Source organism: Thunnus maccoyii, chromosome 3 (assembly GCF_910596095.1).
Source record: "Thunnus maccoyii chromosome 3, fThuMac1.1, whole genome shotgun sequence".
Lineage (NCBI taxonomy): Eukaryota > Metazoa > Chordata > Actinopteri > Scombriformes > Scombridae > Thunnus > Thunnus maccoyii.
This window is the reverse complement of record NC_056535.1, coordinates 34,520,823-34,592,911: the sequence shown is the minus strand read 5'-3', so window position 1 is coordinate 34,592,911 and position 72,089 is coordinate 34,520,823. Positions and strand designations below refer to the sequence as shown.

The following is a 72,089-nucleotide window of genomic DNA, read 5'->3' as shown; positions in this document are numbered from 1 at the left end:
TAATATTTTGGGGGAGTTTGACACACACTGCCAGGAAACACTTAAGTGAAACTTAGCTTTCTCACTCCTCTAGGTCATTCATTCACCTCAACTGTCTGTCTGTCTGTTTCTGTCTGTCTGTCTGCTTGTCTGTCTCTCTGTTTCTGTCTCTCATTAAACAGATGGAAGTGTTTCCAAACCGCACTGTCGGCACATTACCGTCTCTACCTGTCTGCTGCTCTGAACCTTCTAGTGTTTCCTCAGGTCGATGTTTTCCTAAGTAAGTGCTCACAAAGGATAAAATATCGGAGCAGCTGCAGCCGGGGTTGTGAGTGTGGGTGTGTGGAAAGGTTATGAAATACATGATATAAAGAGCTGATTATAACCCCGATTTGACCATGAAAACAATCATCACAATTATATCTAACAGGTTTGACTTTTATGACGAAAGCTTTTCCTACTAGGGGTCTGGAGGGTCGAACATGAAGAGGCTATTGTTGGTTGCATTGTGGGAAATGTAGGATTTAGTGTTTTTAGAGCCTGACCCAAACTAGGCACTAAAAGTCATCATATCTCAGCTTCTACTGCTTCACTTTTGATTATTATTCTTAAAATCAGTTTCTTGTGAGTCCCACAACTTTATGGAAATGTGGTACTAGATCACCAGAGTGCTTCTAGATAGATCAGTAACAAGCGTGAGGTACTGCTTGCTGATAAGGCAAGTAATTTTGGAAAGTATAATATGGAAAGTATAATTTAATGAGCTAAAAAGACAAAGCAAGTGTGATGCTGGAGGAGGGTTTTACCCAACCTGGCAACCCAAAACGTGTTCTTATTAATGTCTTATTAGTTCATTTGTTTATGTATAAATTATTAGTAAAGCCATTAATTACAGCTTATAAACCCTTATAAACTTGTCAGGAAGTGTTGTACCAGTGTTGGTTGGTCCACCACTTTGATCCAGACTGAAATGTGTTATCATCCTTTGTCAACTGATTTCTAACAGATCTCTCTCTCCTCCTCTTCCTCGGTGTGTGTGTGTTTAGAGAAGTTTAGCGTTTGGACTAAGTGAACTTGTGTTTGTGGTTTTAGGTATTGTTCATATCTGAAGCTTTGTTAAAAAAAAAAAAAAACTGCTACTTTTTGAACTCCGACTGATGTACTGGGAAGAGTGGGGACTCTTAATATGTTATGACAAGGTTTCCCGTAGACCAAGAAAATAACAAATGTCTCAGTAACTATTGGATAGATTGCCATGAAATTTGGTTCACACATTCATGCCCCTCTCAGGATGAATTGTAGTAACTTTGGTGATCCTGACTTTTCATTGAGTGTTTTGCCAATACTTTGGTTTATGATTCCTGCAAAACAAATGACACTCCAACAGCCTCAACTGTACTTCCTGCTTAGTGCTAATTATCAAATGTTAGCATGCTCACAAGCTAAACTAAGATGGTGAACATGGTAAACATTACACCTTCTTAACATCAGCTTGTTGGCATGTAGCTCAAAGTGCTGTTATGCCAAAGCAGAGCCTCACAGAGCAGCAGACATGGCTGTGGTAGAGGTGTGAATTACAAATCATTTTAGTGATTGTTTTGTACAGTTCAGTTTATAAGATTCATTGTCACTTTTTTTCTAAACTAAGATATCTCATCTCTGTTTAAATGTACCTCAGTGTGTACAACAGTAAGTGAACGCATCACCGTTCATACAGATCCTGACTTACTCAGTCTGTTGCTGGTTCAAGCTGTTATGATCAGTTCAGTACAAAACCAGAACTATACAGCTCTGTTTTTAAGATTTACAGCTCAGCAACCACTCATTGCAACCAGTAATCACATTATGACTCTTTCTGTGGTTTTCGCTGTCTTTTAATAAGCTTTTAATGAGGACATAACGTACTGTGAATCATAGCTGAGATGACCACAGCACGCTCAGTCACCAGTGAGGAGCTCCACTGCTAAACTTTACTGATTCAGTCTCTGACAACGACTCAGCAGTGGACTTTAAAGATTCATTCGTACATATACTGAACTCTTGTCATGTTTTAACCATTGAAAATTGAAAATTAAGAAGAAAAGCTTCATAAAAAAAATCCTTACAAAGTGTCACCAGAAACTCACACTTCAGAAAAAGACATTAAAGTATCATTCACACTGTTTAATTGATCAGAGGGTATATTATGTTTCATGAATAAACACACGCTCACATACAACATGCGTGTATGCGGACACACACATACAGGACATGGACACACTCCCTCTTTCTCACACTCACTCACACGTTTGGACCAAAACACTCACGGAGCAGCTGTGTGGGTTAGATCATCAGTTTGTACAGCAGGCTGGTACCCAGGCCTGCGTCAGTAGGTGTTAGTGGTAACATTAGCCAGGGGAGCGAAGGAAGGAAGAGCCAGGAGAACGGAGAGAGTAAAAGAGAAACAGAAAGAAGGAGTGAGGTGGAGTGTTAGCATAACCCGAACCTCAGACGTGTCATTTCATGCTGTTGTTTTAGCCCCACCATTTAAACACTCAGGAAATCAGGCTGTCTTAGCAGGAGAGCCCGATCTGTCATCGCACCCTTTTCCTCAAATCTTCTTATATTTCCACAAATTATCTTAGCATCATCTTTCTTATCCACTCGTCGCCTCTGTGTGTTTTCTCATTTCTTCTTCTTATCACTCCTGTTTTTTCCTTTCCCTTCTCTCCTCCTCTCAAACAGAACAAAAACCGAAGCAGTAATGACAACAGTTGATGACAGGTTAGTGGTTTTATTGGGTATCCGTCTTTACTTGGTTTGAAGGTGAGTCATGCAAGTTTCTGGAAAGTGCTTCATCGTGGTATTTTTTATTCTGACATGCTGCATTTTAATCCTGTTACACCGGGTTTGGCATCCATGATCACCACGGGGAATTTCCTTTGGTCCATGTTATTACTCACGGCTCACATATGCAGATGTAGTTGTGGGCGACAGATCTGATGGTGCCTGGATAGAGTTCTGTGTGAATGTGTCAGTAAACGTTCTGCACAGGCTGCAGAAGTTAACATTGCAGTCACCTTGTTAATTAAGTTGCATCCATTATTCTTCCAATGATGTTGTATGTCTGCTGCTTTATTTTCCATCTTCTCCTGCACTCATTCCTCCCTCTCATTCACCTACAATCTCTCTCCGCCACCGCTTCCTGTTTACTCCTCTCTGTTGTACGCCTCCTGCCGGCTGAATTAAGTTTTTTTATCAACGTAAAGAGATGTTTTTAATTAACGTACCCGTACTCGTGAGATAATTTCATCTCACATTAATTTTGATACGTTTAACTAATCAAAAGAAACACCATTCTTATGACCCCTCACAAGTTTGATAAACATTAGTGAAATGGGTATTGCACTATTTGTGATCTGTGTGTAGGCAGAGCTCGCAAATCACAATTGTTGTGATCATTAAAAGGTTCACTTATTTTTTATTACATTTTTAAACAAAGGAAATATACAATTACAAATACAGTTAGTCATTATATCCATATTACTGATGATTATTTATCATAAAATCTCATTGTGTAAATATTTTGTGAAAGCACCAATAGTCATCCCTATAATACAATATTGATTTTGAGGTATTTGGTCAGAAATATCATGATATTTGATTTTTCCCACATCACCCAGCCCTACCCCTCACCCAGAGAAAAAACTCTGTTTGAGCAGTTAGACAAATCTAATAATAATTTAAAGAAACAAACAAAAGAAAATGTGCATCATATATATATAAAACTATATAAAAGGGATTTCAGTCACACTATACGTCATTCACCATACATCATACAAATAAAGTGAGGTATAATCATATAAGTTTACACTCTATATCACAGTTCCAAGTGCAAAAATAAATACAGAAAATGGGAGGGAGCCCTTATGTGATTCACTCAGGAGCAGCTGGGAAACTGAACCCCTCAAACAAGAACAGGCCCCACATTTTATTGAATTGAGTGATAATAGCGGTGGGGCAATCAGCTTCCCAACTGTTCCCGACAATGTCTCAAAACGCTCAGACCGGAAGGTTTGTAAAGATGGTCAGGACCAGTCCGTCTTCTCACTCACAAAGCTCTCCATAACCAGCCCCCCTCCTACCTCACTGACCTGCTCCACCACCACAGCCTCTGCTCCTCTGATGCCAACGTCCTGTCTCCACCACTCAGAACCAAGCATCAGACCTGGGGTGACAGAGCTCTGTCCATGTTCAGATCACTACTCAAAACTCACCTTTTCAGAACTGCTTTGAATGTGTGATTAATGTTGTGTGTTAATAATTTTTTTTGTGTTGTTTTCTATAATCATTTAACTTATGTAAAGTGTCTTTGAGTACCCTGAAAAGCCCTCTATAAATAACATGTATTATTATTATTATTATTATTATTATTATTATTATTATTGTTATTATTATTAAAACATGTATATGTAGCTGGAGCTAGATTAGGTCTATATCTACACAAGTCAGACCTTAGTATAAGTATATTGAGGGCAGTGAATATTTTTGCATTGTATGAGCCCATGTTTGGCACAGATAGACTATGTGTACACTCTGTTAAGAGCTTTTTTCCAGAGCTCTTCCTCCCAAAGATCACTCTCCCATAGGGTTCCTACAGAGTCTAGAGGAGCCAGACGATGCGAGTGTTTCTCACCATAAAGATAAGACAACATGCCTTTCAACTTCGTGATAGGTGTGAGAAAGTTATCCAAAGGCATAGTCTCAGGCTGGTAAGGGAACTAAGGGGATTTATTGATGATAAAACTGCAAATTTGTAGATATCTAAAGAGGTGATGTTTAGGGAGACTATACTTCACTTATAACTGCTGCAAGGATGCTAAAGTGTTATCAAGGCAGGGGTCCTGGAATGTTTGGATACCAAGATTGAACCATATTTTAAATGCACCGTCAGTCAAGGACGGAGGAAAGGCATGGTTTGCTGTTAATGGAGCAGAGGATGAAAATGTTTGAAAGCCAAAACGGCATCTGAATTGGTTCCAGATTTTCAAAGAGGTTTTAACTATTATATTCTTTGTATATGGAGAAGAAGGGTGTGAAATATGGGAGTGGACCAGAGCTGCAAGTGACACTGGCTTGGAAGACATTGATTCTATTACAAGCCAGGAAGAGAGGAAGCTCAGTGTATCTTGTTGTAACTAATATTGTATGGTTGTAAGATTGGCAGACCAATAATAGTACCTGAAATTGGGGAGGGTCTAAACGGACAGTCCACCTAGTGGTTTAGGCCTTTGTAAGATTTTTCTGCGCAGTCTTGGAGTTTTTTTTTAAAATCCCAGATGAATTCATAAAATAAAGTGTCTAATTTTGAGGGAGGCATTGAAACAAGCACAGGAATTTCAGAAGAGAAGTCACTTCACTGAATTAAGTCTTGCAGCCAAAGTTAGATTTATCCCTAGATAAATTACCAAGAAGTGGGGAAAATTAGCGTTATACAAATCTATCTGTGACATTAACCCCAAAATGAATGAAACTACGTTCAGAGATCTTAAATGGTGAATTGCATTTTGCATAGGTGCATGTTGCCTTATTTAAGGGGAATAGTTCACTCTTAACAAAGTTTAGCTTATAGCCAGACATGAGAGCAAAACACTCCAGGGTTGTAGGGATAAGAGAAGTGGATGCCAGAAGATTGGAGCCACACAGCAGAAGGTTGTCTGCATACAAGGACACCCTCTGCTCTACATCATTCCTCCTAATACCAGAGACGCCTGCATGGAAGCGAGGTGTAATGGGGAGAGGCTTAATGGCAAGTTGGTTCCGAAAAATTGTGTGAGATCCTGTTTGGCAGGGTGATCCTCAGTGTTGCCAGGTAGAGACGTCCCCATTTGAGTTTAGAAAAGGAACGTTGCTGGCATTTGACTTGCCTGAATGCCACCCGCTTCGTGGAAACAGACATCGTATAATCAAGGAAAACAGGGATCCTCTTAACGTTGTGTGTGAGAGGACCAGCCTCTCTGGCTAGTTGCAGAATCTGGTTTCGGACCTAAAAGTAGTGAACTCTGACTATAAATGAACAAAGTGGTTTGCCATCTTTGGGCTTTATGCGTAGGGAGCAATGGACATTATCGAGTATGGGCTTGTCCTGCAGACTGAGTAGTTTTTGCAAAAATTGGGCCATAAAGTCAACCATACGAGGGCCCTCTGAGATGCCTGTCACACGGATGTTGTTCTTCCTAGATCTGGCTACCAGGTCCTCGCACTTGTTGTCCGGTCGCATTAGTTGGGTAATCAGCATAGCCACTGCAGATTCCAGCTCAGTAACAGACGCTGTGGTCAGTGGATGCCTGTTCTAGCTTTTGTATAGTTTCTCCCTGGGAGTCAATCTTCCGTTGTGTTGAGTCAATTGAACTCTCCAGCTCCTCTTTAATGAAAGACATCTCTGCATGGAATGTGGAGGATGATGAGTTGATTTTCCCAAAAATGTCAAGTTAAAGCGACTCCATCTCCATCATGGAAGAGAGTCTGTTTTGCACGTCGATTGCCTTTTATCGGTAAAGCCAACCAAAGTATTAATGCACCTCAGTCTAAAAATTGTCCAACGAATGCTAAACAGTAAAAATAGGTAAATTTAAGTCAAGTCTTCTTGGAGCATGGGGAGACATGTCCTACCTCCTCTCCTCGACAAACCGGAAGTCCCCCCGCTAAATGTTCACTAACAGTGTTTAATTCATTTTCCTACAATATTTGATCTTGCAATACAATGTCCACTGGTAGCAACTGCGGCATTATTGATCTTTTTTATGGTTATGTTTAGACTCTGGCAGCACTTGGTTACGGTTAGAGAAAGATCATGGTCTTGGTGTGATACAGAGCAAGTCTGCAGTGACTTGAAGCATGAAACACGTGTTTATTAACACTTAGTGAAACCACCATCTTTCATTAACTAAAGTGCTTTTGTTGCCTAAACCTGAACACACACAGGACTCAGGATGTGAAGCTTAGTCTCTGGTGTCAACCATCCACCCCGACCTCTTCCCAACAAATTCAGTGCAGTACAAAAACATAGCACAGCATTACGCAACATAATATAATGTAAGAAATAGTAACTATATATATGTTGACACATACAGTATATGTATGTAAGATATAGCAATAGCATAGCTATGCTTCATATATATCATATGCATTTAAATTAATGTAGCAAATGACAAATTTCGATTAAATTGTTATGTAAACCTTTATGATAGATAGTGTTTACAAATATGACTGTAAATCAAAACATGGTAAAAGGATTTTATTACCAAAAAAACATGAAGAACAGACAAAGAAATGTCTGAAATGTCTTAATTTCAGGCTGTGCACGGCCCCAAATCAAACTGAAACCATAAGTCTGGGGGACAAAAATAAGATTTTGAAAAGTGGAAATTACACCTTTAAGACCTGTTTTGCCTCCCAAATCATAATTGGCCCAATAACTGCAATGGTCTTTAGACAACTATCAATATCAGGGAGAAAGAATAACAGAAAAAGAAAGAACAGTTTGAAGAGATGTTGTGTGCAACAGCTTCAGCACACTGACCCACCAGGACGACTCCCATCTGTCTCCATTTATGAACTTTGAATCTAATCTGAGCTCCCTTTTATTCTTTTCAAGACCCCATTACTGTACAAGCAGCATGTGGTTAATGCAGCCGTTTTCATTATGAAGTAAATCACCTCTGAATCTGATCTAAAGCTGCAATCATCTGTTACAGGTCGATTTAATAGCTCCTGTACTTTAGTGCTAATAACGTTGCTCCTTAATAGCCCCGTCCCTTCAGAAACAACTCTTTCAAACCGGGGGCCATGTGGAAACAAGAAGCTAACACACTTTGGTGAGACGTTCACTGACTTTTTGCCCTGACACACACCACATACACTTTACTATGTGTCTTTGAGGAGAGGCAGCGCCATCACTCACTTACGTGTGTGTGTGTCTGTGTGAATATGTCCGTGTGTGTGTGTGCGTGAATATAAATACATCCTTGACCTTTGTTTTCTTTGCACTTTTTCTCCAATGGGATACTGTTAAGAGTGGACTAACATACACACACATATATTCACACACACAGTGTAGTATTGCGGGCAGGATGGCGGGGTGGCAGCTGTTATTTATGTCTGCTTTCTTTAGCGAGGTTTCTCACAGGAACAGGAGCCGAGCAGGAATCCAACATTTCCTCTGAGCCCGTCATTTATCACTCTTTATTAATACAAACACACGCACACACATGCACACACAAATGCACAAATTGTAGACACAGATGCAGACCAGACAATTACACATACACAAATACGCATACATGCAAAAAATAGACACACTTATGCATGTCAGGTATGCATGGAGGATACAGACAATATCACACACACTGGCACAATAATACAAACAGAAAAAAAATTGTTTCCATTTGAATGTAGTGCAAATTTTAACCGACTTCCCTGAAAATCAGCAAAAGAAAATTCAGTTTCATGTGCATTTCCATCCACTGCTGTTAAGCGAATATCTAGTTGTTGAATTAAACAGTCAGATGTCATTAAACCATTGCAGAAGAAACACAATGAGATTCATTAAACGAACAGCAGTCAAACCGGCTCTTCCTCACTCATGCAATCAGTGCCCAACTTTAGAAAAGAAAGAAAGAAAAATGTCACAGAGTTGAGACAAACGATTCAAAAACTTTATGATTTCAGTAACGGACAGAAAAAATCTGATTACATGTCTGTTACTATGAGTTCTCAGATTTAAATGTTAAAGCCCCTGGAAAGACAAATCCATGATTGGCTATTAATAATGTAATTTTGGATCTAATGTGCATGTAGTAAACACCTAAAAAGTATGAGAACATAACCTTTGACATAACTATCTAATTCCTTAGAAAGTTTCCCTCCCTTCCCTTGTTACTGGGTTGCAGTTAGGCAGGGCTAATCAAGGTTATTAATTACACAATAAATACCTGCCCAATCATATTTAGGAGAAAGATGATTGATGTGGCTATCCAGTCAAGCTGACTTCACAACACTTCCTATCATATCCCCCATGAGAAAACAGTGCACTGCATTTTTCTTTTCTTTTAGCTAGATTGAGAATTCAAATTAGCCTGACATGGTTTGAAAGCTACTGTGTTAAGCTAACTAGCAGAAAGGGGTACACCACTCAAATCTGTATTAATCACGGAGTTGATAAGTAGTTAAAAAATGAAGCATTGCAAAGCTAATGCTAACCATATCATGTTAGTGAATGGATGCTAAAACACTTAGCTTATTAGCCTGGGAGGTATAGTTCAATAAATAAACAGATATGTGTGGCCTACCCTCGTCTGCTAGTTAGCTGATTAGTAAAGATAACTAGCAGACTACCGGCGTAGCTGATAATAAGCTCAAAATTTTTCGCAACTGTAAATATGCACTGTGTCAAATACACAAATATAAAATAGAATCAAACAATAAAAGAAACTCAATTTAAAATATTAAAAACTCAGATAAAACTTACAATGTTTAACCTGATGTCAGAATAACTATCTCATAAAAATACAATTTTTTTAACTTAATTAATGGATACTTTAAAAAAAAATTTTAAAAAATCTACTCCTGCTAAAACATTTGCTTTACTTTAAGAAATAATGTCATAATGCTGCTGTAATACAGATAATCACATTTATATTTACAACATTATATTGTTAATTTCAAGTGATATGAAGTATAATTTGAGGAGTTTTTAAGTATTTTTTACATTAATCATGCAAATTTGATGGATATGTAATATAAAACAAGGATATATCCTCCAACAACAAATTGGATTTACCTTCACAAAGCTTTAGCAAACACTTTACTAACACAGATAATTAGGTTTATATTTACAAAAATCTACAGTTAATGTAAGACCGCTATAATTGATATGATGTTATGTACATGGCCACAGTAGCTCTGTATGTCTGCAGTGAAACCAGAGAGCTCACAGAGACACTTGATCCATCTTTATAGATACAGTTATTTTAATGAGTTAACAACATATAGACAGCAGGAGATTTGTGTGATTTGAAGGCTACCTGGGGAGACAATTTACTGACAGAAACTGAGAGAAAAGAGATGAATAGTTAAAAAACGTGATGGATCCTGTAGAGTCTGTGTGTATTGTTACGTTTGATAAAATGGAGGTCAGAACTAAAACATGATGACAATAAATCTGAACACATTTCCCGCTTCACTTTTTTTTGGTTTCCACACAAAGTTTTCCAGTTGAAAAGAATCACAGCAGGTTACAGGTTACATGAACATCCAGCAAACATCAGGAATCATTTACATTTTCTACATTTAGCAGGTTTTCTTATTCAAAGAGAAACAACAGAGAAAACTTCAGCTCTTAAATAAACAACATGAACCCAAACTCACATGTCCACCTTAAATAAAACTCATCTTCTGATTAAATGACAGACTGATGAAAACTGAATAAAAACACTTTTACAGACAGAATTATTTTGACTTCATCACATCAGATGAAAAATTGTAGAAATATTTTGAATTATTTCATATACAGTTTTACATACAGTATATTTAATTAAACAATAAATTACATTTAATGTTTGTGAACTTTAAAATTTGAACTGTGATTTAAAATAAAGTTCAACATGCAGTAATTGATTCTTGGATGCTGGTCTTCATGGCTCCACACAAAGTCAACATCAGAAAACATTAACAACCATTTAAAATGACACAGTATCAATAAAAAACTAAAGGCTGAAGAGACCAAATATAAAGATCAGAAAATAAGTTGAATCATTTTATGTTTGACAAAAACAGCAACAAGTGAAACAACATGAACATATTTTGGAATAATGAGACAGCAGGAGGACAGAAGCTCCGGAGGTTAAATTCGGCGACTTTTCCCTTTAAGAATTAAATGAGAGTAATTATAAGAACCATCATCATCGTCTCTAACTGCTCTGTTCTACTGTCACAGAGACCTTCAGTGGGGAAATCTTCAGTTCATTCACAGTGTTAATGTATGGAAACAGTCTGTCGGTGAAAATGTGTGTGAAGGTGTGTATGTGTGTGTTAGTATCAGGATCAGAGAATGACAGATTTCTTCTGTTCCAGTCCAGATTTACTCTGATCCTCTGGAGCTTCTTCTTCACTGGGAGATCAGTGGATGTAGCTGGTGGTGACCATGCTGAGTATTTATCATCATGGAACCCTATTCTCCATAATCCAGACCGTATGCCTCCCTTCCTCTGGACAGACTCAGATAACACACCCAGTCTCCAGTGTTTATTGTCTCCAACCTCGACATCCCAGCTGTGAGACCCTGAATTAAAGCCCTCAGAGCCCAGAACAGAGTAGAAGTTAAACCTCTCTGGATTATCAGGAAGCTGCTGTCTCTCTCCTAGTCTCACACTGGTCAGATCTTCAGACAAGATGAGTTGTGGATAAGCAGTGTTTGGATCCAGAATGACAGGAGTGTAGGAGACCATCTCCTTCATGTTGTTCCAGATGTTGAAGGTCAGGTTGCCCAGGTGTTTGGCCTGGTCTATCAGAGCTCCTGAGAGCAGCTGTGGATCATCCAGCAGGGGGCAGCGCTGGACTCTTTCCACTGCAGCCTTGTAGTTGTGCAGGAATGAGACGTCTTCAGCTCTCAGCTCCTCCTCTGTGGCTCTGACTGTGTGTGAAAGAGCTGCTATCTCTCTGCTCAGAGCCTCCATCTTCTCGTTCATCATCTGACTCTTCTGCTCCTCTTCCTCCCTCAGAGCAGCCATCCTGGCCTCCTCTTCCTCTTCTAGAAACTGGTGAAGCTTCTTAAACTGCTCCCTAATCTGTCTCTCTGTGTGTCGAGCCTGGACCTTAATGTGTTCTGCTGTTTGATCAAACTTCACTTTAACTTGTTCACAAACCTTTAACTTCTCCTTTAAGGGCTTCAGAGTTTCTTCAAGTTCCTTCTTGTGTTGTCGTGCAGCTTCATCGACGGGTCTGAATCTGTGGTTGGTGTGTTGTTCTGAATCTCTGCAGACGACACACACTGGCTGCTGATGGTCCAGACAGAAGAGTTTGAGTTTCTCAGAGTGCAGACTGCAGAGAGCCTCTGAAGCTCTCTGATCTCTGTCCTGTAAGAAGGACTCACACAGGTTCTTTAACACCAGACTAACAGGTGGTTCTTCCCTGGAAGATCTTTTCCTACAAACTGGACACTCACGTGTTTGTTTCTCTCTCCACCAGCTCTTCAGACAGTCTTTACAGAAGCTGTGGCTACATGACAGAACAACAGGATCTCTAAAAACGTCCTGACAGACTGGACAGCGGAGATCCTCCTCTGATCTAAAAGACATTTTGTCTCCAAGTGAAGCTGAAAACACAACAGACAGAAAGTACAGTAAGTCATGGCTCCCCTCCCTCCTCTACTAACTTCACTGACATTTACTTTCACTTTGACTCCAGTTTTTAGTCAAACTCACATTCAGTATGTGGAGAGTCAGCAGGTTGAAGCAGCAGAGTTCTAGTTTTCCACTTTTCTCTCCTGTAGCTGTTCTCACTCAGAGGAAGTTGTTAGTTTGGTCTGAATCTGAATCTGATCGTCTGTTTTTCAGTCTGTGTGTCTCCTCAGAGAACAAAGAACAAACTGTTTCCTGCTTTGTCTCACGTGAGTCAGGTGAGGGGTGGAGCTTTGTCAGACCTCCTCTAATAAATGCTGCTGCTTCACATGTAACACAGTGTGTTTCATTCCGGTGTTCAAAAACACACCTGCCATCATATCTACAGGTCACAGACTAACAGATTTTATCTGATTTTATCTGTACAGTACAGAACTTCATGACCTTTATGAAGCTTAGAAAATAAACTGTCATTCAGAGGCTCCGTGGTTCTGTTGTAATGGATCTTTTATTGTGCAGGAAGTTCAGGTTCACATAGCAATAGTGTAGGCAGAAAGTATATTTTGGGTGGACTATCTTTTTCCAGGACCAACTTATGAAAAGTTAGAAGAAGAAAAAAGAACAAACAGACAAACTGAAAAATGAGCAACCAGTTTACTTTACAATGTTTAAAGAAAAACACAGCAGACAAGACATTAAAAGAGGGAGTCAGTTGTGTTTCCTGCTGTAGTAAGTGTCTCAGTTACTTTCACTTTGACTCGTGTTTTCTCAGTCAGCAGCAGGTTGAAGTTGAACTATTTCACTACTTCAGGTCTTCAGTGCTTCCTGCTGTAATTGTCCTCTCTCAGTTTAAATCACAGCTTTGTAATGAAGGTAAATCTTACCGTCTGTCTGCCTCCTTCCAGTGAAGCTGAACAGTAAGAACCTGTTTCCTGCTTTGTGTCAGATGATGCCCTGTTAGAGGTGGAGCTTATTAAAGGAACAGATGATAAATATGATGAATACGATCCATCGCACTGCTTTGAGATCACATCATAATATCAACATAACTTTCATGGGAAGAGCACAAAGAGAAGATGATGATGTGATGAAGCTCTGTCAGCTGTCTGCATCTCAAATGGAAAAACACACAAGAAACCAAACTCATCTCCACTGTTATTCTACTGGTTTTTACTTTGGTTTGTTTTTCATCAAGTTAAAGAGACATGAAAAACATGACAACACTAGTACCAACACAACTGTAGCACCACTAATAAAAACTCACAGTAAGATGACATCAGCTATATATTACCCTGCTAAATAAGAGCTGTTTTTGTAAGTTAGGATAAAACGGGAGGAGTTTGGGTGTGTTCTGGAGGATTTCGCACTGAATTATTGATGAATATTATATTCTTTTGGGGCTTTAGGTGTGGCTGGTGCTTTGCAGCCTGCGTCTGCTGAAGTCTAATTCTGAGTTTTACACACCAAAAATCACACTTCAGAGTCACCAGGGTCTAACATTTCACATTAAAGCTGTAAATACATTCTTTTCATAATTTCCAAGCATTTTATGATATTTTCTGATTGATAACAGTTAAGCAGTTTACATATGCTTCATAATAATCCAGTCCTTCTAATAACAAACATTAACCTTCATATTAACACTTCATGATGTCTAAGCATACAACCTTCATTGGTTCAACTTTCTCAAACTATTTACACATCTTAAACCATCTACTGAAATAAACTTTAATACTATAGTGAAAGGAACTAAAGTTAGGCAACACTTATGTGATTAGATTACTTTCAGAAACATATTTAAATATAAATTGAACATAACTCTTACTTCATAATAAAAAGTATTCAACGTGACTATTGTTTAACAATAAAAGACAACTTTAAACTCAAATCCTTCAAACATTATATCTTTACATTCCTAATAGTTCAGAAACTTCATTCTTTCAACACACCTGCTCGTCTAATTTAACTATTAAAATATGATTGTCTATGAGGTTAATAGATCATGAGTTAAATACTCGGATGATTTTACAATACAAATATATGGTTATCAAACATTCATTAACTCTTCACATAAGGGAATTTAACTCTTGTCAATAGAGGGCGGTATGGTTAACTGTAGTACAAAGGTTAATACAATCTAAGTACTATATCTCTTTAGTAGATAGTCATACACCCATGAAAGTTAAACCATTCTTCTTGTATTTACATGACAAATAACATGATATAAGTTGCCTAATGATTAGACATTTAATTTAGATGAATTTCAAGTTTGCCTCAGATTTGCAGGGAGACTTCACAAAGTCCTCAGGAATGTGGGTTAGTTTTATGGCTTTGGTTACTAACATCTGATACACTTGAGTACATATGTGGTTGCCTTTTCATTTTCGCAGATCCTATTGTGCTCAGTTTACGCAGTTGTCAGCTGATTAGGGTACATGGTCAAGCCATGACACTTTACTGTTCACCATTCATGCTTTCCAATCATTCATCCTAAATCTTTCAAAGAATTTCTCTGCTCTGAGATTACAGACTGGATTTGCCATGTCTGATTTTGTGCAATTTAGGTAAAAAAAAGTAATTTGGTTATTGAATTTGTTTCCTCGTATCAAAATCAGAATTGTTCATTTCAAAGAAACTACTAAAAGGTGTGCAATTTTCAATTTCTTTGTGAGTTACTGTGTCAAATATATATGATTCTATCATTTCTAAAGTCATATAAATAATATAATAATAAAAGAATTTTGTACAAGACTAGATGGTTGCATCACAAAACATAATGTACTATGTGAACAGCAATATTGATTTAGAACTAATAGGACACTTTGTTTGCACTTATAGAATTGGTAGATGAGATAACTACAGCAATAGAAAATAAATATGTAATAGGGTATTTCTGGATCTCAAAAGAAACATTTGGCATGGTGGACCATGTCTAATGATGACAAAATTACAGAGATATGGAAGTAGAGGGACAGTATTCTCCTGACTTACCCGCTACTTCAAGAAGGGATATCAGTATGTTCAGATACAATATTTTAAATCACAATTACTGAAGGTTACTTGTGCAGTTCCCAAGGCTCAGTGTTGGGACCACTGTTGTTTATTTTGTACATAAATACATACGTGAAGTGTTCTATTTACAGATGATACAAGTTTCCTCTGTTGTTGGGACAACTTGGACCAACCTTTTGAAGAGGAATTGTAAAAGCTAAAGACTGATTTTGATGCAAATAAACTATACTGAATTTAAGTAAAATGAAATTTATAATCTTTGGTAATCATTCAAAAACTCAAATAAGAAACTCATGATAAATGATGTAGAAATCGAAAGAGTGACTGAAATCAAATTTCTTGGAGTGACAATAGATAATAAATTGTGCTGGAAGCTATATAAAAATTATATTAATGTAAAATATAAAAATAAATTGCAATACTATATAAAGCCAAAGATTTTCTAAATCGAGCTTCATTATACACTTTACACTGTTCCTTTATAGTCCCATACATACTAACTCACTGTAGAAGATTGGAGAAATACATATAGACAAACACTAAACCAATCTTCATCCTTAAAAAGATAAAGCCATATGAATTGTAAACAACACTACTTATAGAGAACCAGCAAATCCATTCTTTATTAAATTAAAAGCACTAAAATTCAAAGATTTGGTCGACTTCAAAACTGCCCAAATCATGTACAGACAAAACTCAACCATTATCTAACAGTGTCCAAGGCTTGTTTCGACTCATAGGAAGTAAACATGACCTAAGAGGAACTTGTAACATTTTGTTTGTTTCCAACCTGATTGATTTGTTCTTGTTTGAATATTTTGTTTTGATGCTCTTGCCTATACGTTTGTAATTCATTGCTTCTTGCTTATAGATTTTAATTTGTTTGTTTTCTAAAATGTTCAAAAATGTTTGAATTAAAGTTTCACAAGTTTATCTTTATTCTATTCTATGAGTGTTAGGAATAGGATGAATTCTATGTAAGTAACAGTCTGGGTTACTTATTGTTTAATGGAGGTAAGTCAGTTATCAAAGGTTCTCCCACTGTGACAGTCACCAAAGAAGCCAACTCTGAAACTACAATTTCTGCCGTACAGTCCTGTGACACCCTGTTTCACAATCCACAGCTGCAGCAATGTGGATTTAGAAATACAGGCATCCAGAGGCAGTGAAACTGATGAGAGAATCAGAAAAAGCTAAAACTGGTAAACTCCACAGTGTTTTGGATAATTACTTTCAACGTTCACTTAGTGTAGTATTAGGATGTCAGAGGAAAGAGAAAGATAATCTTATTTTATTTACTTATTTATTATGATTTTTTTTTCTTGTAATCCAAGTGTGAAATTTAATCTCAAATTAATTAATTAATGGTATGAATAGTGAGAACTAATGGCAAATTTCGAATAGTATACTATAGTTTGAGTACAATAGATTTTAGTCATTAAGGTCAGCTATTTTAAGTTAGTATAATATTGATTCCACAATTGATGTGGATAGTCAGACAACAATTTCAGTACAGAAGCTAAAGTATCAAAATTCATAGCATTAACATTCAAATCATTTGTTCTGGTTCAAATTGTTAGAGTTCTCATTTGACTCACACAACAGCCTGTAAATGTTTTAAAAAGAAGTTCACATGCCAAATTCAGTTAATTAAATCCAAATAGGGTGCTGTAGCTTATTGTACTTCTGTAAATAGCAGATAAGGGTGTCCTGGAAGTTGTAAATGCGGATACTTTGGCTTCGCCCACTGATATACACTTGCTGCTAACCTAGGCAGGGGTGACTACGGAACTTCGCGGCAGTCAGGCTAGCCTTAAGGTCTTTCAATTATATGTATGCAATGAGTTCATACGTGCTGAAATCTCGCAACCACGTTCAGTAATTCGGGCACCATTAGTACTTCAATTCAACAAGTTGCACTTGTTCACAATCATTATCATCCGCTCTGGAGTCTCGCAGCAGTGGGTTCATTAATTAACGTTAATGCACACAGGGTCTTGTCTTATATCTTCACCTTAGCCTTTAACTAGCTTTTGTCTCAGTCTGCTTCGCACTTATGCACTTACACAGCTGCACTTCTTTTAATAATGTTGAATTTTACTTCATTGTATACATTCTACGCATTCTATGTTTTCACTTTATTTTATCTTATGTTTATTTACATTATCACCATGTTTTTATTTTCCTTCTGATATACATTTACATAATTTGTTAAATGTATGTCTTTTTTGATTTGCAGCACTTGGTGCATGTTATTTCTCTTGTTGCAAGCACTTTGAGCTGCATTATTATCATTATTACGATTATTATTTTTGTATGAAAGGTGCTATACAAATAGCGCTATTATTATTATTATTATAGTGTCCTTTCAACTGCGCATGGCAGCGCAGAACAATAACTGGGCGCCACTAACACCAACTTCATTCTAACAGTTTACACAGAGATCAATTGACAAGTTTAAACAAACAGATATATGTGTCACCAAGCATTACGGCAGCCAAATTATATCATGTTATCACCACAAACAGCAGCCAACACGTGAAACAACCAGTTCAGCTATTATAGCTAATAAGTTCATGCTAGCAGGCGAAAGGCTAATGCTAGCGCTAACAGCTAAAGTCTATTAAAACAAAGATTGCAAATCACAACTGGGATTATTATTTTCATCACTATCTCACAGTAAATACAAGCAAACCTTGACTGGCCTTCAAATGATTTCCTGGACTTCTAATGAGTTTCTAGCAATGTTAAGCAGCTATCATTAAAGCTAACGTTGTTTGTTTACCTTTGAGCAGCAGGGGACAGTTGGTTTGTTTGGCCTCCCACTGGGCACCATAATGTAGGAGTATTAATACTTTATCAATGAATTACCTCATTATTGGAGGCACCACCTCCGTTTTGGTTAGGATTTTTTTGTGCCAGGAGGGAGCACTAACCCTTGTTCAATTTAATCAATGAATCAGCCTCATAATCCTAAATTCTTGTCCCAAACAGGGACCTCTGTTTACTGCAGCTCAAAGACACAACCAAACAGTTTTAGGATTAAATGAAGACATTTATTAATAGCTAAATGTCTTGAGGATACATGATAAGGCATAAGATAATATACAGAAAATAATAAATAAAAAGACAGTAAAATAAATAAACAGATAAATAAGGTCATTGAATGATAATAAAATTAATAAAGAAAATTAGCAAGAGTGTCTCTAAGTGCATGACTCGAGGCTTAACGTATTGCATTGGGGAATGCTAAGGGGAAAGCTAATTCAACTTCTCTAAATAAATTCTTTTAATTTTAGCATTATTCAACATCAACCCTTGATCACAAAGCCATGTTATGCCTTACTGTTGAAGTGTGTTGTCGTGGTAGAGGCGTAATCTTGACAGGTCCAGCGTTGTTGGTGCAGCATCTCCAGAGGTGTGGCAGTGAAAGAGCCCAGATCAGCTGTGGGCTGTGGAGCATCTCCATAGATGCAGAGGCCTTGAATGCTGGTAAAGAATCAAGTCATTTCAGACTGCTCCGAAAGAGTCTTTAGGCAGGCTTCACTTCTAGTTCGCAGTATTGCTCTCAGACAGCAGGTAGAGGTTCAGTTTCAAACATTCTTCTTCTTCTTCTTCTTTTTCTTCTTTTTCTTCTTCTTCTTGAGCTTAAGTTGCGGATTCAGGCTTTAGTTGGCTTGTATTAACTTAAGATGAGTGTTGTAATGTTTAGTCTGACTACGCTCAAGTCTTCAGCGGTGTCTACTTCAAAATAATATGCTGTACGTGTTTACTTCAAAATTAAATGACTATACATGGAAATACGAGACTTAATGTTACTAATTATGTCTAAATAATGTTACAAAAACAAATTAACTTGCTGCAATACAAGATTAAATAGGATATTTAATAGAAGAACAAATAGTTGAAGAACAAATTAAAGAGGTGTCTTTAGAATTTCTTGAGTTCTTGGAGGCCAGCTCAAAGAGGAATCTCTTTGAATCGGTAGAAAACTGCTTTGTTTTTATTGATTGATCTGTTGATTTTATGTACACGGCCACAGTAGCTCTGTATGTCCGCAGTGAAACCAGAGAGCTCACAGAGAAACTTGATCTATCATTATAGATACGGTTATTTTAATAAGTTAACAACATATAGACAGCAGGAGATTTGTGTGATTTGAAGGCTTCCTGTGGAGACAATTTACTAACAGAAACTGAGAGAAAAGAGATGAATAGTTAAGAAAGATGATGGATCCTGTAGAGTCTGTGTATATTGTTACGTTTGATAAAATGGAGGTCAGAACTAAAACATGATGACAATAAATCTGAACACATTTCCCGCTTCACTTTTTATTGGTTTCCACACAAAGTTTTCCAGTTGAAAAGAATCACAGCAGGTTACAGGTTACATGAACATCCAGCAAACATCAGGAATCATTTACATTTTCTACATTTAGCAGGTTTTCTTATTCAGAGAGAAACAACAGAGAAAACATCAGCTCTTAAATCACCAACATGAACCCAAACTCACATGTCCACCTTAAATAAAAACCCTCCTCTGATTAAATGACAGAATTCAACTAATGAAAACTAAATAAAAACACATTTACAGATAGAATTATTTTGACTTCATCACATCAAATGAACAATTGTAGAAATATTTTGAATTATTTCATATAGAGTTTCACATACAGTATATTTAATTAAATTATCAAATAAATGAGAGTAATTATAAGAACCATCATCATCATCTCTAACTGCTCTGTTCCACTGTCACAGAGACCTTCAATGGGGAAATCTTCAGTTGGAGTTTATTCACAGTGTTAATGTATGGAAACAGTCTGTCAGTGAAAGTGTGTGTGAAGGTGTGTATGTGTGTGTTAGTATCAGGATCAGAGAACGACAGATTTCCTCTGTTCCAGTCCAGATTCACTCTGATCCTCTGAAACTTCTTCTTCACTGGTAGAACAGTGGAGAGAGCTGGTGGTGACCATGCTGAGTATTTATCATTATAGAACTCTATTGTCCATAATCCAGACTGTATGATTCCCTTCCTCTGGACAGACTCTGATAACACACCCAGTCTCCAGTATATATTTTCTCCAACCTCGACATCCCAGCTGTGAGTCCCTGAGTTAAAGCCCTCAGAGCCCAGGACAGAGACATAATAATCAAACCTCTCTGGATTATCAGGAAGCTGCTGCTGTTTCTCTCCATATCTCGCACTGGTCAGATCTTCAGACAGAATGAGTCTTGGATACACAGTGTTTAGATCCAGAATGACAGGAGTGTATGAGACCATCTCCTTCATGTTATTCCAGATGTTGAAGGTCAGGTTGCCCAGGTGTTTGGCCTGGTCTATCAGAGCTCCTGAGAGCAGCTGTGGATCATCCAGCAGGAGGCAGCGCTGGACTCTTTCCACTGCAGCCTTGTAGTTGTGCAGGAATGAGACGTCTTCAGCTCTCAGCTCCTCCTCTGTGGCTCTGACTGTGTGTGAAAGAGCTGCTATCTCTCTGCTCAGAGTCTCCATCTTCTCCTTCATCATCTGACTCTTCTGCTCCTCTTCCTCCCTTAGAGCAGCCATCCTGGCCTCCTCTTCCTCTTCTAGAAACTGGTGAAGCTTCTTAAACTGCTCCTTAATCCGCCTCTCTGTGTGTCCGGCCTGGACCTTAATGTGTTTTGCTGTTTGATCAAACTTCACTTTAACTTGTTCACAAACCTTTAACTTGTCTTTTAAGGGCTCCAAAGTTTCCTCAAGCATCTTCTTGTGTTGTCGTGCAGCTTCATCAATGGGTCTGAATCTGTGGTTGGTGTGTTGTTCTGAATCTCTGCAGACGACACACACTGGCTGCTGATGGTCCAGACAGAAGAGTTTGAGTTTCTCAGAGTGCAGACTGCAGAGAGCCTCTGAAGCTCTCTGATCTCTGTCCTGTAAGAAGGACTCACACAGGTTCTTTAACACCAGACTAACAGGTGGTTCTTCCCTGGAAGATATTCTCTTACAAACTGGACACTCATGTGTTAGTTTCTCTCCCCACCAGCTCTTCAGACAGTCTTTACAGAAGCTGTGGCTACATGACAGAACAACAGGATCTCTAAAGATGTCATGACAGATCGGACAGCAGAGATCCTCCTCTGATCTGAAAGACATTTTGTCTCCAAGTGAAGCTGAAAACACAGAAGACAGAAAGTACAGTCAGTCATGGCTCCCCTCCCTCCTCTACTAACTTCACTGACATTTACTTTCACTTTGACTCCAGTTTCTAGTCAAACTCACATCTGTCTGTTTTTCAGTCTGTGTGTCTCTTTAGAGAACATCCTGCTTCGTCTCAGGTGAGTCAGCTGAGGGGTGAAGCTTTGTCAGACCTCCTCTAATAAATGCTGTTGCTTCACATTTAACACAGAATGTATTTCATTGAAAAGAAAAACACAGAAGACAAGACATTAAAAGAGGAAGTCAGTTGTGTTTCCTGCTGTAGAAAGTGTCTCAGTTACTTTCACTTTGACTCGTGTTTTTTCAGTCAGCAGCAGGTTGAAGTTTAACTATTTCACTACTTCAGGTCTTCAGTGCTTTCTGCTGTAATTGTCCTCTCTCAGTTTAAATCACAGCTTTGTAATGAAGGTAAATCTTACCGTCTGTCTGCCTCCTTTCAGTGAAGCTGAACAGTAAGAACCTGTTTCCTGCTTTGTGTCAGATGATGCCCTGTTAGAGGTGGAGCTTATTTAAGGAACAGATGATAAATATGATGAATATGATCCATCGCACTGCTTTGAGATCACATCATAATGTCACCATAACTTTCATGGGAAGAGCACAAAGAGAAGATGATGATGTGATGAAGCTCTGTCAGCTGTCTGCATCTCAAATGGAAAAATACACAAGAAACCAAACTCATCTCCACTGTTATTCTACTGGTTTTTACTTTGGTTTGTTTTTCATGGAGTTAAAGAGACATGACAACACTAGTACCAACATAACTGTAGCACCACTAACAAAAACAGTGAAAGTGAAATACAAATAAACAAGAAAGCCAACATCAATAAATAAAGTCAATAAAAATCACTAATATGTTTTGGATATTTTAATTAAATTTCTCTGAAAATTATCTAATGGGTTTCAGATCATTTTAAAAAAGCAAACTGAGAAAAACTTTGCAGCTGATTTTTTCTCAAACTTTACATTCTTATAGTTGTATATTCTTATTCAGTGTATCATGTATCTATCAGATGTCTGATGATATCTGGTGATATTAATAACAACAAACTCTGGCTCATGTAAGTGTTTTATTTCTTATACAATGATTTTTAGTGCCTAAGCACGAAACTACTCCCCTGAGACTGAAAACATGATGCTGTTATTAGTCTTTGGAGCCGTTTCTAAACAAACTAACATGACCAAACGCTTCATGATGAAGGAACATGTCACCCAGTGCAGCAGTGTGACTCACTAACGTGTTTTTAATAGTTTCTGGACAACAACGGAAGAATAAGATATAGTAGGCTTTGATACACACACAATACTTGTTAGTAGATCAATTCATTGTTGGTTTGGATCCAAAAATGAGATTTGTTGACAAGAAGAAAAATATAGAAATTGCCAGAAATATCCTTTAAGTCCTGTGATACCAACAATGGTATATCTGAGGTGTCATTCACTCTGCAAAGCCATGTGACACACAGGTGCTATAGTACCTGATTCTACCACACTGTGTCATGTGATAGTTCCTGATATTTGCTAACAATCTTCTAATTTTCTATATCTTTTAATGCCATGAACAAACCAGGAGTTTGGGGTTCTCCCAGAATTTTAAGTTTGGCATGGCAGGTTAAAAAAATAAACTACACTGTAAAAAACTTACTGTAATTCATTTTACAGTAAGTTACCTGTCAATTGCTGCCAGTTAATTACTGTAAATATAAACACAGTACACTTACTGTAAAATAAATTACAGTAAGTGTACTGTGTTTTTATTTACAGTAGCAACTATAAAATGAAACAGTAATTTAATGGTACTGTATCTACTGTTACAGTAGCTGTACGTAACTGTAAAATAAAGTACAGTAATCTTATGCTACTGTGTAATGGATTACAGTGCCAGACATTTTGCAGTAAATTAGATTACAGTTATTCATATAATGCTGTAAACTTTCAAACCACATTTAAATTTCAATAAATGAGTACAGAACTAACTCTTTAAATGACAATTATTCATTGTTAACTGTTGAACAGAAACTACTACATTTTACTTATTACTTATTTTCACTGTGCACAGGGATTGTGCACCATGTTTACAGAAATCTAATGGCCTTCTTCCATATGGTGCACAGGGATTGTGCACCATGTTTACAGAAATCTAATGGCCTTCTTCCATATGGCAGAAATACCCACATAGAATAGTGAACCGCTGCAATTAAATCTGTGATGCACAATGCAAATGGTTTTCAGCAGAACAAAATAAGTTGTTTACCATTAATGACATAAAAGAGCCTGTTGCCTGCAGTTCTACGTCTACCAGCTCACTGCAGCTGATTCCTCTTTTACCAATTCTCCTTTGCAATATATAAAACTGATCTGCTGACCAAATGGCACAAACCCATTTTGCATAGACCAATGTTTACTGACCAATACTGCAGTCTGTTTTACATTTCCTGTGCATGCTTCATAATAAAAGCCACACAGTGGTTCACCAGTGAGAAGCTTTTAATATGAAGTAGCAACAGCAGGAAATATTCTGACTGCATGGGCTTATTTAACACAGCTTAATTAAACACAGTAAATGAGAATATAGTAAATAAAAATGAAGTAAATAAATGTTTTCAATGTTTGCCATAAAAGAAGCAGGGACCATATGCAACGTTCTGTCCTCTAAATATCATTCTGTAACAAAGTTTTCAAATGTGTATATTACAAACATTAGCAAATATTACAATGACAACGTTAAAAATACAATATGTAAAAAGCTTGTTTAAATCTGTAACCACAGTTAAACAAATCATCATGAAAAAAATAATACAGATGCCATTTAATAAGCCCACCACAAGTTAAAAAAAAACAAAAAACAAAATCAAATCACTGAACTTGAAATATATATATATATATATATATATATATATATATATATATATATATATATATATATATATATATATATATATATATATATATATATTTGATATAGACACTGACAATAGACACTGTTATTTCCTTGAAACAAAACACTCTCAGGTAATCTAAACATGGATATTCAACTGTGGGAGATGTCACCAGGTATTCAGGTGTCCATAGAGTCTTTAAAATTATGTTTGTGGATGCGTACTTGTCTGTAAAGAGTCCAACAGCCCACCTCAGTCCACTTTACATCACAAGTCCACTGGGCCAATAGGCTTTGGATGCAGGTCAGGAACCGCTGGGTGATTTCACTTTGATCCTCCACTGCTGCTTCGTGTTCTTCAGCAAATTGGATGTTTTACCATTACTGTCAGTGTAATAGCCAACCTATGATCAAAATACATGTTTTTAAGACTCTCAAAGTAAGCTTTTGTAGAATAGGCTACACCTAACAAGATTTTAATTACCTATTGTAACAAACATTTAAATACATCTTAACAGCAAGATTAACAATCACAGGGAAAATGCACGTAAAATGAATCTAAAAACAATAGGATGTGATGTAAAAATGTTGATGAGCAATACCTTTTGAACGGGCTCCAGCGATGTCATTGTTTCCTCCTGATATTCAACTGTGAACCTTTAGCAAGATGTGAAGATGGTAGCCAAGGTGGTGGTGAAGTCAGGTCTTCATCAGCAGCATCCATTTAGTCATACACGGGATCTCAGGTTCAGGTTCTCCTGATGAATAATAATCAAGCACTGAATTAACAACAGTTCTATTACCATAAAGTTTTTACTGTTTTTTACTGTTTTCTCTGTGAAAACTAAGAAGCTTATACAACAGAGACAATATCATTTTTGAGCTAGTACATGAGAACAGATCTAAGCAGATGACTGCTGAGATGCTTGTGGTTAAGCCAAAATAAATATAAAATATAAATATAAAATATCTAAAAACAGGCACATAGTATAACAAGCACAGCTGCCACAAGCGCTTACTAACTTGGCTTTGTCTGTGGATTTTAAATCTTACCTTGCACAGTGAGACCTGGGATGATGGAGAGACTGGTCTCTGGCATCAGCAGGAGTGGTCATCAGCTGTGAGGAGTAGAAATAAGATGAAGAAAGGCATCAGGATTAAGAGCCGTGCATCACTTTGGAAAACATTATTTTTACTGAGGGTGTTTACTTTTTAATTAATAGTCCTTTACATATATATACATATACACACACACACACAAACATACATAAATACATATACATCTTGGAACACAGTAAATTCACACACAGCAGACCATTTTGCCTTCTCTATCAGACCTAATGTTAAAATAATTAACTATTAAGTTACAGGGATGAAAAACAGAGGGTGATGTTTTCACAGTTGAACTAGTCTAACAGTGTTGAGTTAGCCAGGGAGTGACACAGGCTTAACACACATTACAGTGCTCTCACATGTGCTATGAAGGCAGAATACATAAAGCTAACATCTTTAACATTAAGGCATGATGACAAGTTATATTTGTGACATGAAGCGGCATTTATGAATGTTCCAAGTTTGTTGCGTCCTTTATTTCAGAGTACTCTGCAATTAAATGTTAGCTGGTGAAGTTAACAAGCTGTAGGAGGTCAGAAAGTCCACATTATCCATCTATGATACCGTATGACAATCTTACGCTGAACAAAAACGGACAAGAACATGAGTACTCTTAAAAAGAAAATCCTTTAAAGTAAAAAAAGATAATGTAGTAATCCAAAGAGCTGTTAAATCCCAAACCGGCTGCAGTGAAGTAAATTCCTTCAGCGCCCAGATTGACTCAGTGACACTATTCACATGATGTTTTTCTTTGGCTCAACCAATCATCTCATGACTTCACTGACAGCCTGTCATGACCTGATAAACATTGAGACAAATTTAAAAACTGAAAGTAAGAGCCTGCAGAAGCATCAACAAACAAGGTCTCATCTTGAAGTATTTCAATTCATATGAAAAGAATAATTATTTCAAACTTATGTTTAAATTATTTAATATGCACCATGAATTTGAGGATTTTATTTGAAGGTATTACAAAATAACCTTCAAATTAATGATTTTCTTTACAAAAGGGAAAGCTGCGACCTTAAATAAGTAATTATGAGTAACATAATGGTGTCTGCAGTAATATGAATATTACTGTGATTTTCCACAGTAACATAATGGTTACTGTGAATTTCTACAGCAACATAATGGTTATTGTGATTTTCTACAGTATCATAATTCTTACTGTGATTTTCTACAGTAACATGATGGTTACTGTGAATTTCTACAGCAACATAATGGTTAGTGTGATTTTCTACAATATCATAATTCTTACTGTAATTTTCTACAGTACTATGATAGTTACTGTGATTTTCTACAGTACTATGATAGTTACTGTGATTTTCTACAGTATCATAATTCTTATTGTGATTTTCTACAGTAACATGATGCTTACTGTGATTTTCTACAGTAACATAATGGTTACTGTGATTTTCTACAGTATCATAATGCTTTCTGTGATTTTCTACAGTAACATAATGGTTACTGTGATTTTTTACAGTAAGGCATGGTTACTGTGATTTTTTACTGTACTATGATAGTTACTGTGATTTTCTACAGTAACATAATGGTTACTGTGATTTTCTACTGTAGTATAATAGTAACAGTGATTTTCTACAGTATCATAATGCTTACAGTAATTTTCTACGGTATCATAATGCTTACTGTGATTTTCTACAGTATCATAATGCGTATTGTGATTTTCTACAGTAACATGATGGTTACTGTGATTTTCTACAGTGTCATAATGGTTACTGTGATTTTCTACAGTAACATGATGGTTGCTGTGATTTTCTACAGTATCATAATGCTTTCTGTGATTTTCTACAGTAACATAATGGTTACTGTGATTTTCTACAGTAGTATAATGGTGACTGTGATTTTCTACAGTAGGATAATGGTGACTGTGATTTTTTACAATAACATATGGTTACTGTGATTTTCTACAGTACTATGATAGTTACTGTGATTTTCTACAGTATCATAATGCTTACTGTGATTTTCTACAGTAACATGATGGTTACCGTGATTTTCTACAGTATCATAATGCTTTCTGTGATTTTCTACAGTAACATAATGGTTACTGTGATTTTTTACAGTAAGGCATGGTTACTGTGATTTTTTACTGTACTATGATAGTTACTGTGATTTTCTACAGTAACATAATGGTTACTGTGATTTTCTACTGTAATATAATAGAAACAGTGATTTTCTACAGTATCATAATGCTTACAGTAATTTTCTACAGTATCATAATGGTTACTGTGATTTTCTACAGTAGTATAATGGTGACTGTGATTTTCTACAGTAGGATAATGGTGACTGTGATTTTTTACAATAACATATGGTTACTGTGATTTTCTACAGTACTATAATAGTTACTGTGATTTTCTACAGTATCATAATTCTTACTGTGATTTCCTACAGTAACATGATGGTTACTGTCATTTTCTACAGTAACATGATGCTTACTGTGATTTTCTACAGTAACATAATGGTTACTGTGATTTTTTACTGTAATATAATAGTGACTGTGATTTTCTACAGTATCATAATGCTTACTGTGATTTTTTACTGTAATATAATAGTGACTGTGATTTTCTACAGTATCATAATGCTTACTGTGATTTTCTATAGTAACGTAATAGTTACTGTGTTTTTTACAGTAACATATGGTTACTGTGATTTTCTACAGTGTCATAATGGTTGCTGTGATTTTCTACAGTAACATGATATTACTGTGATTTTCTACAGTGACATAATGCTTACAGTGATTTTCTATAGTAACATAATGGTTACTGTGATTTTCTACAGTAACATAATGCTTACTGTGATTTTCTACAGTAGTATAATGCTTACAGTGATCTTCTATAGTAACATAATGGTTACTGTGATTTTCTACAGTAACATAATGCTTACTGTGATTTTCTACAGTAGTATAATGCTTACAGTGATCTTCTATAGTAACATAATGGTTACTGTGATTTTCTACAGTAACATAATGCTTACAGTGATTTTCTATAGTAACATAATGGTTACTGTGATTTTCTACAGTAACATAATGCTTACTGTGATTTTCTACAGTAGTATAATGCTTACAGTGATCTTCTATAGTAACATAATGGTTACTGTGATTTTCTACAGTAGCATAATGCTTACTGTGATTTTCTACAGTAGTATAATGCTTACAGTGATTTTCTATAGTAACATAATGGTTACTGTGATTTTCTACAGTAACATGATATTACTGTGATTTTTCAACAGTAATGTAATGGTTACTGTGATTTCCTACAGTATTGTAATAGTTTCTGTGATTTTCTACAGCGATTTTCTATAGTGTGTTCACTACTGCAATTTCTACAGTACCATTATGATTACTGTGTTTTTATAATAATGTAATATACAGTACTATACTGTAAAAATATTCACAGTAATTGACTATGTAGTAGTAATTACTATGGATTTCACAACCATTTTTACAGTGTACTGAGATTAAATCTAGTTGGCACATGTGAAGACTGAAAGAGAGGCAGACCACTGGGGCTTTAGCTTCCTGGGAGTGTTGTTCATTGCTGTATGAAGGTCATAGATGGGAAATAGTGTGTGTGTGTGTGTGTGTGTGTGTGTGTGTGTGTGTGTGTGTGTGTGTGTGTGTGTGTGTGTGTGTGTGTGTGTCTGCCTGTGAGGACAACTGCAGACACGACTCATGGCTGAAAAAAGTCCCGCGCATCTTCTGCACTTTCTAGGTGAAGAAAGTCTGACTTCTGAAACCAAACCTGTGTCCTCGGTTGGGACGCCTCCATAGCTAACCAGGCACTGAGCTAATTAATGTTAACAAATAGATTCAGACAGGAACTAAACACAAAATACTGGACAAGAATAGTTTTTTTATAGTCAACTGTATTAGGAGTTTACAGGTAGAATGATGTTTTTCTTTGGCTCAACCAATCATCTCATGACTTCACTGACAGCCTGTCATGACCTGATAAACATTGAGACAAATTTAAAAACTGAAAGTAAGAGCCTGCAGAAGCATCAACAAACAAGGTCTCATCTTGAAGTATTTCAATTCATATGAAAAGAATAATTATTTCAAACTTATGTTTAAATTATTTAATATGCACCATGAATTTGAAGATTTTATTTGAAGGTATTACAAAATAACCTTCAAATTAATGATTTTCTTTACAAAAGGGAAAGCTGCGACCTTAAATAAGTAATTATGAGTAACATAATGGTGTCTGCAGTAATATGAATATTACTGTGATTTTCCACAGTAACATAATGGTTACTGTGAATTTCTACAGCAACATAATGGTTATTGTGATTTTCTACAGTATCATAATTCTTACTGTGATTTTCTACAGTAACATGATGGTTACTGTGAATTTCTACGGCAACATAATGGTTATTGTGATTTTCTACAATATCATAATTCTTACTGTGATTTTCTACAGTAACATGATGGTTACTGTGAATTTCTACAGCAACATAATGGTTAGTGTGATTTTCTACAATATCATAATTCTTACTGTGATTTTCTACAGTACTATGATAGTTACTGTGATTTTCTACAGTATCATAATTCTTATTGTGATTTTCTACAGTAACATGATGCTTACTGTGATTTTCTACAGTAACATAATGGTTACTGTGATTTTCTACAGTATCATAATGCTTTCTGTGATTTTCTACAGTAACATAATGGTTACTGTGATTTTTTACAGTAATGCATGGTTACTGTGATTTTTTACTGTACTATGATAGTTACTGTGATTTTCTCCAGTAACATAATGGTTACTGTGATTTTCTACTGTAGTATAATAGTAACAGTGATTTTCTACAGTATCATAATGCTTACAGTAATTTTCTACGGTATCATAATGCTTACTGTGATTTTCTACAGTATCATAATGCGTATTGTGATTTTCTACAGTAACATGATGGTTACTGTGATTTTCTACAGTGTCATAATGGTTACTGTGATTTTCTACAGTAACATGATGGTTGCTGTGATTTTCTACAGTATCATAATGCTTTCTGTGATTTTCTACAGTAACATAATGGTTACTGTGATTTTCTACAGTAGTATAATGGTGACTGTGATTTTCTACAGTAGGATAATGGTGACTGTGATTTTTTACAGCAACATATGGTTACTGTGATTTTCTACAGTAGTATAATGGTGACTGTGATTTTTTACAATAACATATGGTTACTGTGATTTTCTACAGTACTATGATAGTTACTGTGATTTTCTACAGTATCATAATGCTTACTGTGATTTTCTACAGTAACATGATGGTTACCGTGATTTTCCACAGTATCATAATGCTTTCTGTGATTTTCTACAGTAACATAATGGTTACTGTGATTTTTTACAGTAAGGCATGGTTACTGTGATTTTTTACTGTACTATGATAGTTACTGTGATTTTCTACAGTAACATAATGGTTACTGTGATTTTCTACTGTAATATAATAGAAACAGTGATTTTCTACAGTATTATAATGCTTACAGTAATTTTCTACAGTATCATAATGCTTACTGTGATTTTCTACAGTATCACAATGCGTATTGTGATTTTCTACAGTAACATGATGGTTACTGTGATTTTCTACAGTGTCATAATGGTTACTGTGATTTTCTACAGTAACATGATGGTTGCTGTGATTTTCTACAGTATCATAATGCTTTCTGTGATTTTCTACAGTAACATAATGGTTACTGTGATTTTCTACAGTAGTATAATGGTGACTGTGATTTTTTACAGTAACATAGTTACTGTGATTTTCTACAGTAACATAATGGTTATTGTGATTTTCTACAGTACTATAATAGTTACTGTGATTTTCTACAGTATCATAATTCTTACTGTGATTTCCTACAGTAACATGATGGTTACTGTCATTTTCTACAGTAACATGATGCTTACTGTGATTTTCTACAGTAACATAATGGTTACTGTGATTTTTTACTGTAATATAATAGTGACTGTGATTTTCTACAGTATCATAATGCTTACTGTGATTTTCTATAGTAACGTAATAGTTACTGTGTTTTTTACAGTAACATATGGTTACTGTGATTTTCTACAGTGTCATAATGGTTGCTGTGATTTTCTACAGTAACATGATATTACTGTGATTTTCTACAGTAACATAATGCTTACAGTGATTTTCTATAGTAACATAATGGTTACTGTGATTTTCTACAGTAACATAATGCTTACTGTGATTTTCTACAGTAGTATAATGCTTACAGTGATCTTCTATAGTAACATAATGGTTACTGTGATTTTCTACAGTAACATAATGCTTACAGTGATTTTCTATAGTAACATAATGGTTACTGTGATTTTCTACAGTAACATAATGCTTACTGTGATTTTCTACAGTAGTATAATGCTTACAGTGATCTTCTATAGTAACATAATGGTTACTGTGATTTTCTACAGTAACATAATGCTTACTGTGATTTTCTACAGTAGTATAATGCTTACAGTGATCTTCTATAGTAACATAATGGTTACTGTGATTTTCTACAGTAACATGATATTACTGTGATTTTTCAATAGTAATGTAATGGTTACTGTGATTTTCTACAGTATCATAATGCTTACAGTGATTTTCTACAGTATCATAATGGTTACTGTGATTTTCTACAGTAGCATAATGCTTACTGTGATTTTCTACAGTAGTATAATGCTTACAGTGATTTTCTATAGTAACATAATGGTTACTGTGATTTTCTACAGTAACATGATATTACTGTGATTTTTCAACAGTAATGTAATGGTTACTGTGATTTCCTACAGTATTGTAATAGTTTCTGTGATTTTCTACAGCGATTTTCTATAGTGTGTTCACTACTGCGATTTCTACAGTACCATTATGATTACTGTGTTTTTATAATAATGTAATATACAGTGCTATACTGTAAAAATATTCACAGTAATTGACTATGTAGTAGTAATTACTATGGATTTCACAACCATTTTTACAGTGTACTGAGATTAAATCTAGTTGGCACATGTGAAGACTGAAAGAGAGGCAGACCACTGGGGCTTTAGCTTCCTGGGAGTGTTGTTCATTGCTGTATGAAGGTCATAGATGGGAAATAGTGTGTGTGTGTGTGTGTGTGTGTGTGTGTGTGTGTGTGTGTGTGTGTGTGTGTGTGTGTGTGTGTGTGTGTGTCTGCCTGTGAGGACAACTGCAGACACGACTCATGGCTGAAAAAAGTCCCGCGCATCTTCTGCACTTTCTAGGTGAAGAAAGTCTGACTTCTGAAACCAAACCTGTGTCCTCGGTTGGGACGCCTCCATAGCTAACCAGGCACTGAGCTAATTAATGTTAACAAATAGATTCAGACAGGAACTAAACACAAAATACTGGACAAGAATAGTTTTTTTATAGTCAACTGTATTAGGAGTTTACAGGTAGAAAACTGCTTTGTTTTTATTGATTGATCCGTTGATTTTATGTACACGGCAACAGTAGCTCTGTATGTCTGCAGTGAAACCAGAGAGGTCAGGGAGAAACTTGATCCATGATTACAGATATGGTTATTTTAATAAGTTAACCACATATAGCTATAGATAGAGATTTGTGTGATTTGAAGGCTACCTGTGGAGACAATTTACTAACAGAAACTGAGAGAAAAGAGACAAATGTATTGTTACGTTTGATAAAATGGAGGTCAGAACTAAAACATGATGACAATATATCTTAACAAATTTCCCACTTCTTATTGGTTTCCACACAAAGTTTTCCAATTGAAAAGAATCACAGCAGGTTACAGGTTACATGAACATCCAGCAAACATCAGGAATCATTTACATTTTCTACATTTAGCAGGTTTTCTTATTCAGAGAGAAACAACAGAGAAAACTTCAGCTCTTAAATCACCAACATGAACCCAAACTCACATGTCCACCTTAAACCTCACATGTCCACCTTAAATAAAACTCCTCCTCTGAAATGACAGAATTCAACTGATGAAAACTAAATAAAAACACTTTTTTGCAGACAGAATTATTTTTGACTTCATCACATCAGATGAAAAATTGTAGAAATATTTTGAATTATTTCATATACAGTTTTACATACAGTATATTTAATTGAACAATAAATTGCATTACATTTAATATGTGTAAATTTTATAATTTGAACTAGAATTTAAAATAAAGTTCAACATGCAGTAATTGATTCTTGGATGCTGGTCTTCATGGCTCCACACAAAGTCAACATCAGAAAACATTAACAACCATTTAAAATGACACAGTATCAATAAAAAACTAAAAGCTGAATAGACCAAATATAAAGATCAGAAAATAAGTTGAATCATTTTATGTTTGACAAAAATAGCAACAAGTGAAACATCATGAACATATTTTGGAATAATGAGACAGCAGGAGGACAGAAGCTTCAGAGGTTAAATTCAGCGACTTTTCCCTTTAAGAAATAAATGACAGTAATTAAAAGAACCATACTTTTTGTCTGTTACTGCTCTGTTCTACTGTCAGAGAGAGCTTCAGTGGGGAAATCTTCAGTGGGAGTTTATCCCCAGTGCTAATGTATGGAAACAGTCTGTCAGTGAAAGTGTGTTTGAAGGTGTGTATGTGTGTGTTAGTATCAGGATCAGAGAACAACAGATTTCTTCTGTTCCAGTCCAGATTCACTCTGATCCTCTGGAGCTTCTTCTTTACTGGGAGATCAGTGCGGAGACCTGGTGGTGACCATGCTGAGTATTCACCTTCATCGAACCGTATTGTCCATAATCCAGACAGTATGATTCCCTTCCTCTGGACAGACTCTGATAACACACCCAGTGACCAGTTTGAACTGTTTCCAACCTCGACATCCCAGCTGTGAGTCCCTGAGTCAAAGCCCTCAGAGCCCAGAACACAGCAGAAGTGATCAAACCTCTCTGGATTAGCAGGAAGCTGCTGTTGTTTCTCTCCTAGTCTCACACTGGTCAGATCTTCAGACAGGATGAGTTCTGGATAAACAGTGTTTGGATCCAGAATGACAGGAGTGTATGAGACCATCTCCTTCATCTTGTTCCAGATGTTGAAGGTCAGGTTGCCCAGGTGTTTGGCCTGGTCTATCAGAGCTCCTGAGAGCAGCTGTGGATCATCCAGCAGGGGGCAGCGCTGGACTCTTTCCACTGCAGCCTTGTAGTTGTGCAGGAATGAGACGTCTTCAGCTCTCAGCTCCTCCTCTGTGGCTCTGACTGTGTGTGAAAGAGCTGCTATCTCTCTGCTCAGAGTCTCCATCTTCTCCTTCATCATCTGACTCTTCTGCTCCTCTTCCTCCCTCAGAGCAGCCATCCTGGCCTCCTCTTCCTCTTCTAGAAACTGGTGAAGCTTCTTAAACTGCTCCTTAATCTGCCTCTCTGTGTGTCCGGCCTGGACCTTAATGTGTTCTGCTGTTTGATCAAACTTCACTTTAACTTGTTCAGAAACCTTTAACTTCTTCTTTAAGAGCTTCAGAGTTTCCTCAAGTTCCTTCTTGTGTTGTCGTGCAGCTTCATTGATGGGTCTGAATCTGTGGTTGGTGTGTTGTTCTGAATCTCTGCAGACGACACACACTGGCTGCTGATGGTCCAGACAGAAGAGTTTGAGTTTCTCAGAGTGCAGACTGCAGAGAGCCTCTGAAGCTCCCTGATCTCTGTCCTGTAAGAAGGACTCACACAGGTTCTTTAACACCAGGTTACGAGGTGGTTCTGACTTTGAAGATCTTCTCTTACAAACTGGACACTCATGTGTTGGTTTCTCTCTCCACCAGCTCTTCAGACAGTCTTTACAGAAGCTGTGGCTACATGACAGAACAACAGGATCTCTAAAGACGTCATGACAGACCGGACAGCAGAGATCCTCCTCTGATCTGGAAGCCATTTTGTCTCAGAGTGAAGCTGAAAACACAGCAGACAGTTAGTACAGTCAGTCATGGCTCCCCTCCCTCCTCTACTAACTTCACTGACATTTACTTTCACTTTGACTCCAGTTTTTAGTCAAACTCACATTCAGTGTGTGGAGAGTCAGCAGGTTGAAGCAGCAGAGTTCTAGTTTTCCACTTTTCTCTCCTGTAGCTGTACTCACTCAGAGGAAGTTGTTAGTTTGGTCTGACGGTGAATCTGATCGTCTGTTTTTCAGTCTGTGTGTCTCTTTAGAGACGAAGAATAAACTGTTTCCTGCTTTGTCTCAGGTGACTAAGCTGAGAGGTGAAGCTTTGTCAGACCTCTTTTAATAAATGCTGTTGCTTCACATGTAACACAGAGTGTGTTTCATGTAAAAGAAAAACACAGCAGGCAAGACATTGAAACAGGAAGTCAGTTGTGTTTCCTGCACTTTGTCTCATGTTTTTCCAGTCAGGAGCAGGTTGAAGTTGAACTTTTTCACTACTTCAGGTCTTCAGTGCTTCCTGCTGTAATTGTCGTCTCTCAGTTTAAATCACAGCTTTGTAAAGAAGGTAAATCTTACCGTCTCTCTGCCTCCTTCCAGTGACGCTGACCAGTTAGAACCTGTTTTCTCCTTTGTGTCAGATGATATCCTGTAAGCTTGATATCCTGTGGAGCTTATTAAAGGAACAGATGATAAATATGATGAATATGATCCATCGCACTGCTTTGAGATCACATCAGCTGTATTTTCTCAAACTTTTACATTATTATGGTTTTATATTCCTATTCAGTGTATCACGTATCTGTCAGAAGTCTGATGATATCTGGTGATATTAATAACAGCAAATTCTGCCTCATGTAAGTGTTTTATTTCTTATACAATGATTTTTAGGGCCCGAACACGAAACTACTCCCCTGAGACTGAAAACATGATGCTGTTATTAGTCTTTGGAGCCGTTTCTAAACAAACTAACATGACCAAACTCTTCATAATGAAGGAACATGTCACCCAGTGCAGCGATGTGACTCACTGACGTGTTTTTAATAGTTTCTGGAACAACAACAGAGGAATAAGATATATCAGGCTTTGATACACACACAATACTTGTTGGTAGATCAGTTCATTGTTGGTTTGGATCCAAACATAAAGAAAAATATAGAAAATCGTCAGAAATATCCCTTAAGTCCCGTGATACCAACAATGGTATATCTGAGGTATAATTCACTCTGCAAGGCCATGTGACACACAGGTGTTATAGTACCTGATCCTACCACACTATGCCACGTGATAGTTCCTGATATTTGCTAACAATCTTCTAATTTTCTGTATCTTTTAATGCCATGAACAAACCAGGAGTTTGGGGTTCTCTTAGAATTTTAAGTTTGGCAGGTTAAATAAATAAACTACTGAGATTTAATCTAGTTGGCACATGTGAAGACTGAAACAGAAGCAGACTGCTGGGGCTTTAGCTTCCTGGGAGTGTTATTCACTGCTGGATGAAGGTCATAGATGGGAAATAGTGTGTGTTAGAGTGTGTGTCTGTGTGTGTGTGTGTGTGTGTGTGTGTGTGTGTGTGTGTGTGTGTGTGTCTGCCTGTGAGGACAACTGCAGACACGACTGAAGGCTGAAAAAAGTCCTGTACATCTTCTGCACTTTTTAGGTGAAGAAAGTCTGACTTCTGAAACCAAACCTGTGTCCTCGGTTGGGACGCCTCCATAGCTAACCAGGCACTGAGCTAATTAATGTTAACAAATAGATTCAGACAGGAACTAAACACAAAATACTGGACATGAATAGTTTTTTACAGTCAGCTGTATGAGGAGTTTACAGGTAGAAAACTGCTTTGTTTTTATTGATTGATCCATTGATTTTATGTACACAGCAACAGTAGCTCTGTATGTCTGCAGTGAAACCAGAGAGGTCAGGGAGAAACTTGATCCATGATTATAGATATGGTTATTTTAATAAGTTAACAACATATAGACAGCAGGAGATTTGTGTGATTTGAAGGCTACCTGTGGAGACAATTTACTAACAGAAACTGAGAGAAAAGAGACAAGTAGTTAAAAAACATGATGGATCCTGTAGAGTCTGTGTGTATTGTTACGTTTGATAAAATGGAGGTCAGAACTAAAACATGATGACAATAAATCTGAACACATTTCCCACTTTTTATTGGTTTCCACACAAAGTTTTTCACTTGAAAAGTAAGTAAGTAAGTAAGTAAGTAAGTAAAACTTTTTTTACATATCACCTTTTTTAACACAGGTTACAAACTGCTTTTACAGTGACATTGGGACACAAAGAAAAAAGGACACAAAAACCATGAAAGACACATTCAAGAACATACAGACATCTCACACATACGAACACAGCAGACATACAATCATCACCCAGAGCACACACTTGAATTTATGAAATGTTATGAGAAAACCATTCTAAAAAAGTAGGTTTTTAGGTGTTTTTTGAAACAGTCAACAGATTCAGCTGATCTGATGGAAGTGGGGAGATTGTTCCAAGGTCTGGGTGACAGGGCACAAAAGCACAGTCGCCTTTGGTTTTTAGTTTGGCACGTGACTGCATGGTAATATACGGGCTTAGTAGCTCGGATATATATGCAGGAGCTAAACCGTGTAAGGCCTTATAAGTGATTAAGAGAATCTTGAAATCAATCCTGAACTTCACTGGCGGCCAATGCAGTGAGGCTAAAACAGGAGTGATGTGGGATCTGTGGCCGGTCCTGGTTAATAGCCTCGCTGCTGCATTTTGTACAAGCTGAAGATGTGACAGGTCAGCTAAGGCAAAGGCTAAGGCAAGTGAAAAGGGAGTTGGAGTAATCGAGAAGGGAAAAAATGAAGGCATGAATGATATGCTCTAGGTCAGAGGCTGACAGTAATGGTCTAATTTTTTACAATGTTCCTAAGTTGAAAAGAGTAGGATTGAACCATTTTATTGACATGGTGTTCAAATTTTAGTTTCGGGTCAAATATAACATCAAGATTCCTGGCGTTAGTTTTGACATAGGGGGCAAGTGGGCCAATATGCTGAATGATGCATTTAGCAGTATTTTCAGGGCCAAAAATGAGAAGCTCAGTTTTGTCAGAATTTAACTGAAGCAAGTTGACAGACATCCAGTCCTTTATCGCAGCTAAACAGCTGTGGAGAGTGTTTAGGTTGCTAAAGTCATCTGATTTTACAGAAAAATATAGCTGAGTGTCATCTGCATAGCAATGATAGGATATACAACCAAAGCGACTGATTATCTGGCCCAAGGGCAGAATATACAAAGAGAAAAGAATTGGACCAAGTATTGACCCCTGGGGCACCCCATATAGCAGCGGAGTGGATGAGGACACATAGTTACCCATACAGACAGAAAAACTTCTATTTGACAAATATGACATAAACCATTCTAGAGCTTTTCCTTGAGATACCAACACATGTATTTAGTCGATTAATGAGGATGGAGTGATCAATGGTGTCAAAGGCAAAGCTCAAGTCAGGTAAGACCAAGATGGAGAGTTCCCCCTTATCAGCCTGCATGAGGATGTCATTCATGACTCGTAACAGAGCAGTTTCAGTACTATGGTTTTGACGAAAACCAGATTGAAATTTATCAAAGATAATATTTCTTTCCACAACTTGGAGAAGCTGCTCAGCAACAGTATTTTCAAAGGAATCATAGCAGGTTACAGGTTACATGAACATCCAGCAAACATCAGGAATCATTTACATTTTCTACATTTAGCAGGTTTTCTCATTCAGAGAGAAACAACAGAGAAAACCTCAGCTCTTAAATCACCAACATGAACCCAAACTCACATGTCCACCTTAAAACTCACATGTCCACCTTAAATAAAACTCCTCCTCTGATTAAATGACAGAATTCAACTGATGAAAACTGAATTAATACGTTTTTACAGACAGAATTATTTTGATTTCATCACATCAAATGAAAAGTTGTGCAGATATTTTGAATTATGTCATATTGAGTTTTACATACAGTATATTGAATTAAACAATGAATTACATTTAATGTTTGTAAACTTTATAATCTGAACTGAAATTTAAAATAAAGTTCAACATGCAGTAATTGATTCTTGGATGCTGGTCTTCATGGTTCCACACAAAGTCAACATCAGAAAACATTAACAACCATTTAAAATGACACAGTATCAATAAAAAACTAAAGGCTGAATAGACCAAATATAAAGATCAGAAAATAAGTTGAATCATTTTATGTTTGACAAAAACAGCAACAAGTGAAACAACATGAACATATTTTGGAATAATGAGACAGCAGGAGGACAGAAGCTTCAGAGGTTAAATTCAGCGACTTTTCCCTTTAAGAAATAAATGACAGTAATTAAAAGAACCATACTTTTTGTCTGTAACTGCTCTGTTCTACTGTCACAGAGACCTTCAGTGGGGAAATCTTCAGTGGGAGTTTATCCCCAGTGCTAATGAATGGAAACAGTCTGTCAGTGAAAGTGTGTTTGAAGGTGTGTATGTGTGTGTTAGTATCAGGATCAGAGAACAACAGATTTCTTCTGTTCCAGTCCAGATTCACTCTGATCCTCTGGAGCTTCTTCTTTACTGGGAGATCAGTGCGGAGACCTGGTGGTGACCATGCTGAGTATTCACCTTCATCGAACCGTATTGTCCATAATCCAGACAGTATGATTCCCTTCCTCTGGACAGACTCTGATAACACACCCAGTGACCAGTTTGAACTGTTTCCAACCTCGACATCCCAGCTGTGAGTCCCTGAGTCAAAGCCCTCAGAGCCCAGAACACAGCAGAAGTGATCAAACCTCTCTGGATTAGCAGGAAGCTGCTGTTGTTTCTCTCCTAGTCTCACACTGGTCAGATCTTCAGACAGGATGAGTCCTGGATAAACAGTGTTTGGATCCAGAATGACAGGAGTGTATGAGACCATCTCCTTCATCTTGTTCCAGATGTTGAAGGTCAGGTTGCCCAGGTGTTTGGCCTGGTCTATCAGAGCTCCTGAGAGCAGCTGTGGATCATCCAGCAGGGGGCAGCGCTGGACTCTTTCCACTGCAGCCTTGTAGTTGTGCAGGAATGAGACGTCTTCAGCTCTCAGCTCCTCCTCTGTGGCTCTGACTGTGTGTGAAAGAGCTGCTATCTCTCTGCTCAGAGCCTCCATCTTCTCCTTCATCATCTGACTCTTCTGCTCCTCTTCCTCCCTCAGAGCAGCCATCCTGGCCTCCTCTTCCTCTTCTAGAAACTGGTGAAGCTTCTTAAACTGCTCCTTAATCTGCCTCTCTGTGTGTCCGGCCTGGACCTTAATGTGTTCTGCTGTTTGATCAAACTTCACTTTAACTTGTTCAGAAACCTTTAACTTCTTCTTTAAGAGCTTCAGAGTTTCCTCAAGTTCCTTCTTGTGTTGTCGTGCAGCTTCATTGATGGGTCTGAATCTGTGGTTGGTGTGTTGTTCTGAATCTCTGCAGACGACACACACTGGCTGCTGATGGTCCAGACAGAAGAGTTTGAGTTTCTCAGAGTGCAGACTGCAGAGAGCCTCTGACGCTCCCTGATCTCTGTCCTGTAAGAAGGACTCACACAGGTTCTTTAACACCAGGTTACGAGGTGGTTCTGACTTTGAAGATCTTCTCTTACAAATTGGACACTCATGTGTTGGTTTCTCTCTCCACCAGCTCTTCAGACAGTCTTTACAGAAGCTGTGGCTACATGACAGAACAACAGGATCTCTAAAGACGTCATGACAGACCGGACAGCAGAGATCCTCCTCTGATCTGGAAGCCATTTTGTCTCCGAGTGAAGCTGAAAACACAGCAGACAGTTAGTACAGTCAGTCATGGCTCCCCTCCCTCCTCTACTAACTTCACTGACATTTACTTTCACTTTGACTCCAGTTTTTAGTCAAACTCACATTCAGTGTGTGGAGAGTCAGCAGGTTGAAACAGCAGAGTTCTAGTTTTCCACTTTTCTCTCCTGTAGCTGTACTCACTCAGAGGAAGTTGTTAGTTTGGTCTGACGGTTAATCTGATCATCTGTTTTTCAGTCTGTGTCTCTTTAGAGACGAAGAATAAACTGTTTCCTGCTTTGTCTCAGGTGACTAAGCTGAGAGGTGAAGCTTTGTCAGACCTCTTTTAATAAATGCTGTTGCTTCACATGTAACACAGAGTGTGTTTCATGTAAAAGAAAAACACAGCAGGCAAGACATTGAAACAGGAAGTCAGTTGTGTTTCCTGCACTTTGACTCATGTTTTTCCAGTCAGGAGCAGGTTGAAGTTGAACTTTTTCACTACTTCAGGTCTTCAGTGCTTCCTGCTGTAATTGTCGTCTCTCAGTTTAAATCACAGCTTTGTAAAGAAGGTAAATCTTACCGTCTGTCTGCCTCCTTCCAGCGACGCTGACCAGTTAGAACCTGTTTTCTGCTTTGTGTCAGATGATATCCTGTAAGCTTGATATCCTGTGGAGCTTATTAAAGGAACAGATGATAAATATGATGAATATGATCCATCGCACTGCTTTGAGATCACATCAGCTGTATTTTCTCAAACTTTTACATTATTATGGTTTTATATTCCTATTCAGTGTATCACGTATCTGTCAGAAGTCTGATGATATCTGGTGATATTAATAACAACAAATTCTGCCTCATGTAAGTGTTTTATTTCTTATACAATGATTTTTAGGGCCCGAACACGAAACTACTCCCCTGAGACTGAAAACATGATGCTGTTATTAGTCTTTGGAGCCGTTTCTAAACAAACTAACGTGATCAAACTTCATAATGACGGAACATGTCGCCCAGTGCAGCGGTGTGACTCACTGACGTGTTTTTAATAGTTTCTGGACAACAACAGAGGAATAAGATATATTAGGCTTTGATACACACACAATACTTGTTAGTAGATCAGTTCATTGTTGGTTTGGATCCAAACATAAAGAAAAATATAGAAAATCGTCAGAAATATCCTTTAAGTCCCGTGATACCAACAATGGTATATCTGAGGTGTAATTCACTCTGCAAGGCCATGTGACACACAGGTGTTATAGTACCTGATCCTACCACACTGTGCCACGTGATATTTGCTAACAATCTTCTAATTTTCTTTATCTTTTAATGCCATGAACAAACCAGGAGTTTGGGGTTCTCTTAGAATTTTAAGTTTGGCAGGTTAAAAAAATAAACTACTGAGATTTAATCTAGTTGGCACATGTGAAGTCTGAAACAGAAGCAGACTGCTGGGGCTTTAGCTTCCTGGGAGTGTTATTCACTGCTGGATGAAGGTCATAGATGGGAAATAGTGTGTGTTAGTGTGTTTGTATGTGTGTGTGTGCGTGTGTCAGGTGAGGTCACTGCAGGGAGTACAGCATCTGACTGACTGCCGAGGAAATAGCAGCGGCTAGACCTGACGTTACCCCACTCAGTCGCGTCTCATAACTCACCGCTGAGGTATTATTGTAACTGTTAGCGTTCGGCATCAATCTAAAGCCGCTGATTTCATTTCCTTGGACTCAGACGTTTGAGGGAGAACTCCACTTGACCTTTCAGTTTTCCCTTTCACGCCCTTTCTGTCTTTATTCTCTTCTCCCTCTCACACACACATCGTCATTTATTCGTTTCCATAAATCAGAAAGTGATTGATCGTGTCCACAAGCTGTTACTCTGGAATCAAAGGGCTACACAGGCAAAAATTTAAAAAAAACAACACAAAAATAATAACAGGAACGTTTACTGCTGCCTGAACTGGGTCTTCTATCATGCGTGCCAGGAAAGTTCATTTTGACATAATTTGAAAATGAGGGAAAGTAAAGGAATTAGAGTAACTCAGAATATATTAACTGCTCCCCGAATGTTGCTGCACATTTGTCTTTTCTTCTTCTACAACTACAAATTCACGTACTGCCCGTAAACAATATTTAGACAATGTAACACGAGGGTTCATTCTCTAAGCATGCTGTAATACTCGCCTGTCGTGTGTGTTGAAAGTGACACCAGTATGTTAGCGTTAATGATTGTGACCTTCCTGACCGTGACATAAGAGAAACTGAAGGGGGGGGGGGGGGGGACCTGTCAACTTTACACACACACACACTTTCCAAATGAGACACATTAAAAACAGAGAGTTTGAATGTGATGCAGAGGCAACTAAAACATTACCTCACCTGTTCTGTTAAACCAAAATAACATCCCCTCTTCAACAAGCAGCCTGCCACTGCTGTTACTGCTTTTAAGATGTAAAGTGTGTGAGTGTGTGTGTGTGTGTGTGTGTGTGTTTACACCTTGTTTTGATTATCCAATGTCTGAAATGCTATTATATTGTATGTCAATGTGAAAAGATAGAATTTGCTCATGCAGAATGCTGTATTTTTTAGACAGATGGGTGGATTTACAGTCTTTAAATGTTTCCACAGCTGCAGAAAACAAAGAAAAAATTATTTGTGAGGTCTGTTTTTAGCCATGTTAGCGGTATGGATCTATGGATTGCAATGTTGGTCAATCAGTCCACCACTTTAGTCTAAACTAAAATATCTCAACAAGTACTGATGTGTCATGATTAAATACAGAGTCAAAGGAAAGACGCGTCTGCATCTGCAACCTGAACTGTTTCAATTTGCGCAAGATATTCACATGTCTGCAAATGGTGCTACAGTCCCGTTTCACAAATACTTGTCACTCTCAAATTGCAGATAAATTTCCTACAGTCCTCCCGTACGCCCGTTCAATTGTCACAAGTATAGTGTTTGTTTTGTTTAGTTAAATGTGTTAAAAATAATGCAAGAGGAAATGATGGCGTGTTGCAGATTTGTTGAAACTGGCCCCTGCTGCATAAACGATGGACGAGATGAGAAAAAGGAGAGAGACTGGAGGGGAATAATAGAGAAAATTAGAGTTTCTGGTGATTCTGAGTTCAGTTAGAGGCTGAACTGATGTCAGTCCATCGCTAGGTAGCTTACAGCTAATGTACTGTTGGTGTTTTTGCTGTTTTGGGTGAATAAACACAAAAAGTCGAGTGGGTAAACTCACGCTAATGACGCAAGTTGAAAATTCAATTTGTCGGGAGTGGGGCCCTAAAGAGAGAGGAGCTAAAACGGCCTGTTTCAGACAGAGGCTGAACTGAGGGACCAGTATAAGATAAATAAGGAGTTTTTAACTGTAAATCATGAAAAGATATTCCCCAGAATATAAATATACACCTGGAAATGTGCAGAATATGTCCTCTTTAAAGCAGCAGTGAAACATTCCTTATATAATTCTTTGTATGACTGCAATACAGTTGGGGACTTTTCTTTAATCCACTGGAACAAAATGCACCGTCTCGCTAACAGAAGAAGCTTTTGTTATCAGTGTGTGTTGCCCAGGAGTGAAGTCTGAGCAAAAACAGTCCTGGCTGTATTTTAATCTCCACATGGAAAATGGCAGAGTTCCTTTCTTATATGCTTCCAGTATCTTTTAATGAACGGACACAACCACAGATAATGAAAATATGTCCCCATATTGTTGCAATTCTGTCTTTCGTGAGGATGGGACTAACACACAATCTTCAAATCTTTCATGCATAAATATATCACATACAGTGACTGTTGGCCTGGGGCTTTAGCAGGAAGCAGTTGAATAGTTGGATGGCTTTGAACAATCTGTGGAGGCAGCCATGCATGGCTCTGCTTACTCTGCGGCCCTGGAGTATCTGCATCCTGCCGGGCACTGGCGGAGGAATGTTTGGGTGCCGTAACTGAAGCTTTGTAATGTTAATCTTCAGGATGACTCCTCATTCGATAGTTTTAAAATACAAAGAAGGGAGGAGAAGTTACAACGTTTTTCTTTTTTGTTCCACTTTAAACTAAATAAAGCTTCATTAATCAGTATTTTATGTATCAACAATGTATTAAATCATGTGGAAGAGGTCATTTGTAGTGAAGAAGCCAACTCTGCAGCCTCCTTTAGTTCACTTTCTGCTTTAGATTTTAAACATTAACTGCAGCGCTGAGTCTGAGCCACATTTCAACCGATGTGTGCAGCTGTTTTCAGTGAAAAAGCTCTGATAAACCTCATTGTTCGCTACCTGCCCGGCACCGAATGACAAACAGAAAGTGTTAGCGACTATCTGATGAAGAGAGTGGAGCATCCAGCAGCTAAACACCAAGATATTTTTCTCAGGAGTTGGTGGAGACCAAAGCAGAGCTAAAAGGAGAGTGAATATCATACTTAAGGGGACAGTTTACTTCGTCAGAAGTTCACAGGATCTCATGGACACATTTCTTGGCAAAAGCGCTCAAAAAGTGAGATCCTTATACATGCTGAAACAGTAATGGCGGCCTGTTTACTTCCTCCTGCAGCCCAGATTCATCTGTATGTATTTAACAGCAGTGAGAGTTTTCAGGGTGTGTTCCAGTGTTCACATGCTGGGAGGAATATTTCTGGCTGGCAGCTCATAATTTAAGACCCTGCTGGGAGGTCGCAGCTTTTCTGTCCTCCTCCGTCCTGCTTCTTTTTTCCCATTATTATTATTATTATTATTAGTAGTAGTAGTAGTGGTAGTAGTAGTAGTAGTAGTAGTAGTAGTAGTAGTAGTAGTAGTAGTGTGTTTATATTGTTGTTGTTGTGCAGGGTCAGCAAGTGGGTTGTGTGTATGATCTGTGCTGTAAAATTACCAAACACTATAAAAATACAATTTTTTAAAAAGGGTATTTTTTCTATAAATGACAGATACAAAACTATAATAATTATGTTGTACTTACAAGCACTGAGCACTTTATTAGGAACACCTGTGCAATTTATATTGAGGTGGTAGTAGGTGGTGGTGTACTAGAGTGAATTATATTGAAAAGTGTTCCTAATATTTTACCCCCTCGTGTATGTTAATGGAGTGGACAATAACACATTCCAGTTCACCACCACCAACTACTACCTCAATAATAAACATAAAGTAGAATTATCACCTTTCTGACAACGTCAACAAAAACAGAAAATGTATAAACCTTGTAAATGTAGAATTTAATGCAGAGCTGTTGTACTGGATTGCATCAGATTGCTCAGGTGTTCCTAATAAAGTGCTCAGTTAGTGTAGTTCTTGGTTTTAAATTATTTGAACACCTTGGTAAATACCTTGGGTCGTCAATAATAAATACACAAAATTAAATAAATAAAACACAATTGAAATACCCAGGAGTAACAATAGTAATAATCAGTCCCTCCAGGAAATTGCAATCACAATAATTAACTCAAATTCGAGAAATCTTCAAAATATCTGCGAGAGTTCACAATTTTGCCAAATTGTCGCAAGTTTTCTGCAGTAAATGACCAAATCAACAGAATCAATAAACAGTTGGTGCATTTGGTGACGTGATAACTTATGTCATTGATGCATTCACAAGGATTCAGGTGGAGGATGGACAAATCTCACCTGCCAACAAAAATGATGCCATAAATCAATCAAAACAATCCCAAATGTTCCCAAATGAGGTTTGATTCAGTTAGTCAGAAGAATACAAGCTGATGTTGTTGAGACAGCAAAGATGAACATAATCTACCTCCAACATGAAAATGGACACTTTGGAAATGAAACAATATTTTTATGCAGGTAATGTGTGGTTTAATTCAACGGCAGTGTTGACTGATTTTATTTGGTGTTAATGTTGAGCTGAAAGTTTATTCAATAAAGACGCGTTGTATAAATGGAGCTCAAGTACAGTATTTTCTTTTTTATATAACTGAGCCCATGGTCCTCATGTCCAGTAAATATATTAAAGAACTATCACTGGAGTAGAGTTGTTTCTGTGATAAGTAGAATGCTTTTTATTGAAAGAAGTGATTAATTGGTAGTTTTTCAAAAAATTACATAATTTTTCTTTGCTTGTAATATTTCCCAATTCCAGTAATTTTAACGCAAAAACAGCACATAAAATATCGCAAATTGTATCACAGTTTTTAATAAAAGCCGCTGTAAAATCAAACATTTTCAAAAATCACAAAAAAACCGCCGTGAAATCCTGGAGGGACTGAAAGCGGACCGTTTCTTCGCTGAGTCCTTGTTTCTGACCGGACAGGATTAGGAGGCGGGCAGATTCCGTTGACATTGCAGAGGAGGAGGAACAGGACTGTTACCAAACCGGCAGGTTTATTATTGTTGGAGCCGCAGTGCAGCTGCAGTTCGGGGAGATCGTGGAGTCATGTACCGGCGGCCGCTGCAGTCCACCGTCAGAAGCGTCATCAACGCGTCCAGAACCGCGCGCGGACAGGTAAATAAATACCTGCGGCTAACGTTAGCTCAGCGGGCTAATAGGGTTTAATATAACCCGCCGCGTCACAGACGGAGAACAGGTAAATAAGATGAGCAGGTCATGAACAGCTGAGCTGGACACTCAGAGGCCGGAGGTGATGAGTCAGGTCAATATGAGACGTGAAGGATCGATACATCGATTATTAGTGTGTGTGTGTGTGTGTGTGTGTGTGTGTGTGTGTGTGTGTGTGTGTGTGTGTGTGTGTGTGTGTCACCGAGCTGTTAGTGTAATAAGATTATTACCTGTGCAGGTTGTCAGCTGGTTTCTGTAGGTGAACTTGAACGTGCAGGTTCATTAAATAACAACAGGAAATAAAAAATCTCTAACCTTTACTCTTTTAGTGAAATATTGAAGATTTGTTTCCTTTTCTGGGCTCCTAAAAGTTATTTAAACTAAATCATCTGGAAGTTTAGGGGGACAATGTCTCCCTGAACATCTAACAACTGACGACGAGACACAACTACAGTCTGATTCTGTAAACAGACTCTTATTTGATCTTTAATAAAACATTTTATAAACTCATATGTGTGTCAAACCTTAAAGGACGGATTCACCATTTCTCAAGTGTGTCTTAAACCAGCAGTCAGGTGTCCGTATGAACAGTGAAAGAGGTTTTTCTCACTGTAATCATTCCTCCTGTTCATACTGGATATTAAAAGATCCTTCAAATGTGCTTTCAATGGAAGTGATGGAGGCCAAAATCCGCAGTGTGTCCACACAGTCATTTAAAAGTCTCTGTGAAGCTTCTATTCAGCTTCATCAGTCTGAGTTAGTCATATCAAGTGGATATCTGACACATTTACAGTCTTTTTAGCATCAAATTCCCTCTTTGTGTTTCCTCGGACAGTGTTTCCCTGTTGAGCTGCAGGTGGAAGTATAGTAACAAAAAGAGGGACTTTGGCACTAAAAAGACTGTAACGTTGAAAGATATCTACTTGATTTGACTCATTTGGACGCTGAAGCTTCATATTAGCTTCAGATAAACTTTTTACTTGTTTCTGTAGCAGCTTGTTTTCACCTGCAGCTGCTCTCAGCTCCATTTTTCCAACACTTGGTTAATGACATCACTTTGAGCTGCAGATGGACATTGTGAATTTATCAAACATATCAATATGATTAAATTAGGTCGTACATGAGTTTGGGATGAGTGATCAACATTTTTGGATGTTTTATCGACCAAAAAACTAATCAGTTTGTCGAGAAAATAAACTGATTGTAGTTGAGTTGCAGCCCTAAACCGTGTTGTTAATTAGCCGGGAGCTCTCGTGTGATTGGTGGCCTACATGCCCACTAACAGATCGAGTAACCATGGCTGTCAAGTAAATTTAGTGGCACTAAAAAGAAAATTATTTCTCTCTCAATTGCAGTTTAATAGAAGTATAAAATAGAATTAAATTGGATGAATAGAATAATAGAAGTACAGCATCCAGGAATTATAACTATAAATAATAAATACGTTTTGATTCAGCTTCCTTAGAAAGCTTTCAGGAGAGGAGGAACAGGAAGAGGCAGGATTTGAGGTCTTTCAAGTAGTGATGCTTTGTCAATCAGACACTAGAGGTTAAAATACAAAGGTGGTGAGAAAATAATCTGTATATCAATTAGTAAGATTTTATGATAAAGCACCTTTTAAAGGTGGCCTAGAGGATGCAAAAGTCTGGAAATGTATGAAGGGAAAGACCATGTAAGACCTCGTTAGTGACAAGCAGCATCTTCAAATCTATTTTATACTTTAAGGGATGAAGGGATGTGAGGGTTGGTGTGATGTGAGGATCCACGGTTGGTTTTGGTCAGCTGTCTGGCGGGACACATCTGCTTGGCTGAGACAGAAGAAAAGAGTAGTTGTAGAAGAAAAAATGAGAGTATTGATCAGTAATTCTAGATCTCTGGTTGATAGCATTGAATTGATATTAACAGTGATCCAGAGTTGCAAGCTTGTTTATATGCAGCCTTAATACATAATATACAAGTTTGATAGTTTGAAATAACTATGATAACAGTAGAACCGCTGTGCTTCTGTCTACACATATCTACTTATTCATTATGTCATTTCAGTGTCAACAGCCTTCATGTTACATTATATATTTAATTATCTCTTTCTTTCTCTTTGTCCTTCTTGTCTCTCTCTCTGTGTCTCTTGCAGGTTTTAGACCAAGAAGCCTGTTTCGTCAGAGCTTTAGCAGCTTGCCAACTGGCCACAGAGTCGTCTCCTTGTTTAACACCATGTCGGACGCTGCACGTCACCACACAGGTAACCAGACACGCACACCATGATGGAAACGCTCATTCAGGTGTCGTCAGTGGTGCAAGAAGTATTATAGTAGTAATATCACAATAGAAAAATACAACTCCTGCATTTAATTAATGAATGTCAGCTTAATGTACATAAAGGATTAAAAACAAGAATACTTGTTTAGCAGATAGTCAGCTACTGCACCTGATATGTTAGATATATTTAATAAAGTACAAAGAGTTGCAACGATAAGTCAATGGACAGATGGATGGACGAAAGAAATACAAATATTCTCTGGTTCCAGCTTCTCAAATGTGAATATGTTGTGTTATGTTTCATCTTTGGCTTTCAGAGACACTGATCATTATTATGAACATTATTAATAGTGAAGCATCAGTGTTAGAGCAGCATGTTACTGTTGTAGCTGCTGGAGGTGGAGCTAGTTTACACTACTTTATATACAGTTAGCTAGTTTAGTCCAGTGGTTCCCAACCTAGGGGTCGGGCCCCTCCAAAGGGTCAGCAGATAAATCTGAGGGGTGGTGAGATGATTAATGGGAGAGGAAAGAAGAAAAAACAAAGTTCTGATACACAAATCTGTTTTCAGTTTTTGGACTTTTTCTCTAATCTTTGATTTTTGCTGAAATATTGGATCATTTGAACATTTATTGAAATGAAAGCATGTGAGAAGTTTAGAGGGAAAAATCACTATTTGGTGGAGCTGTTAACAACTCATAGACATGTGAAATGTGACCCCGACTACACACTGCTTTTTGTAAGACGTCAAAAGACAAAAAAGGTTGGAAACCACTGGTTTCATCTTTAACAATGTGTTGTATTTTAAAAGCTTGTTATATTATCCATTGTGTCAAATCTTCATCTGAAAAGTAACTAAAACTGTCAAATAAATGTAGTGGAGTAGAAGTATAAAGTACAAGTACCTCAAAGTTGTACTTAAGTACAGTACTTGAGTAAATGTACTTGGTTTATAATACTAGTTGCTGATTATTTTCTGTTGATCAATTGATAAATTGACTAATCTATCTCTAATAAACTGAATGAACAGTGTCACTTTACTGAATATTGAGCAGATCTGACAAACACAGATGGAACAAACTTTGATCGAAACCTTTTTATTGTCATTTTGAAGCAGAACTATGAGATGGGGGGTAACTGGGGTCACGGTAACAGTAATAAAACCGTCGAGGCATGAAGACAACATGCAGCTCAGAATAGGTCAGAATATTAATTTACTCAACAGCTGCAGGCGGCCAGTAAAGGCCATGTTCTCCAGGTGTGTGTGTGCTGTTGATTTAATGAAGGTTATACAGTTTATACACAGAGAATATTACACCTCCATCCGTCACCCATCTGTCTTCCCTCCTTTCTTCTGTCTCACGCTGACATTTAGTTTCCGTGGTTACGTCTCACGCTCTCTCTTCTTCGCTGTTTTTTTTCTGTTTGTCGTCCCGTCCGTCAGCTCCGTAACGTGAAGGAGACGCCGCAGCACACAGAGGAAGAAGTCGGGGCCTTCACAAAGCTCATCGAGGCCATGGGCTTCACAGGACCTCTCAAATACAACAAATGGGTGAGTGATGGAGAGAAGAACATGTGACGTCCTCAATCCTTCAGTTTGGAAAAGGAAAAGCTCCCCCGTGAGGGACAGAACAGTAAGGGACAGGAGGACGCAGGTTTTTGTGGTTTCAAAAGGTTGATTTTTTTTATTTATTTACCCAAAAAATGCAAAAAGAACAAAGCAATCATGATTAATAACTAAAAGAAAACTCAGAATACAACAAACTGAACTGATGTCAACAGACTGACGTCACTAATGACAGATGAAGGGAACATTCAGTTTATACCGGCCGACCAAACCAGAAAACAATAACTAAATTAACGACAAATAAACACATAGACAGTTCAGTTTGCCTATAACTTTGACATTAATTAAGCAAAATCTAACCACAGTAACTCTAAATGAGACTTAAAAAATGAACTGCAAAATACACAAACGACAGGCTCTCTCTCTAAACCCCCCTTCCTGTTGCAGGAGGTTGGTACAGTCCAGGTTTCAGGTGCAGATATTTATTTAAGAGTTTTTTGTGATTATTTTGGCCAAAAGATGCTCGTAATACAGTGCAATGTTTTATGTGCTCTGTTTGTGGTAAATCTGCAAGAATTGGGAGTTATACATTTGTATAATGTGGCGATGTTCACCGTAGTTACAACGTACCCGGCCGCCATTTCCTGCTTGAAAAGCGGTCCCTCCCCTTCCGCTACGTAGCCAAGATGGCGACCATCGAGGGCGAGAGGCGTCCATAGTTCCACACTCAACTTTTTGATCGTTATGAGCGCACCATCCGGGTTCTCACACTGCATTTCCCATATTTCTCAGTGTGAACGCACTGATGCACTCAAAATGTTACATGTAAGTACAGAAGTACGCGATTTGAGACGCAGCATCTGTCCCCGAAACTGTGAATGTTGGACTTGGGGGGGATGGAGAGAAGGCCAGCAGAGGGACCGACAGGGTTGGTCGGGGTACAGGAGATCAGTGAGATATGGGGGGGGGGGGGGGGGGGGGGGGGGGGGGGTTGGTGAAAGGTTTTGTAGGTGATGACCAGAAATAAACGTAATTTAACACTCCAACAACACACGGTGGTTGTTTACTACCGTTCAAGTTTAATAAACACGACTGCTGCTGTTGGAGTTTTTCTTTGTGTAGAGGACAGTTACATGACTCCTCTGTCTCTGTCTCTCTGTGTGTCCCAGCAGTGTCTTTAAATTATGGGCTGTCAGCCAGGAATATTCCTCCCAGCGTGTGAACACTGGAACACACCCTGAAAAACTCTCACTGCTGTTTAAATGTACACAGATGAATCAAACAAGCCGCCATTACTGCATTTATTGTAACAAATATAAAAAGGATTTCACTTTTTGTGCACTTTTGCCAAGAAATCTGTCCATGAGATCCTGTAAAAGTGGGTTGAATGTTGAAAATCTCATCAAATGCAATAAAAAAATCAACTTTACAGTGACGTTCAGTCCAGTTTCAACAGACAGCAAAGACTTTCTTTTTCTGTTCTGTGTCTTTTATCAAATTCTCCCGACAACAAACTGACACTTAGAGAAACGGAAAGTAAAAAAGCCTCAAGTCTCTGCTCCGGGAAATCTGTTCGACTTCCATAAATCTCTATTAAATCCTCATCAGATCACATTCTTAGCGAGCAGGGAACGCTAAAGACGGAGCGCTCTGCCTACAGATGGTGAGCCGCCACCCAACGTCTCTCCTTCTAGTTTCCTACAAGCTTTACAGTATCACATGTTTCGGATTTTTAATGAAAGTTTATGGATTTATCTCAACACAGGACTTTTATTCCCAGACTGTGGATGTTGGACAGAAGCTACATTCATGTTATTTTGTTTTTTACGAAGCTGCTGCACCATAAATTGAGTTTAGCTTGTTTGAAAATTGTGTAAAATGCCTGTTATAGTTTCCCAGAGTCAGATAGAAGTCTGGCTCCAAAGATAATCTGTTATATGACAAAGAAAATAATGAAATAACCACATTTGAGAAGCTGAAACCAGCTTGTCAATCAATTAATCGTCTAATCACTGCACAGCACAGCCCTGCTCTGACACATTAAAGCATAAACATTTACATGGTTTGGTTATGCGGGAGGGTTTTTTTTTTGGGATAAAGACTTACAGATGTTGCGAATGTGCACAGGAATGTTGTTGTCATCTAGGAAAGTGTCGGGCTAAACGGCCGGCTTGGCAAACGTTGGGTACGAGCGGCGGTTACACGTCTCTGACCTCATGTCCTGTTTCTGCTCAGAGCTTTTGTGTCGCCTTCAGGATTTTTATTTCCTCTACAGTGAACCGGGGGATACCTTACAGACCCCCGAAACAGCAGCTCAGAAAAGTCCTCAGATCCTGGAAATAATCCGCATAATGACATCAGTCGGTTGAAGAAAGACAGTTAGAAGTAAATGACACCTTGTAGGAAAGTTCAGGTTATGTGTGCGGATGTTTTAATGTAAAAGGACAGATTAGCCTGCGTGGAAATACAGCTGCTGGTATCAGTTTCTCTTAAAAATGTCTTCAATTTAAACACTGCAATTCATTTTCAGTGTATAAATAAAATGTTTTAACAAGTTTTTTTTGTTTTTTGTCTTCACAGAAAATCAAGATCGCCGCCTTGCGCATGTACACGTGCTGCGTAGAGAGAATCAATTACGACGAGTTCTTTGAAAGTAAGTTTAACGCTGTGTCAGTATTAAGGCCTGTTCTCACCTACAACTACAGTAAGATGACCATAAACAGTCGTGGTTTATTAGTGGTCGTCTGTGATGTTCCTTAGTGTTTTAATCTTATTGTTAAAATTCTTTTAGTTGTGTCATCTGGTTCTAAAAATGTCTCATATCAGCCCAAAACTTTTCTGTAGAAACATGTCATGATGTTAAATATCAGCTGGATTCACGACATTACAAGATCACGCGAGAATCCGTCTTGTCGGGCTTCAGGTTATGGGTTTGAGTCACAGATGGTTCGGACCAATCGGCTTCCTGTGAGGATCCTCAGGTGATCTTGTGAGTCCAGCTGCCTGTAAGAAGTAAGACGGTGATAGACAGACGGTTCATCCAATCACCTGCCAAGTATTTTTGGAAAGTGCCGCCCTTTTCCAAACAGTTTTGGAAAGAAAGAGTTTGTGCAGTTCAGGCTGTGATGAGAATAAACTAGTTGTCCTTCTGCAGTTTAGTTTTGTACTTCCTGGTTTGCAAGAGTTTTAAAAAGAAGAGTTTTAAAAAAATGTTTTTTCCTGCCTAGTATGAGTCCGGCTCCAATAACGCTGCATCCTACATTTCCCATCATGCAACTAAAAGCATCTTTCCTGGTAAATTCCCACATCTTTCAAACACTACAAAAAAAAAAACCACAGAAGAAATTATACATCAGTAGAACTAACAACGATGAGTAAATAGAACTTAATGTGTAAAATTAGTGGAGTGCCCCTTTTAAAGATGTTTTATTTATCTATGATGTTATTTTATATATAAATATATATATATATATATATATATATAAAACACCTTAAGGAATCTTTGGATTTTAACTTTTCTCTTAACTGCAGATGAGTTTATTTTGAAAGGATCTGATTAGATTAACAGCTGTATCAGCAGCTGTTTTTTTCTTGCAGTTTGGAGACGTTAAAGAGATCAATAAATAATCTGGAGGAAGTTCTGAAAGTGTTCATCATGAACACTGATGAGCAGCATTTACTGCCAGCAGAGCAGATTTACATCCAGTAGATGATAACATCTTTCAAAGTATGATGAATGCTGCTGCATCTTTTAAAAACAGAGAGAAACACACAGAGAGAAAAGCTGGAAAATCACTGGTTCATAATGACACACACACACACACACACACACACACACACACACATTTCAGCAGTAGTTCTGCTCTGAACGCTGACCGTCGAGGCGTTGGTAGTCCTCCGCGTCGCTGTCACTACCTGTCTGACACATTTATTTGACATTTTACTACCTGGCACACAGAGACAAACACAAACACACACTCTCCTCACTCATATTACTCACATCCACACACACACACACACACACACCTGTTAAAGCTGCTACCACAGCTCATGTGTGTTCACTCTGTCTCCTGACGGGTCCAGACCTGGTCCGAGTCTGCTGGGTCTGAAATCCTGCACGTTGTCCCATCGCTTGTACTCACTTTATAAAGTCGTGTTTGGCATTCGTTGGTTTCTTTTCACTTTAACTCTGAAATCTGAATTAGGTAAAAGGAGCCTGATCCTGATCCTGGTTCATAACATATGGCTGTAACTGTCATATCAGGACTCTAGTGAACCAGAATCAGGATTTTCAGAGTCGGTCTGATTCATCAACCTGACGAGCATGTGCTTGTGATTCAAGCTTTTTCTTACCTATAAATATTTCTCATTTTTACACACATTTATACACACACTTTTCCTACAATTACAATATTCACAGCTTCTGGTTCCAGTACGATCCAGCTGCCTCATACTGACCTCATATAACACGAGCCTCATGTTTTACCTGTAAGACTCGAGTTTTAACGCCGTCGTTCATCGTCTGTGATGTGAAGACATCAGATTTATACTCAGTCAGAGAAATAAAAACTGTGTGTCCTGACATTAGTTCAGCTATAAAATAGCACAGCACAGAGCGTCTCTTCTGCTCGGCTGCTGACAGATCTGTCAGCTGGAGAGTCGATCACACTGGACAGTAGAGGAGCACAGTTACAGCACTAGAATATATGTGTATATATATATATATATATGTGTGTGTGTGTGTGTTTACTAGTGTGAACTCTCCACAGTTAGTGCAGGAGCACAACATAAAAGTACTAATTACAACTATTACAAAGATGTAATAATGGTTGTAGCTGAGTTTTAAAAGTAAGAAATAAAAACAAATAAATCAGTTAAGACAAAGGTTGAAGCTGCTTCATATCAGAGTGTTTTTATAGGAGACAGTGATGTAAATGTGTAAGAACAGGTGTATTAACGCTCGTTAACGCTGTGGTTTTATTTCAGAATGCACCCTCCCCGACACACTCAACTCCTGGTTCTTGGTAGCACAGCTGCATGTATGGTGAGTTATACACACACACACACACACACACACACACACACACACACACACACACACACACACACACACACACACACACACAGTGGCTGTTTTTTGCACCTGTAATGGGTCATATTGTCTTTTACTTTGTTTTTCCTCTGTTAGGATGTGTTTGGTGCGGATGCGTCAGGAGGGCAGAGAAGGGAAGTACATGTGCCGTTACATCGTCCACTCCATGTGGGAGGATGTAGAGCAGAGGAGCAAGATCATGGGGGTAAATTCTGTCTCTGTGTTCTTATACTGCACGTCTGTCTTTGTGAAGACCAGTTTGAGTTTTAAAGCATAAGACTGGTGATTTTCTATGTTTTTCTTCTTGTCAACAAATCTCATGTAGTAGACAAACCAACAATGAACTGATCTACTAACAAGTATTTTGTGTGTATCCAGAGTCTGATGTATCTTATTCCTCCATTGTTGCTCCAGAAACTATTAAAAACACGTCAGTGAGTCACAGCGCTGCACTGGGTGACATGTTCCTTCATCATGAAGAGTTTGGTCACGTTAGTTTGTTTAGAAACGGCTCCAAAGACTAATAACAGCATCATGTTTTCAGTCTCCAGAGAGTAGTTCTGTGTAAGGCAGACGCTACTGAGCATGTGCAGGAACGCTGTTCTGTTTACAGCCTCATCAGCTTGTTTTGCTAACTATCACAACCTTAAGCTCTGCTGTAAATTTCTCACAGAGCTTCACTTTAAATTCAAGCGTCTTATGCTACATGTAGCGCAACAAGCTAGCGAAGCTGTAAACAGAACCGCGTTCCCTCCTCGGAGACTGAAAACGTGATTGCTGTTATTAGTCTTCGGAACAGGAACAGATCATGTAACAGCATGTCCACCATAAATACATATTGTACATACATTACATTACATGACGCTACACCCTGATGTACAGCATGCCTGTGATATATCCCATAGGATCTCCTAAATATAGAGCCTCAACCTGATGTCTGTATACCAGTAATCATGTGACAATAATTCCACTGTTTGCAGCGCTGCAGACACACAGATACTCGACCTCAGAGTCCTGCGACAGATCTTTGTGGTAAAAGTTTAGTCTGTTGCAGCAAATCCACGTAAACTGGTGACAAAGTAATGAATATTGACGAGTTCTTTCATCCCAAATGAGCTGTAAGTTTAGCCGACTTATTAAAGGTTTCACATTGAGTGAACCATGAAAACAACCCAAAATGTTTTCATTCTTATAAATATTCAACATTATTACTAATGTTTCTTTCTTCAATACACCTGACTTACAGTTATGAGAAGTTATTCACAGCCTCCGTCCAGTTACAGTACAATCAACACACCAGCAGAGCAGCCGCAGCCGACATCAGTCTCATGTTTTACCTGAAAGACTCGTGTTTTAACATCGTCTGTAATGTTAAAACATCAGATTTCACATAGTCGGAGACATTAAAAGTGTGTCTCCTGATCGTAGTTGAGTTATAAAATACCTAATGCAGCGTGAAGCATCTCTCCTGATTGGCTGCTCAGGAAACGTGTTTAAATCATTTAGGCTACATTCACATTTCATGCTGAAGTGGCCTAAATCCTTTTTTTTTTTTTTGCCTCCGAGTGATTCAGATCCAGTTATTTTGAACAGACCAGATCTGATCAGACCTGAGCCACTTACCTGTGTGGTCCTACATCTGTGTGAACGCTGTCAGTTTTAACCCGTCGTCTCCCGTCGTCATCATTCAGCGTCGGCGCCTCACAGCCCGGTAAAAACAAACATGTCACCTTCTCATCTTCATCATCTCGACAACAAATAATCCCGGACGTGTCTCGCTAGCGGCCACGTCATGATTTGGTTTTATCGTTGTTATTCTTGTACGTGTGCGGCTCACATTTCAGTTAAATCTGCACGCGTGTGTGTGTGTGTGTGTGTGTGTGTGTGTGTGTGTGTGTGTGTGTGTGTGTGTGTGTGTGTGTGTGTGGCAGTTTAGGAACGTGAAGCATCAACACAAAAAGATCAGATCTGCCTCAGAGACGAGACTCCACACCTCCCGCTGACTCACATGACATCACTTGAGGCAATTGATCAGATTTCACTCAGCTCCGTCTGGAGACACAAAAAAAAGCTTTCTGCTACTTTTCTACACATATGCAGTCGTGCTCCAAACACCTGGAAACTGTGACTGCGGCAGTAAAAGTCGGTTTTTATGATTTGTTTGTAGCCACAGCAGCTCAGTTGTGGCAATAAACATCTGTAGACAAATATAAAAACTTCCACACCGGCGCTCCGCATGAAAACGACTAAATGTCACTCTGTTAAATAAATATTCATTCATTCATATTCAACAGTGCGTGAAGTTTTTATCCGTGCTATTGCATCGCTACGTAAGATGCAGGTTTTTTTGTTTATTTAAAAGTTTTTTACATCTGCATAATTGTGCCAACACTTCTCAACCAGAAAGTGTAGCCGAATCCCCGGAGAGTCGGCCTGGCCCGCAGGCACGGCGTCCACAGAGCTGCTGCTCTATTCTTTCTCAGTGGAGCAGCTCCAGGAAGTGTCGCTCATTGACATCACAGACTTAAATCTTGGCTTTGCTCACATGTCGCTTTCAGAAAGACTTTCTAACACTCAAATTATACTGGAATGAACTCTCAAAGATCAGAGGAGAGAAACCCACTGAAGTTTATTTTATTCTTGATCTTTTACTTTTTCATCTTGAAAGAATAAACTGTGAAAAACAAATAATGGGAGAAAGTTCCAACATGACATTTTATGAAAGTTCAGAACATGAACAGACATCATTTAGTTTAACATCATAATCTCAGGTGACGTCCTCAGATGTCTTATTTTGTCCTGAAACCTACAAATATCACATGTACAGTGATGTAAGACCAACAAAATCAGCAAATGTTTCTCTTTTTTGCTTGAAAAATTACATAAACAATCACATAAACAATGCACGATATTGGATTTTTTGCTGATATCCGATATGCCGATATTTCCAACTCACTGTGGCTGATGCCGATATATGCACATATTTTTTTTTCCAGCTGGAAAGACTATTATGTATGCAATCATAGATTGTACTAAGTATGATCAAGAAAGACAATGTATGAAGGAAGAACTTAGGAAGACTGTGATGTAATGCACCTAATACGCTGGTTGCCAACCGCCGTTATAAACCAAAAAGAAGAAGTTTTTTTTTTTTTTCAAACAGAGTGATACATCCTGTCAGCCGAGGTGTTTCCTATCTGTGCAGCTGAACACAGCAGCTCGGCCGCGGACTGTTTCACCCTGACGGTCCCGGTGTTTCCTCCGCAGGCTGCACTTCACTCAGCTGCCCGTCAGACCCGCTGCTTGTGAGCAGCTGAGTGAAGTGCAGCCTGCGGAGGAAACACCGGGACCATCAGGGTGAAACAGTCCGTGGAGGGAAGGACAGTCAGGCGGCGGAGGAGAAGGCGACAAATCGGCTTCTCATAATCGGCAGAAAATGTTCATATCGACCGATACCGATGACGTGCCGATAAAATAGTTGCAGATTAATTTTCTGTCGATCGACTAACTGATCAATCGTCGCAGCTCTAGTCGTGATATGAAGCTGTTAACACAAACCACGTTCCTGCACATGCTCAGTAGCGTCTGTTTTACACAGAACTACTCTCTGGAGACTGAAAACGTGATGCTGTTATTAGTCTTTGGAGCCGTTTCTAAACAAACTAACATGACCAAACTCCTCATGATGAATGAAACATGTCACCCGGTGCAGCGGTGAGACTCACTGACGTGTTTTTAATAGTTTTTGGAACAACAACAACAGAGGAATAAGATATATCAGACTCTGTTTTCTCCCTGCCAGTATTTAAAAAAACACATAATCCAAGTCACTTATATTTACTTATAAAAAAAAAAACAGTTTTGTGGCAGCTAAACACTCAAAAATCACATGTAAATGATCCGTGATGTTAACCGAGAGGGATGTTTGAACCGGAGCCGAGGCGTTATAGTGTGAGCTCTTTTAGTTTTGCTCGTTTTGCGTCATGTGACAGAAAGAGGTCAGAGATGAGAAATTACACTGTGGTTTGTGAGGTCACTCCTGGTGTGTGTGCACGCATGCATTGGGCGTGTGTGTGTGTGTGTGTGTGTGTGTGTGTGGGGGGGGGGGGGGGGGGGGGGCTGCAGGTGTTTTCACAGCTGCATATATGAACTTTTGTCAGCATGTGTACATATGTTTGCGTATGCCGACACATTCGTACACACGTGACTGAGAATTTTAAAAAAAATCTTCATCGTTTTGACCCAAACACAAACATTTACTCCAAAAACGAACAAATCCAAACATCTCTCTTGAAGATAAATAGAAACATTTTAATCTGAGTCGAATTCTGACACCAACTTTCTATTATTCCAAATATTATTTATTTATTATTTTAAATTCCAGAGAAATATTCTATAAAACATACAGTATGTGAAGTTTCCTTTTCAGTTTATTCCATTTATCTGCAGGTTGTACAACAGGAGGTCAGATGTATTTTACCAGTAACATAAACACTGATACAACTAATGCAATTAATACAAATACAAGTTCAAAATACAATAAATTCTAAATTCAAACATGGATCCAGTTCTCTTCACCGACTTCCTGTAAACAATCATAGACGCAGGACAAAATATAGAAATCAGGATGTCTCAGATGTTGTCTGTGTGAAATTAATGTTGACATGTCTGGTTTCTTCAAATCCAATTTTTGACATCACGTGAAGAAATATGGAAATCTACATGTTGTCAATATATTTCTGTAATCTTCTACCCTGATTACAGAAACCAAGTTTCTCGTTACAGTTAAGAAGGCCGACAGTAACCTGGTGACTTAAACGCATGTAAACACGTTTCATGACATTGAAGCTGGATGGAAACTTCCTGCTTCTCCAGAGACAAACATCAACATCTCTGCAAACCTGCGTAGAGACGAGAGTTATTGATCACTGTAGCTGTAGCTAGCTGTTAGCCTCACAAACATCCCCAAACAACCTCTGTGCAGCCGGATAAGCTAATATAATATAATATAATAACAATAATAATTCCAGGTTTAGTCGTCTCCAACTGAGTAAAATTTACACACATCCACCCCCCAAAATAAAACTGTGTTGGACGTCATGACAAACAGTAAAATCTGTGCAGTTCTTTGGTAAAACAATGATTTTTTTATTCACGGTTGCAAATGTTTCAATCAATCAGATCTTCAACATCACTTTACATTTACACAAGTCAAAATGACGACAGTCTGCAACTATGAACGTCTCCAGTGGAGTAATATAATAATATAATAATATAATAATATAATAATATAATAATCATCGATTACAGGTGTCAACACCCGGAGTGCAAAGAAATATGACAAACAGACAAAACCTCAAAGAGAAAGAAAAGAGTAAAAGAAATAAAATTAAACAAATAAATAAAAAAGAAAAAGGGAAATCATAACCATAAAATAAAGAATAAAACATAATATTAACCTTTGACCTTCTTCAGGAACAAGAGACAGAATCCTTTTACTCAACAAACAGCTGAACACTGAGTCTCTTTATAACAACACACCTGCGGAGCCTCAACATACATTATGCTTCACATCTTGTGCAGACACGACGATATTTATACCACGAAGATCATGTAGTAATATTTTCTGTTTTGAGAAAGTGTGTTTTTACTGAAACACAGACTGTGTGTGTGTGTGTGTGTGTGTGTGTGTGTGTGTGTGTGTGTGTGTGTGTGTGTGTGTGTGTGTGTGTGTGTGTAATGTTCCTAATGAAGCTCTACATCAGCAGCACATGTATTTTTACAGGGCCAGTGATTGGAGCTGCTCTCAGGTTTCATGCTAATTGTGGTCGGGAGCAGTAAAAACATTGGTCATGTTCTCCGTGGTTCATAATTGCTGCAGCAGCCGGTTGAAGCTTAACAACGACTCTGCTGTCACTCTTTTTACCGCCAGCTTCATCCTGAAGACCGATGACATTCATTAAAATGACTTCAAATGTATGATTTATACATTAAAGGACGCGTTCACAGTGTTTCAAGTGTGTCTTAAAGCAGCAGTCAGGTGTCTATATGAACAGTGAAAGAGGTTTCCCTCGCTGTAATCATTCCTCCTGTTCATACTGGATATTAAAAGATCCTTCAAATGTGCTTTCAATGGAAGTGATGGAGGATAAAATCCACAGCTGAAGCTTCATATTAGCTTCAGATAAACTTTTAAATACATTTTTTTGCACAGAAGGAGGACTGTGGGTTTTGTCCTCCATCACTTCCATTGTAAGGTCATTATGAAGGGATCTTCTAATGGTCAGTATGAACAGGAGGAATGATTACAGCAAGAAAAACAAACTGGTACAAGTCTGTCTCTCTGTAGAAACATGGAGCTCTGATTAAAAAGTTATATGAGTAGAGAAACAGGTTTTCTGACACTTTCCTCTGCAGTGGATGAGATTAATCTCCTGAAACAACTTTCTGCTGTTCTTCACTTTGGTTTTTTTCTGTCTCTCTGTGATTGTAGATCGACGCCACGCATAGAAAGGAAGGAACGAAAGCGATGACGGAGACCTTCTATGCTGCGATATTTGGATACGATGAGGTGAGACTGAAGATCTCAGAGTAAATAAGGAATGAAAACATCTGTTATTTAACAGTTTCCATCCTGCAGATGCTACATTTACATTTTTATAAATCTTCCCAACTGATTCTTGTTTGGAAATACATATACATATACATATATATATATATATATATATATATATATATATGTGTATGTATATATATATATATATATATATATATATATATATGTATATATATATGTATGTATATGTATATGTATTTTTTAACATTTACAGTTTCTAGATTTAGATCGTCTCGCTCCGTCCTCGCTGTCTGAAGGCATCTTTATTCTTCTTCATGTGCTCAATAGTTTATTCGGGGCTAAATTCTCTTATTAAAGAATTCACAACCACACACACATTCACAACATGTACCAACGTGTACGTTATAGGCTGCTATTCATTATTATTTTTATTATTCATTCATCTGTTGATTATTTTCTCAATTAGTCGTTCGGTCTAAAAAAAATGCCCTAAAATGATGAAAAATGACGATCAATGTTTCCTAAAGCCCAAGATGACGTCCTCAAATGTCTCGTCCAGTCAACAACCCAAAGATATTCAGTTTACTGTCATAGAAAACAAACAAAAACAGAAAATATTCATATTTAAGAAGCTTTTTTTCTTTAAAAATAACCTAAAACGATTAATCGACTATCAGGATAGTTGTGGATTAGTTGGATCGACTAACGGCTGCAACTCTGAAAGTATAAATATTTAATAATTCAAGAATTAAATGCAGTGAAAAGACAAATCAGAGACAGGAATATCTGTAGTTATACAGAATGAAGGATGTGTGGATCAATAATGTAACGTGTGTGCGCGTGTGCGTGTGCGTGTGCGTGTGTGTGTGTGTGTGTGTGTGTGTGTGTGCGCGTGCGCGTGTGCGTGTGCGTGTGTGCGTGTGCGTGTGCGTGTGCGTGTGCGTGTGTGCGTGTGCGTGTGCGTGTGTGTGTGTGTGCGTGCGTGTGTGCGTGTGTGCGTGTGTGTGTGTGTGTGTGTGTGTGTGTGTGTGTGCGTGTGTAGGGAGTCCTGGCTGATGACACTGTGCTGGCAGCAGCTCTGTGGAGAAACCTGTTCAACTATCAGTGTGAAGACCCCAAACAGCTGGAGCTGATGGTGGAATACGTACGCAAACAGGTGCGTTTGTTTACATATCCGACGTGTGTGTGTGTATATGTGTGCGTGTCTGTGTGTGTGCGTGCATGCGCTCACATATTGATGTAATTGTGTTCTCCGTTCATGTCTCTTTTTAAAAGAGCTGGTCTTTTATTTAAATGATGCATCCTCTCAGCAGACGTTCAGATTCCTGCTGTTTGACGTTTGCTTTGCCACATCACAGCTCCTCTTCCTCATCCTCCTCCTCCTCCTCCTCTGCCTCCCTGCTGCGGACCAGCTGTGCTTTATTTTCACCGTCAAATGGTAAAATCCGAAACAATAGAAGAGGATAAAATATGGAAACTGTAGATAAAAAGAAACCATAAATCATGACTTAAGTTAATTATTTAAGCACGAGAAGAGAAACCAAACGATATTTTAATTTTGAAGAGGAAAGATCGACTCAGTAGCATCAACAGATGGAAAGTAACTAAATACATTTACTGAAGTTATTAACTTAAGTACAAGTTTAAGGTTCTTCTCCTTTACTTGAGTATTTCCACCTTCTGTTACTTTCTTTTATTCCTCTATGTTTATTTGAAAGATACAGTTACTGGTTTCTTTTCAGATTAACGTTTTTTACATTAAAGAACAAATATTCTGCACATTTCCAGCTCTATATTTATATTCTTAGGCTCTACTGGAATATATTTGCATCATTTCCAGTTAAAAACCCCTTATTTATCTTCTACTGGTCCTTTATGCAGCCCCTCAGTTCAGCCTCTGTCTGAAACAGGCCGTTTTAGTTCCTGTCTCTTTAAGGCCCCGCCTCCTGATGAGCCCACTCTGTTCTGATTGGTCAGCTTCAGGAAGCTTCCTCCCGTTCCGGAGGCTACGTAAACAAACTATAGTAGCAGGATTTCACTTCTTTTTCTTCTTCTTTACTCCAAATGTCAACTTCTCAAATCCATCCGTACATGTTGGAGCCAAAAGCCGATCTGATATGAGAGCGGACAACGCAAACAAACACCTTAGCAACCACCTTAGCAACCAAGGCTAAAGAAGAGATGGCCGTTTATGGGCATGTGTGACGAGCCAATGTCAGCTCGTAGAAATAAAAACGAAGTGTTCAGAGCAGGTTGAAGCCCTGAGTTTTGACTTGCAGGCAGCATTTCTACATACGTTCACCGCAAGTTTTGGAACTTTGACCGTGTTTAACATCCGACATCATCAGAATATGTCCCCTTTTATGATGTATTGATTAAAGGGGAAAAAAGATCAAACACAACCTTTTTGGTTTCTGACATCTTCCAGTTGGGCCTTTGTCATGTTTCCTCTAAAAGAGACATTTCCTCTCTAAACCTTTCACATGGTTTCATTTCACTTTCAAGTGTTCAAGGTTCAGTATTTCACAAAGAAGCAAACATTGTATAGAAAATATCAAAAAATGAACTTTTTCTATCAGATATTTGTGCTGGATTGAAAACTTCTGGACATAAAGACAAAAAGTTACAAAATTTACATTGTTTGTTTTTTTTTCATAAAGTCTCGTATAGAACCACTCATGCAGAATGAAAATAACAGTATACGGCATATCTGGGTAACACATGATGCTGACAATGCTATAAACTTATAAAATGAAGGAAATTAAATATGAAATGTTAGCTGTTTGACCGACGTCAGCCCCCCCCCACCACCCCCCCACCCCTCTCTGAGCACTTTTCCTCACCTGCTGACCTCCTCACCTCTTCCTCGCTCTGCTCGCTGGATGTTTTCTTTCCCTCTGAGAGACTGAAAACACTCTGAAACACCTGCAGGCCTCCTTCTGCTGCCGGACACATTTTTAAGGATCAGGCTGCCGATTCTCTCTGTTTTTCTTCTTGTCAACAAATCTCATGTTTGGATCCAAACCACCAATGATCGACTAAGCCTGATGTATCTTATTCCTCCGTTGTTGTCCAGAAACTATTAAAAAACACATCAGTGAGTCACACCGCTGGACCGGGTGACATGTTCCTTCATCATGAAGAGTTTGGTCACATTAGTTTGTTTAGAAACGGCTCCAAAGACGAATAACAGCATCATGTTTTCAGTCTTCAGAGAGTAGTTCTGTGTAAAGCAGACGCTACTGAGCATGTGCAGGAACTTGTGCTACATATCACAACCTCTGGACTTTGTACTGAAGTTCTTTTGAGAAATTTACAATGTAGTACAAATATAGAAAATCAGCCATCATCCTTTAAAGGACAAGTTCACTATTTTTTCTAGTGTCTTAAACCTGCAGTCAAGTGCCCATATTAACAGTGAAAGAGGTTTTTCTCGCTGTAATCATTCCTCCTGTTCATACTGGATATTAAAAGATCCTTCAAATGTGTTTTCAATGGAAGTGATGGAGGCCAAAATCCACAGTGTGTCCACACAGTCATTTAAAAGTCTCTGTGAAGCTTATATTCAGCTTCATCAGTCTGAGTTAGTCATATCAAGTGGATATCTGACACATTTACAGTCTTTTTAGCATCAAATTCCCTCTTTGTGTTTCCTCGGACAGTGTTTCCCTGTTGAGCTGCAGGTGGAAGTATAGTAACAAAAAGAGGGACTTTGGCACTAAAAAGACTGTAACGTTGAAAGATATCTACTTGATTTGACTCATTTGGACGCTGAAGCTTCATATTAGCTTCAGATAAACTTTTAAATACATTTTTGCACAGAAGGAGGACTGTGGATTTTGTCCTCCATCACTTCCATTGTAAGGTCATTATGAAGGGATCTTCTAATGGTCAGTATGAACAGGAGGAATGATTACAGCAAGAAAAACATGTTTAATGTTCATTTTGGCTCCTGACTGTTGCTTTAAGACACACTTGAAAACCTGTGATCCATCCTTTATGTTCCTGAATGTGTCAGCAGATTGTAACTGACCTTTACTTGATTATTCATCATGTGGAAATTAAATTAACACCTTGATTGATCTGTGTCAAGACTCCTCTCAGATCCTGCAGGTGTGTGACTGTGACTCTTGCTGTCTGTGTGCAGATGCAGTACATCGACGCTCTGGACGGGGAGGACCTGATGCTGACAGGCGAGGTGAAGTGGCGCCCTCTGGTGGAGGAGAACGCACAGAGCATCCTGAAGGTGGTCACACCCACGTACAACGACGCCGGACTGTGAGACGAAGAGATCCCCCAAAGTCCTCTTCTTCTGTCCTCTTCTGTCTCTCACCTCTTGATTTCCTTTTCCTGTCTTTTTGTTTTCACCCCCCCCCCCTTTCTTTTTTCTCCTTCTTGTAATCATGTACTAAGATGGAGCACATTTCCCTCCTCCTCCCCCCCTCATAGAAGGTGGGATTTTAAATTTGACATGCTGTCTGTTCTCATCCATGTCTTTCTTTCCTTCTCTTTTTCTCCTCTTGTATTCCCAAAACTTCCCTCCTTCCTCCTCTCCCGGATGATTTGTCCACCGGAAGTCTTGTTTCTGGAGGAACAGTATAGGCAGGATAGTTGGTCAGGATTATTTCTGCAGCCTGATTTTCCGCACATACTACCCAACAAACCAGTTTAATAACTGGCAACGCCATTCATCATCATCCTCAGTCGCCATCCTGTCGGGTTTGAGAGCCTCCGCCGCTTCTTCTCCTCTCCGCAAACTGTCAAGCAGGAAAAAAACACACACAAGAAGAGAACGAGACGCTCTGTATTTATATTTTTTGTGTTTTTTTTCCTCTGTATTTATATTGTATACCTCCATGTTTACGCTCTTCTCCTGCAGAGGTGTTCAGCTAAGACTTCCGACGCTGCTTCACTCCTTCACTGTATGTTAAATAAAGTTCCACTCTGAAGAGGTGACGTATGAATATAATAATGGTTCCAGGAAACAAAATGCATGTTTTCCACCGAGCTGCTGTGTCTGTCGGAGGTCTGTAGTTCAACATCTCTGCTGCTGAACGTCTACAGTCTGTATGAATCTCTGGAAGGTTTCAACCGTTCAACCCCCCCCCCCCACGATGACGCTCTCAGACCCGAACAGGAAGCTGGACGACATCACTGTATCAAAAACAATCAGATCTGTTTTTTTGGTTTTTAAAAAGTGAATAAATAAAATGTTCTCTGGATGTATAAAAACCTCTGAGCTATTAGTATTTTGTTGTTGTTCTACTTTTTTTTTTAAACCAAAGAAGAAAAAACACTTTAAACCTGCAATAACTGATTAACTGACGTATAGAGCTGCAACTAACAATTATTTACAGTATCAATTAATCTGTTGACTATTTTCTCTATTAATTGAATTGTTTAGTCCAGAAAATGTCAGAAAATGGTTTGAAATGTTTTGTTTTGTCCACAACCCAAAAATATTCAATTTACTGTCAGAGAGAATGAAAGAAACCAGAAAATATTCACGTTTGAGAAGACGACTAATCGCTTAGGAAAATGGTTGGCAATTAACTTAAAAATTGGCAGCGAATCAATTAATCAATTAATCATTGCAGCTCTACTGACACATCATCAGCTTTAAGTTGATATGTTGAACTTGTTAGCAAACAGTTGTTTATTTCCACATCCAGCAGTTACAGAGCAACATTATCATTCATGTGGAGTCGTGTTTCTGTCCACCTGGTGAATGTAAGTCCAATGTTCACTCTCTTTTAGCTCTGTTTTTGGTCTCCACCAACTCCTGAGGGAAATATCTGGCTCTTTAGCTGCTAAATGCTCCACTATGTTCACCAGCTAGTCTACAGCTAACTGTGTCTGTTTGGTGCTGAGCAGGTAGTGTACAGCGGCTTTTTAGGGCTTTTTTTCTGAAAACAACGCTATGAGACGCTGAGAGTGAAGCAGAACAGTAAAGTTGCAGCCGGACAGATAAACAATGAGCTGAAACTCACTATAAAGCTCCGTAAAGCCGAGAGGAGCTGCAGAGTCACTGATGATTCACTGTAGGTTCATCACTACGAGCCAAACACATTACACACTGCTTCAGTTGAGTGGAACTAATTAAAAGTGTTTTTCTGTATTTTTCTCACCATCAACAAACCCAATGAAAAGACCAAAACCAACATGTTAGTCAGTTGCTTCACATCAACTTTTAAATGACTGTGTGGACACACTGTGGATTTCAGCCTCCATCACTTCCATTGAAAGCACATTTGAAGGATCTTTTAATATCCAGTATGAACAGGAGGAATGATTACAGCGAGGAAAACCTCTTTCACTGCTCATACGGACACCTGACTGTTGTTTCACTTGTCTTTTAATAATTTGACTTCTCTACATGGTCTCTGGCTCCAAGCCCATTGGTTCCTACTGAAGATGTAAACATGTAAAAATGACTAAAAATATATTCTCTATTGGCTCAACAGCTGTTTTGGAAAAAGACTGAAGCTCCAGCACATTTTCAACTCTCTCTGAGATACTATTAATCCAGTGTCGTAAAAGTGAAATACTTCCATGAAAGCAGAAGGTCTCACTGTCTCCTGTCAGTCCTGCAGTAAAGACGTCATTTTCAGTTTTATTTCCACCGCGGCAGAAAAAACACGAACCTTCAGAAACTCCTGCAGGTTCAACTGAGATAATAAAACACTTTTCTGTCTTGTTCTGTCTCATCAGCTTGTCAGTCATCTGTGAAGCTCTATGAAACCCACTGACCTGCATGAAAGCTGCTGTACAAATAAAGTTGATTGATTGATAAACATTAAAAAAGAACACTGGAGTCACTGTAGTTTTTAACAGACAAACAGGAGGAAATGATGCATTTGTCAGGTACTATTTTCAGTGGCGGATGAATCCACATTTGGTGCTCAAGTGAGTATTTCTGGCAGCAGGATGATGTGTGTGAGATTGAGTCAAAGTCAAACATGTCACCCAGTGCAGCGGTGTGGCTCACTGGAGGTTTACAGCACAGAGCAATAAGATATATACACAGATAATACAAGTCTATAGAGGTAAAAATATAGCAAAGATGAGAGAAAGTCCATGAAATAAATTCAGATTTGTGTATCAGATTAATCATCTCACAACCCCTCAGATTTATCTGCTGACCCTTTGGAGGGGCCCGACCCCTAGGTTGGGAACCAGTGGACTAAACCAGCTAACTGTATATAAAGTAGTTGAAACTAGCTCCACCTCCAGCAGCTACAACAGTAAAACATAGATTCATATATCAGTCACTGCAGAACAAATACTTTTAATACTTTAAGTACATTTTGCTACTAGTACTTTTACTTAAGCAGGATTTTGAATGAAGTACTTGTACTTGTAATGGAGTAATTATAGGGTGTGTTAGAGGATATTTTAGTGCAACATAAAGCTTCTCCAAAGTCTTATAAGGCTCTTATGTTTTGTTCTCACATTGACTATGTCAGACAAACTAAATCCAGTTTCCTGCTCAGTATTTTTCCTTCATTTGTACGTTGAGCCTGCAGAGGGCGCCACACTCCACTCCTTTTAAATGACACCTTTTACCAGCTGATCCTGACTCAGCAATCTGCAACATTTCCATATTTCTAGATATTTGATGTTGAGCTCAAACACACCTGACGGGCTGGAAAATCCCAGAATATATCTGACGAAGCACAGAAGTCACCGTTTGTTCAGATACGTTAGTGGAGAAACTGACAGCAGGAGCGTTTTAGTCTGATGATGGATGATTCTCTGCATGAGCAAACCACAAACCAACATTAACAACCACAACCACGTGTGTGTGTGTGTGTGTGTGAAGAGACTCAAACTTCTCAAAATACTGAAAAAACTGAGGAAATAAAACATCTCTGTCTGTGTAGTTACAGAAGCAGCTGTGATGGAAGAAGTATTCAGACGCTTTACGTAAGTAAAAAGTAGCAAAAACCAACATGGAAAGTTACAACATTACAAGTGAAATTCCTGCATTTAAGGTCCTGTGTAAGTATGAGCAGCTAAATTTAGTTAAAAGTATTAAAAGTCTCATTTTTGCAGAAAATTAGCAGCTGTGACGGATAAATCAGTCGATTCAGGAAAGAAGAAAAAGTTCTGCTGCACAAACTTTTCTCTTTACTTTGTTCTTTTTATGAAATATTGTTAAGTTTTACCTCTTTGGGCCTCGAACTATTAATTATTTGGTGAACGAGCCATAAAGTTTGGGAACGACTGGTTTAATCTAAAACAATTTCATGTATTTTATAAGCTTATTATATATTATTTTATGTAACATTTTAATCTGACAAGTTGTAGTGACTTGTTTCTGTGATAACATGATAAATATGAATCTTTACTCTCTACTTTAATTGATCCTATTGATGATGATGTATCGTTCATGTGCTTCTGTTGTTGTCAGCATTTGTTTTCAGTTTATGATTCAGTCAGATTTATAACATTTATAGAAGTCAAACCTGGTACATGGAAGATATTTACTGAGGATTTAGGCTCCTTTTCAGGTTATAAACAGACAAATCGTGTTTCTTTTTATTTACTTAAAGGCCGTACTGAGGTTTTGTGCCAGTACAATAGAACATTTTGTGTTTTGTTTCATGCAACATGTATTTTAAGGAGCTTAGAGACACAAAATATGTGAGGAGGGAATGAAAATTCATACAAACGTCATCCGATTTATCAGCTCCGACTGATAATAACAGACAGAGAAAAGCAGCTGCAATAAAATCTGCATCTTTGTTTTTGTTTTTTGAGATTTTTTTACACAACTTCACGTTTCTGTGTCCCTCAGGTTCCTCCTGCACATCGTTCCTGACTTTTAACATTTGCGCATTTTGTCATCAAGTCAGTTTTATTGTTA

General features: G+C 38.1%; 5 protein-coding genes across 8 annotated transcripts; 1 reads left to right on the top strand and 4 right to left on the bottom strand.

The window, feature by feature from the left end:
* Nucleotides 1–10,887: 10,887 nt before the first annotated feature.
* Nucleotides 10,888–13,355, bottom strand: LOC121891799 (nuclear factor 7, brain-like). Of its 2 annotated transcripts, none has more exons than XM_042404384.1 (2): nt 12,441–13,355; nt 10,888–12,331 (listed from the first exon to the last, which is right to left on the bottom strand). In XM_042404384.1, the coding sequence occupies exon 2, from the start codon at nt 12,312–12,314 to the stop codon at nt 10,929–10,931; it is 1,386 nt and encodes a 461-aa protein (XP_042260318.1). In that variant the 5' UTR covers nt 12,315–12,331; nt 12,441–13,355; the 3' UTR covers nt 10,888–10,928. The 2 variants fall into 2 exon arrangements, with proteins under 2 accessions (XP_042260318.1, XP_042260328.1); XM_042404394.1 differs by having other exon boundaries at nt 13,241–13,355.
* Nucleotides 13,356–19,466: 6,111 nt separating this feature from the next.
* Nucleotides 19,467–22,020, bottom strand: LOC121891791 (nuclear factor 7, ovary-like). Of its 2 annotated transcripts, none has more exons than XM_042404362.1 (2): nt 21,983–22,020; nt 19,467–21,517 (listed from the first exon to the last, which is right to left on the bottom strand). In XM_042404362.1, the coding sequence occupies exon 2, from the start codon at nt 21,498–21,500 to the stop codon at nt 20,103–20,105; it is 1,398 nt and encodes a 465-aa protein (XP_042260296.1). In that variant the 5' UTR covers nt 21,501–21,517; nt 21,983–22,020; the 3' UTR covers nt 19,467–20,102. The 2 variants fall into 2 exon arrangements, with proteins under 2 accessions (XP_042260296.1, XP_042260303.1); XM_042404369.1 differs by lacking the exon at nt 21,983–22,020 and adding an exon at nt 21,627–21,709.
* An 11,827-nt stretch (nt 22,021–33,847) lies between these two features.
* On the bottom strand, nt 33,848–35,446 carry LOC121891784 (nuclear factor 7, brain-like). The gene has a single exon (XM_042404348.1). The coding sequence runs from the start codon at nt 35,432–35,434 to the stop codon at nt 34,013–34,015; it is 1,422 nt and encodes a 473-aa protein (XP_042260282.1). The 5' UTR covers nt 35,435–35,446; the 3' UTR covers nt 33,848–34,012.
* Nucleotides 35,447–39,648: 4,202 nt separating this feature from the next.
* On the bottom strand, nt 39,649–41,991 carry LOC121891765 (nuclear factor 7, brain-like). Of its 2 annotated transcripts, none has more exons than XM_042404334.1 (2): nt 41,812–41,991; nt 39,649–41,245 (listed from the first exon to the last, which is right to left on the bottom strand). In XM_042404334.1, the coding sequence occupies exon 2, from the start codon at nt 41,226–41,228 to the stop codon at nt 39,807–39,809; it is 1,422 nt and encodes a 473-aa protein (XP_042260268.1). In that variant the 5' UTR covers nt 41,229–41,245; nt 41,812–41,991; the 3' UTR covers nt 39,649–39,806. The 2 variants fall into 2 exon arrangements, with proteins under 2 accessions (XP_042260268.1, XP_042260274.1); XM_042404340.1 differs by lacking the exon at nt 41,812–41,991 and adding an exon at nt 41,355–41,783.
* A 5,473-nt stretch (nt 41,992–47,464) lies between these two features.
* LOC121891824 (ubiquinol-cytochrome-c reductase complex assembly factor 1) lies at nt 47,465–68,295 on the top strand. The gene is made up of 9 exons (XM_042404436.1): nt 47,465–47,674; nt 49,860–49,967; nt 51,429–51,536; nt 54,132–54,204; nt 56,538–56,595; nt 56,740–56,848; nt 63,137–63,214; nt 64,263–64,376; nt 67,368–68,295. The coding sequence occupies exons 1-9, from the start codon at nt 47,606–47,608 to the stop codon at nt 67,500–67,502; spliced, it is 852 nt and encodes a 283-aa protein (XP_042260370.1). The 5' UTR covers nt 47,465–47,605; the 3' UTR covers nt 67,503–68,295.
* Nucleotides 68,296–72,089: the final 3,794 nt, after the last annotated feature.

Bases quoted from the DNA above. Each gene is read 5' to 3' on its own strand.
- LOC121891799 (XM_042404384.1), bottom strand. From the start codon at position 12,314: ATGTCTTTTAGATCAGAGGAGGATCTCCGCTGTCCAGTCTGTCAGGAC.
- LOC121891824 (XM_042404436.1), top strand. From the start codon at position 47,606: ATGTACCGGCGGCCGCTGCAGTCCACCGTCAGAAGCGTCATCAACGCG. The intron at 56,596-56,739 runs GTGAGTTATACA...TTCCTCTGTTAG, and splicing joins GTAGCACAGCTGCATGTATG to GATGTGTTTGGTGCGGATGC. The intron at 64,377-67,367 runs GTGCGTTTGTTT...GTCTGTGTGCAG, and splicing joins TGGAATACGTACGCAAACAG to ATGCAGTACATCGACGCTCT.
- LOC121891791 (XM_042404362.1), bottom strand. From the start codon at position 21,500: ATGTCTTTCAGATCAGAGGAGGATCTCTGCTGTCCGATCTGTCATGAC.
- LOC121891784 (XM_042404348.1), bottom strand. From the start codon at position 35,434: ATGGCTTCCAGATCAGAGGAGGATCTCTGCTGTCCGGTCTGTCATGAC.
- LOC121891765 (XM_042404334.1), bottom strand. From the start codon at position 41,228: ATGGCTTCCAGATCAGAGGAGGATCTCTGCTGTCCGGTCTGTCATGAC.